General features: G+C 43.3%; 2 long non-coding RNA genes and 1 pseudogene across 2 annotated transcripts; all 3 read left to right on the top strand.

Moving 5' to 3' along the window:
• Window positions 1-22,269: 22,269 nt before the first annotated feature.
• On the top strand, window positions 22,270-23,136 carry LOC125345486 (annotated as a pseudogene).
• Window positions 23,137-23,420: 284 nt separating this feature from the next.
• LOC125345483 lies at window positions 23,421-23,647 on the top strand. The gene is made up of 2 exons (XR_007209742.1): window positions 23,421-23,581; window positions 23,618-23,647. It is a non-coding gene; the product is annotated as an uncharacterized LOC125345483 (long non-coding RNA).
• Window positions 23,648-43,378: 19,731 nt separating this feature from the next.
• On the top strand, window positions 43,379-66,565 carry LOC125345485. Its single transcript, XR_007209743.1, has 3 exons — window positions 43,379-43,513; window positions 54,394-54,429; window positions 66,387-66,565. It is a non-coding gene; the product is annotated as an uncharacterized LOC125345485 (long non-coding RNA).
• Window positions 66,566-72,089: the final 5,524 nt, after the last annotated feature.

Raw genomic sequence — 72,089 nt, 5'->3', positions numbered from 1 at the left:
TACAAAAGTATTGACGTCATCCCATGTATTATATCTGACCACAGTGGATTAAAGGTAACCCTCAACAACAAAGGATACCACAGAGCCTATACACACTCTTGGAGGCTAAACCCCACGCTGCTATCCAACACTTGGGCCACAGATCAAATTAAAGATGAAATCAACGAATTCATAAGCCACAATGACAAAGAAAACACATCACAAAGAAACCTATGGGACACAGCTAAGGCAGTTCTAAGGGGCAAGATCATTGCACTCAGCACCCACATTAAAAGAATGGAAGCAGAGCAGGTGAATACCCTCACGATGAAACTAAAACAACTGGAGAAACAAGAAATGACAGAATCTAAAACGACTAGGAGGGGAGAGATCACAAAGATTAAAGAAGAGATAAATCTGATTGAAAATAGAAAGACCATTCAACAAATAAATAAGACTAAAAGCTGGTTCTTTGAGAAAATAAACAAAATTGACAGACCCCTTGCAAGACTTACAAAAAAAAGAAGAGAAGAGACTCATATTCGTAAAATCAGGGACTCCACAGGAAAAATTACAACAAGTACACACGATATTCAAACAATCATAAGGAGCTATTTCCAAAACCTCTACTCAGCAAAAAACAATAATTCTGCAGAAATGGATCAATTCTTAGAGAAGTACAAACTGCCCAAACTGAACCAAGAAGAAATAAATCAGCTAAATAAACCAATAACTTACGGTGAGATACAGGAGGTAATCAAGAACCTCCCTACTAAGAAAAGCCCAGGCCCAGATGGATTCACCAACGAATTCTACAAAACCTTTACTGAGGAGCTAATTCCAATACTCCTCAAACTCTTCCGCGAAATAGAAATGGAGGGAGAAATTCCAAACTCATTCTACGAAGCTAATATCATACTAATTCCCAAACCAGGCAAAGACCCAACAAAAAAAGAGAACTACAGACCAATATCACTAATGAACACAGATGCAAAGCTCCTCAATAAAATATTAGCTAATAGGATCCAGAAAGTGATCAAGAATATCATACATCATGACCAAGTAGGCTTCATCCCTCAGTCACAAGGATGGTTCAACATCCGTAAATCAATCAACGTAATTCACCACATAAACAGAACTAAAATCAAGAATCACATTGTTATCTCAGTCGATGCCCAAAAAGCCTTTGACAAAATACAACATCCATACCTATTAAAAGCTTTGGAGAGAACAGGAATAGATGGAACATTCCTCAAAACAATAAAAGCCATATACAACAGACCAACTGCTAATATCATATTAAATGGAGAGAAACTTAAGTCATTCCCCCTAAAATCAGGAACAAGACAAGGATGCCCACTCTCCCCACTTCTGTTCAACATAGTGCTGGAATCCCTAGCCATAGCAATAAGGCAAGAGGAGGATATCAAAGGGATCCACATCGGCAAGGAAGAAATCAAGTTATCCCTATTCGCAGACGACATGATCTTGTATCTGAAGGACCCAAAAACCTCAGTACCCAAACTCCTACACCTAATAAACCAATTTGGCAAAGTAGCAGGATATAAAATCAACCCACAAAAGTCAGCAGCTTTTCTGTACACCAGCAATAGACAAACAGAAAAGGAAATTAGGGAAACAATTCCATTTACAGTAGCCAAAAAAAGAATAAAGTACCTAGGGATCAGCTTAACCAAGGACGTGACGGACCTATTCAATGAAAACTACAAAAATCTAATAAGGGAAATCAAAGAAGACACAAGGAGATGGAAAGACCTCCCATGCTCATGGGTAGGCAGAATCAATATAGTGAAAATGGCCATATTGCCCAAATTGTTATACAAATTCAATGCAATACCTATCAAAATCCCAGCCACATTCTTCACTGAAATAGAGAAACCAATCCATAAATTCATATGGAACAGCAAAAAACCTAGAATAGCCAAAGCAATTCTAGGCAAAAAAAGCAATGCAGGAGGTATCACAATACCTGACTTCAAGATCTACTACAAGGCCATCATAACAAAAACAGCATGGTATTGGTATAAAAACAGATCGGAAGACCAATGGATTAGAACTGAAGACCCAGAAATAAAACCGCACTCTTACAGCCAACTGATATTCGACAAAGGAGCTAAAGATATACAATGGAATAAACATAGCCTCTTCAACTACTGGTGCTGGGAGAACTGGGCAGCCATATGCAGAAAACTCAACGTAGACCCAAGCCTATCACCATGCACCAAGATCAACTCAAAATGGATCAAGGACCTCAACATCAGACCTGAATCCTTGAAACTACTGAAGGACAGAGTAGGAAAGACACTAGAACTTATAGGCACAGGAAGGAACTTCCTGAATAGAGTCCCAGGGGCACAACAAATAGGAGAAAGACTCGACAAATGGGACTACTACAAATTAAAAAGTTTCTGCACAGCTAAGGACATAGCCACCAAAATAGAAAGACAGCCAACGATATGGGAAAGGATATTTACCAGCACAGCAACAGACAAAGGCCTGATATCGGTCATCTACAGAGAACTCAAAAAACTAAGCCCCTCCAAGCCCAATAAACCTATTAGGAAATGGGCAAAAGAGCTAAAGAGAGACTTCACAAGAGAAGATATAAAAATGGCAAAGAAACATATGAGGAAATGCTCAACATCCCTGCTAGTAAAGGAAATGCAAATAAAAACAACCCTGAGATACCACCTCACCCCAGTTAGAATGGCCTATACTCTGAACTCAGGAAACAACAAATGCTGGAGGGGCTGTGGGGAAAGAGGAACCCTTCTCCATTGTTGGTGGGAGTGCAAATTAGTACAACCACTTTGGAGAACAGTATGGAGGTTTCTCAAAAAGCTCAATATAGACCTACCCTATGACCCAGCCATACCACTCCTAGGCATCTATCCTAAACAGCAAAATCCAAGATATCAAAAAGGCATTTGTACTACCATGTTTATCGCGGCACAATTCACAATAGCTAAAATATGGAAACAACCCAGATGCCCCTCCACAGACGAATGGATCCAAAAAATATGGTACTTATACACAATGGAATACTACATAGCGATTAGGAATGGTGAAATATTGTTATTTGCAGGGAAATGGTCGGAACTCGAACAAATAATGTTGAGTGAGACAAGCCTAGAACACAGAAAACAAAGGGGCATGATCTCCCTGATATATGACTGTTAACAAAGGGAGACGGAGAGACAGTAGAGACCAAGTCTGTGAATACTGTATATGTTCTTGATACATTGTATATTGCATATATGTCAACCTGACCTAGACAAGGGATAGAAAAACAGGTTGTAAGATATCATAAGAAATGTACACACTGCCCTACTATGTAACTGCACCCTCTTTGCACAACACCTTGTAAAAAAATTTATGTCCAATTAATAATAAAAAAAAAAAAACAGCTCAAGCCTCTGAATTAACCAGAGAGGCCACACTGGGAACAGACCCTAAAAATGCCATTCATGTGGCAAATCATATACACAGAGCTCATACTTCAGGAGACACAAGACAATCCACAATCCAGTGGAACCCTAATGTTCAGCAAATGAGGGGTAGTCTTTCTACACTACTCAAGCTGGAAGAAACACAGAGAAAGCCACAGTGAATAAAAACCTACAAAAACTGAGAATTCAGAAAAGCCTCCTGCCACACCCCTGGCATTAGAATCCAGCACACACACCATGTAGGAGAGAAGACAGACAGGAAGGAGATGGAGCACATCACCTGACCACTGCTCCAGTTGGATAAAACACAAGAATCCATACACATAGCTCAAGTATGGAGAGCAATATAAATTGACAGACATGAGATTCTGAGTTACAATGCCTAGAAAACAAGAGATGAGGGAAACTCAGATTTGGGGGGCATTTTTTTCAGTGGTAGAATGTTTGCCTAGCAAATTTGAGCCTTTAGTTCAAAAGTAACCCACAAATCAATGGACTTTGCCAGGCCCTGGACTTGGTGGCTCCCGTTTGCAATCTGAGCTGCCCAGGAAGCTGAGATCTGAGGATGGCGGTATAAAGACAGGTGGGCAGGAAAGTTCATGAGACTCTTATCTCCAATTAATTATGAATAAAAGAAACCAGAAGTACGATAATGGCTCAAGTGGTGGTACAACATCCTTGAGCAAAAGAAGTTCAAGTATAGTCCACAGGACCCGAGATGAAGAAGTGAAGGAAATGGTCAATGTTTAACTAAAGAGAAAAACTAGCCTGACCATGGACAAATTGATGCCTATTTCAAGTAGGAATATTTAGAATATTCAAAAATATTTGTTGTGGGATAATAAATATTTTCAGTTACCAGTAAGGAGTGAAAACAATTCTCTTTTTAGGACTAAATGTGTCTCAAATCTGCAGTTGCTCAGGTAAATTTCAGGTCACTGAGTTTTAAAGTCAAGGGATAAAAAGGCTTAATTAACAAGTTTCATCTGGTATAATTTGTGAATATGTAATCTGTGTTTTAATGAGGTATCACACAACAGTTATACAGATACTTAATATGTTGTGATTCATTTTATTTCTAAATTCCCTTTACTAGGGAGTGGCTTTTAAAGTTGGTTTTCTGAATGTCAATAAATGCACTGGGATCCTAGCAGGGATCTCTAGTTTTTCTCTATTCTCACATTGCTAGGGAACAAATGGGCAGCCAGGGTCTTCCCTGAAATAATCTCTCCCCTATAATGAAGCCTTAAAACCCATGGTCCAGGGCTGAAAGATGTGTGACTGAGAAGATCCACACTCATCCTGAAAGGGCATCTTGTCTTCTCCTACACTGGCTGTAGCAGGGGTTCCTGTGCACTGACATGCCTCAGTGTTCATTGGCCCACTGATATTGCATGTTCACATGGGACCATGGGACCAGCTAACTGGAGTGGATGGTCAGGCTGAGACAGAATGAGAATCACAGAGTCCCTGAGTTCAATCCCCAAGACCGGTACACACAAAAAATTGTTAAATCTTTCTGGGCAGCCAAGCTCCCAGCATTTGAGTGCCAGAGAAAGAACTCTTCAGAGGGCACCAGAGGCTCATAGGGACCACAGAATCCCAAAAGCCACTGTTGCACTACATTCTGGGAAAGTCTAAGGGAAGCTCCTGGTTCCAGGAATCTCTGCTCATTGGACTGTATTTCCCAGAGGCCTCTGGAGTGAACCCCTGCAGTCTGGGAGCATTGAATGCTGGGAGAGGATGAGTACCAGAAGTCAGATTCCATGCCTGGTGGTGTGGGCTGTGGGCTGGTGGTGGGTGAGGGTGGTGGTGTGGGCAGGTCTTGGCTGGCGGCCTGCCATGTATGGGGCAGGGCGAGTAGCTGGTTGGGGGCCACATTTTGAGAAACCAGATCAGCTCCAATTGGGAGCTAAGTTGGATGCCATGACCGGAGCAGGTCCAGGTGATGGGAGACAGGGCATGAACAGAACATACACACCTGGCATTGCATAATGGTGGCGGAGCTGGCCAGAGCCTTAGCAAGCTGAAGCAAGACACCTTCACCTTGGAGCATTTGAATTGCAAGGCCCTAGTTATAGAGTTGGGAGGGTTACAGTGTTACTGGGCTCTTAGAGTCTCCACATCCCTGCCCTGCCTCGAGAAATTTGGCACACCCATTACCTGGGGGGGCGGGGAGAGGGGGAAACACCACCTCCAAGAGTTTTTGGAACCTTGATGGAACCAGGTTGGCGCTTTCTAAATTCTATTCTATTGTCCACCACATGGTCAATGCTAGAGAAAACATAGGATTTCACCAACAACAAGCAGAATTTAACTGAATCTCCAAGCTTAACAAATATGAATAACAAGAGCAGAAAACCTTCCTTTGTGTCTTTCAAACATTACCTTTGGAAGCAGGTACCAGCCACTCCTATATCACAGGCAGGCAGGTAGGCAGAATATATATACAGAAAGAGAGAGAGAGAGAGAGAGAGAGAGAGAGAGAGAGAGAGAGAGAGAGAGAGAGATCTGCCTGAGCACTCATAGAAGTTATGTAAGTCCTATAAAATATCAGAGGTCCCGTGTCAATTAAAGGGGCCACATGGAGTTCCAAATTTGGGGTCAAATTTGATTGCATGAGGCTAAACATTGGGCTCAAACTTGAGCAGCTTTCCTGAAGCATTTTAGACTCTCCCTCACTTGATGAGTGACCAGCGGAGCTGAACTAGAGGTAACCCACCATGTCCCAGTGGGGCTCTGTTCAGTTGACATCAAAATGGAGTCGACTGTGAGGGAAGAAACAGCAATGGAGTCATCACCCACATATGCTGACTCCCTTGACCTACCTAGCCCTGTGACTAATGGTCCCTGGGAGTGGGGCTCGGAACTTCGTGCCAAGATTTTTTCTTTTTCTTTTTTTTTTTTTTAATTTTATGGCTCTGAAGCCTCGGCTCTATGACTCCAAGGAAAATCGGATCAGAGCCCCTGGTAAAAATGATCGCTTACCCTGGTTGGAAATTCAAATCTGTCCGTGTTGTGGTGGATGGAAGTAGCGCACTGGGTCAGGAGTAGTTACCTCGGTGTTCCTCTGAGTGGACTTAGGATAGCAGAATAGTTTCTGGGTGCAGCTTGGACCCCCCAGAAATGGAGGAATAAATCCACCTGGGAACTTATCCTGGATTCGGCACGAATGAAAGGATATGTCCCGGACATCCCAGGGAACCATGTGGAGATAATCACAGACAAGAGAAGAAGGTTTATTAGTGGGGTCATAGCTCCCACAGGTGAGGGACCTACATAGCTTCTGCACCTTATCCAGGTGGCAGCCTCTCTCCGTGGCTAAAGAGAAAGTAGGTCAGTCTTAATAGTGAGTAGGAGTGGCTCATTAGGTATGGGTGAAACTGGGGGCTAATGGGAGGAGCTGAGGACCTGAGGCAGGAAAAATGCTAACATTAATATTGTTAATAGTTGGCTGTGGCTGAGAGGGACTGATTTCAACTCCCTATGCATGGGAAAGTAAAACAGTTTTATTCAAGTTCAATTATGTAGGCAAGGCTGTGAATACATTTTAAATAATGAGTCAAAGTATCCTAGCGCCACTGACTTATGGCTACCTAAATTACTTAGATTGTATTGATATTTTGTCTAGGCCTTCCAGATCCTCATATCTGGCCTCCTCAGTAACTAGGATGACAAGACTCAGAAACTAACACCAGCTGCTATTTGATTTATAATGACTTGCTCCTTAAAGTAGACAGAGTTTCAAGAATAATTTCCATGACTCCATAGGGAGCTATCTAACACAGAAAGTTAAAAGAAAAGCATCAAGATGGAATTAGTTAACACATGTTAGAACAGTTTAACCAGTTTATCTTGCAAAGTGACACAACCAGCATTTATTGACATGTATTCCATGGTGGAATATGACACAGTGAAAAAAGGAATATGTCAAAATCTAACTTTTCATATCATTTCATGGGCAATAACAAAGAGGCACCAAACATACACACACACACACACACACACACACACACACACACAGAGAGATATAATTGAGCCCACACGGGTGTGGTTGTGGTGGTTTCATCCTTGCATATTATTGGTTAAAACAACCAAGCACATGAAATTATCTCTCACCTCAGGGACTTCTTACTTGAAGTTGAATTGTCATCATAGAAAATTTAAAATCCACACCCTCAAAAAATAATCACAAGAATCACTCTGAATTGGCAATTATCTGCTGAATAATCTCATATTACTAGTTTAGTAAAATCACTAGACACTAGAGGGTCACTGGTTTATTCGTGGAACCTAAGAAAACTGAGATTTGATGTCTACAGTTCAGTGTGACCCTGGACTGAGAGCATTCTCTGAAAGAATTATCTGCAATTGACTAGCAAGTAAGCTAGAAGTGGAGCTGTGGCTGATGAGCAAATATGAGCAGGAGCAGAAGACCTTGTGCTCGGCCCAATACTGACACCTGCAAACAGCAATTCTTTCAAGAAGCTTATTGAAACTAAAAGAAAAAAGTGACACTGTGCAAAGAGAAATATACTCATTACCTGATTTCTGAAATGGCCCCCCATCGGGACAACATCTTCTTAATAAGATTAAATATATAAACATTTGTATTCTTACTCTCCATAGCAGGAAACTATCACCATCTTCAGTGTCTCATACACAGCAAATTTCAATTCTTCCAATTCCGACACTGAAATCCAGGTCCCCTGGTTGTGCAGAAAGGGGCACAATTCTCCTCACTTCCTCCTGGTGTGTGTGGCCAGCGAGAGGGGATGGCCACGCCCAAAAAATCCAGCTGTCAGCAGGCAAAGCAGGCCTAATAGCATTTTCATTCCAGACTTTCAAACTTCTACACATTCTGACTCAACTGTCAGAAGTCCCAGAAGTCTTTAAACTGACAATGGGAAAGAGTTACAACCAGAAAACACAGAGACTGGTGGCCAGTCGGAAACCCTGAAACACCCTTGCCTAGCTCAACCCTGGCTGCTAAAAATGTCCTCTCCTTCTGATTCCTCATCCCTGCCCTAGGTTTCCCATGCTGCCCTCCTAGCTGCTGGGACACCATGGTTTCTCCAGGCTCCTAATGTGCCTGGTCGCTTACTGATTCTCTCCAGTGGAAATAGATGACACTAATCTGCCCATTCGCTGCCTGGTGGAGCATCAGTGCCCTGGTCCTGACTGCCTGAAGTTGAGAGCCAGGCCTCTAGATGTGGGTGTGCGGCTTCCTGATCTCCCCTCAGTCTCCATTTCAGTCTCTTCACAGTCTTCACTTCCAAGCTCCTCATTGCCAATGCATATGGGGACAGAGCAGGACGGGGGAACCTGCGCCCCCCAGCAGCACCCAGGCTCACCTGCATGTGGGTGTGGAAGGGCAGGTGAGGAGGATTTGCCAGTATCTTAAAGGCAGACCCTACAGAGCAGGGAGTGGTTAGTGAGCTCATCTCTGACCAGAGCAGAAACATGAGAATAGAGGAAGAGGAAGAAATGATGACTGCTTCCCTGGAAACTGCAGCCCAGGTCAAGGTCAGATCCTCCTTCCTCTTGGAATGTCACAGCGTTAAACTTGGAAGGGGGTTGGAAGCCTGGATCAGGTGGTAAAGCTCAGTGAAAGCATCAGATAGGAGGTCCAGTCCTGTTGTAAGACAAACAAAAAAGTGTAATAGAAGGACTATAAAACGTTGACTTCTCTACTTCTGTCTCTTTGCCTGACGAGCATTTCCCATGGACTTTTTCTTCTGCTTTTCTTCTTTCCTCATCAAGCTGACTCATTAGAGAATCTTCTCTCTGCTGAGGAGAAAGTCCTCCCCATTCTGTCCTCCTCCTCTCACTTCTATCTGGACAGAGTCTCTCTAGGAATTGCTCACTTTCACGACTGCAAGGTGTTTCAGCAAGGAGTGAGCTCCGCACATGTAGCTGGTATTTTAAGGTGCTGTTTGGACTGGAACTAGGTCCTGCGACATTAGTGGAGAAGGAATGGTGTGGTGGGAGTTTCTTCCTGCATGAGAATTCAACTAATGCCTTGCAGAACAGGAGATCATAGCTCACAACTGTATGCCTTGCTCCTCTGGAAGCTGAGATCTGAGGATCATGGTTCAAAGCCACAACAGCCAGGAAAATCTGTGAGACGATTTGTGTTCGTTATTTGTGAACTTGAATTCAGAGCCTCAGAGCTGTCTCTGAGCTAATTTTCTCAAGGTGAGTCCTTTGCTACTTTGAGCCACAGCACCAATGCTGGTGTTGTGTGGCTAATTGAAGATTAGAGTCTCACCAGGACTTTTTCTGCCCGGGTGGCTTGGAACTCTGATCCTGAGATCACAGCCTCAAGAGTAGTGAGGATTACGAGCACTAGCGTGAGGCACTGGCAAGTTACACTTTTATCTCTTAATTCACAACCAACCACAAGAAGTGAAGCTTTCACCTATGTGGTGAGCACTAGACTTCAACAAAAACCCTCAATGATGGTACCCAAGCCATGAGTTCAGACTCAAAAATTGGCATTCACAAAAGTAAACAATCAAACAGACACAGCCTTGGAAAGAAAATGGCCAACCTTTCTTGAAAATTGAGACATACAGGTATTTGGAGAGTATAGAATTCAGATGTGGCTTGAATCCTGCTTTACATCAATTATTAATCAGTGGATTCAGGTGACAGAACTTTCAATTCTTTCGATATTTACTGTGAGGGTAATGACACTGTTGCTTGTTAATAGCTTCCTTTACTGGGATGCTGAGTCTGGCCAAAAGACCATCATTATAGATATCTAAGGTAATTTTGCTCTTTGTCACTAATAAGTAGCAGGGAGTGGGGTTAAGGAGTAATGTGCATTAACCATGAATAAAAAAGCCCAGCTTCCCTCCTCATGGTCTATTGTGAGGAGGAGGGCTTTCACTTGCGCTTGCCGGAGATGGATGGCCCTGACAGGTGCCGATCTGAAAAGGGGCTCTCAGTTCCGCAGGTTTTCATTTCCTTCTATACTTGCTCACGTCTTTATTTTTTCTGAAAATAAACAAAACCATAGTTAAAAGCTCGCTACATACCTCTCCTAATACATAGGAGAGAGCATACAATACACTTGAAATAATGGCACGTACATTCATTTTATCATTGTTCCTGACTCTACAATGTCATTTAATATAATTTAAGTTTTATTAAGTGTCTCTACAAAGAGGTTACAATTCTCTTCAATGTCTCATGGATTTCCCTGCCCAGGCTGGTTACAACCATGACCTGAAACCTTCTGAGTAGTTAAGATAACATTGTTGAGCTTGGTGAATTTTCTTTCTTCATTCAGCAATATTTTGTTCTGTCTTCCTGAGTGGAATGTTTTGTGTGGTTTCTTTAAACTCTAGTATTAATCCATTCTGATCTGACAGACTACAGAGAATATTTCAATAGCATATATGTACTGATATATTTCCAAAAATATGATCTGTTTTGGTGACGTTTTAGGAGCTGCTGAGAAAAATGATATTATGTGGTTTGTAGGTAAAATACTCTGCAGAAAACACTTTGCAGGAACAGCCAGGATTGTGGAAGACGCTATAGAGTCCATAAATCCTTTTCAACAAAAGCTACCAGGAAAGTTGACCAACTTTAGTTTTTGCTCAGAGAAAAGATGTGTGCTTTTGGACCCAGAACACTGACATTACTGGAGACTTATTGTTTATCAATCGTAGGGCTTGAACCCAGGGCCTGAGCACTGTCCCTGTCTTCTTTTGACACAAGGCTAGAATTCTACCACTTGAGCCACAGCACCACTTCTGGCTTTTCTGTTTATGTGGTGCTGAGGAATCAAACTGAGGGGTTCATGCATGCAAGGGGAGCACTCTACATCTAAGCCAGATTCTCAACCCCTAGAGACCTCATTAAATGCACCGTGTATATCCACACTAAAGATCATAAAAAGAATCAAAATCTAAAGTAGGACAATATTTGGTTCATTGTACATTGGAGAGTGTGAGGCATATATATGTGTACATACACATATACATTTATAATTATATCAACATATAATATCCATGTATATAAATAAACTCATATTAATTAGATTAGAAGATTCCATGTCAGAACAATACACAGCTTATTCTGTATGAAAAAAAACTTAGTAATCAAAAAACACATCCTTATTGTGATGTCTTCATTTTATATATCCTATGTGAAATTTCAAGTTATTTTTGAATAGTATTATATTCTTACCATATTGTCTACAATTATTTTGGGAACGACAGACCATATTTTCATGTGTCTAGGTTATACTTCTTAAAATTCCACTACGTTTGAAAGTGTGTTTTGAAAATCACTCACTTTTCATATATGAAGTAGAACAGTTACCTTAGGTCTCTCAATTTCTTGACCAGGAATTGGCAGTTGCCCACAGACAAATGCTCACATTGTTATCTTTTGTCTTTTCCATCATGGGGACAGTTGACATTTGAGGACGTGGCTGTGGAGTTCACTCAGGATGAGTGGCGGTGCCTGACCCCGGCTCAGCAGGCTCTGTACAGGGAGGTCATGCTGGACAACTACAGGAACCTGCTGTCCGTGGGTGAGGAGCTTCTGTCCCACTTCTAGTTCATTCTCAGAATTCCTTGCAGAATGTTTCATAACAGAGCCATCTTTGCTGGATACTGGTGGCTCGTGCCTGTAATCCAAGCTACTCAGGAGGCTGAAATTTGAGGATCATGCTTGAAAATTAGTGCTTCAAAGCCAGAAGGAAAGTCTATCAGACTCATATCTCTAATTATCCAATAAAGCCATCTGTAGAGCTGTGCCTCAAGTGGTACGGTGCTAGCCTTGAGCACAGAAGCACAGGGACAGTACCCAGGCCCTGAGTTCATGCACCAACACCTTCCAAAAGGAAACGAAAAAAGAAAGCAGTGCCAGCTTGGTGCAAGTGCATCTCAGATAACCTCATTTTCAGAATTTCTGGGAAAGGGTTGCTATTTAAAACACACCCACATATTTTCTTGTTTTTTTTTTTTTTTTTTTTTTTTTTTTTTTGGCCAGTCCTGGGCCTTGGACTCAGGGCCTGAGCACTGTCCCTGGCTTCTTCCCGCTCAAGGCTAGCACTCTGCCACTTGAGCCACAGCGCCGCTTCTGGCCGTTTTCTGTATATGTGGTGCTGGGGAATCGAACCTAGGGCCTCATGTATCCGAGGCAGGCACTCTTGCCACTAGGCTATATCCCCAGCCCACACCCACATATTTTCAACCAAGCATCAGTGGCTCATACCTGAAATCTAGCTAATGAGGCTGAGATCAAAAGACTGTGGTTTACAGCCTGCCAAGGCAGGAAGGTTGCCGATCTGCTTTCTCCAAAGAACCCCATAAAGAATGGAAGTGCAGTTTTGACTCAAAGTGGTAGAAGGCTAGCCTTCACTTAAAGAATTTATGGCCAGCAACCAGTCCTGGAGATCAACCACAAAACCAATGAAAAAGAAGAAAAAAAAAACATTTTTATAACTTCTCATCCTCTATATCCCCATTTTGGTTTTCTTGTTTGTTTCCTTTCTTACTTTCTTTCTTCCTTTTTTTTTTTTTTTGCCAGTCTCAAGGTTTGGCCTCAGGCCATGAGGACTGTCCCTGGCTTCTTATTGCTCAAGGCTAGCACTTGAGCCACTGTGCCATTCAAGATTTTCTGTATAAGTGGTGCTGAGGACTTGACTCCAGGGCTTTATGTATGTTATGCAATCACTACCAGTAGGCCATATCCGAGCCCCACCTTCGAGTGTTGAAGGTAAATGAATGCTTCACTTTATTTTGCAGTGTGTCTGTGTGTATGTGATGATATATATACATATGCATACATATGTGTATATATGATATATATTGTACATACAGATAGGCGTGTATATTGTATACATGTGTTTAATATATGTATACATGTATATATGTGTGTATATATGTGTGTGTAGGTATATATGCTGTGTGCCTGAAGCAAGTTTTGAACTGAGGGCATTCTCACAAAATTTGTTTCCTTGTGAAATGTTCTTTACCACAAACCCATTTTAGTATTTTGCTGGTTAATTAGTGGTCTAGTCTTACAGATTTTCTCACCCAGCTGGCTTTCATCTCTGATCCTTTAGTTCTCAATGCACTGAAAAGGGAAGCTTACAGGCATGAGCCACTGGCATCCAGCTTGCGTGCCCATCATAGCTGATTGGGAATGCAAGCCATTCAGTGACACAAGACACTGCGTACCACAGCTCAGCAGCTCCTAGTCGACTTGCAATTTGACTGACTAGCAGCAGGATGCTGAAAATGGGTGAAAATTGCACATGGGGCCTTTGTGCCAAAATTGTCCGATCTGAAACTAAACAACAGGCCCATCGTAGATGGCCATTTTCTCTCGTGTTCTCCAGCACACATGCCTTCTTACTTTTTCAATACCCAGGGCTTTATGTCTCTAAACCAGACCTCATCACCTGTCTGGAGCAAGGAAAAGAGCCCTGGACAGGGAGAAAAAAAGAACCATCAGGAAAAAATATAGGTAAGTGGAAAGGAATTAAACAACACCCCCAAAAAACGCACATGGAATGGATAAGAAAGACAAAGCACAGAGAATGGGATTGCAACTTATTATTAAACTGGAAATGTTTGTTGTGAGTTTTTTCTTTGGCCAGGCCTGGAAATTGAATTCAGGGCCTGAGTGATGTCCTTGAGCCTCTTTTGTTCAAGTCTAGTATTCTCACTCCAGAGCCCGAGCTCCCTTTCTGGTTTTTAGTTGGGTTATTGGACACAAAGAATCTCACAGACTTTTGTCCTCAGGCCGATTTTCAACCACAATCCTCAAAGGTCAGCCTCCTGAGTGCTAGGATGATAGGCATGAGTTAACAGTGTCTTTTTCTTGCTTTCTCAGATGAGCAGTCTGCAGACACACAGTCCCCACGTAATGCATGTGGGAGAACCTTCAGGAAATTCTCTGCCCTCGCTCTGCACCAGAGAATCCACTGTGAAAAGCAACCCTATGAATGTAAAGAATGCCAGAAAACTTTTCGCTACTCCTTGTTGTTGCAGAATCATCAACGAATCCACACAGGGGAGAAACCTTTCAAGTGTCAGCAGTGTGGCCAGTGCTTTAACCAGCTGTCCAATTGTAGACAACATTTCCGAATTCACACTGGATTCAAACCCTACCAGTGCAAAGATTGTGACAAGTCATTTAGACATGTCTGCAGGCTGAAGGAACATGAGAGAATACACACAGGGGAGAGGCCATACCCATGTCTTGTATGTGGCAAAGCTTTTCGAAGATGTTCAAATCTAAAAAGCCACCAGCTGATACACACACAAGAAAAATATCACAGATGCAATGAATGTGACAAATCCTTCACGCAGCATGGGGATCTGATCATCCACCAGCGAATCCACACTGGAGAAAGACCTTACCAGTGTCCCGACTGTGACAAATCCTTTAAAAAAAACCTCAACATCTCTGGAACACCAGAGAATCCACACCCTGGAGAAGCCTCATGAGTGCAAATGCTGTGGCAAGAACTTCCGGAACCTCTCCAATTTCAAACGACATGAAAGGACACACACGGGAGAGAAACGCTATACATGTGAACAGTGCCACAAGTCCTTCAAACACAGCTTCACCCTTAGAAGTCACCAGATAATCCACACCGGGGAAAAACCTTATGAGTGCAAACACTGTGGGAAAACCTTCTGTTTTAAATCCAACTTGAAAGAACATGGCAGGACACACACAGGAGAGAAGCCATTCACATGTGAACAGTGCCAGAAATCTTTCAAATACAGCTCCAACCTCAGAGCTCACCAGAGAATCCACACTGGGGAGAAACCTTATGAATGCAAACACTGTGGTAAGACTTTCCGGGAAAACTCCGACTTAAAACGTCATGGGAGCACACACACGGAAGAGAAGTGCTACAACTGTGAGCAGTGCCACAAATCCTTCAAACACAGCTTTACTCTTAGAAGGCACCAGAGAGGCCACACTGGGGAAAAACCCTACAAATGCCAATCATGTGGCAAATCATTTTTACACAGCTCTTATCTGAGGAATCATGAGAAAATCCATATGCCAAAAGAACCCTAAAAATTCAAGGAATGAGGAATGTCCTTTCCAAACTACTCAAGCCAGAAGAAACACAGAGATAACCATACTGGAAGAAAACATACAAACACTGAGAATTCAGAAATGGTTCCACTAAGCCCGGGCATTACAATGACCACAGAAACTACAAAGGAGAGAAGACAGAAAGGAAAGGGATGGACGACATCAGTAAACCACTGCTCAAGTTGGCTAAAACACAAGAATCCGTACACATAGCTTAAGTATGGATGGCATTATGGATTGGCAAACATGAGATTCTGGGTTTGAACTCCTGGAAATGCAGAAAAGAATGGGAGGCTCAGATTTGGATGGGACATGTCTACAGTGGTGGAATGTTTGCCCAGCAAGTTTGAGCCTTTAGTTCAAAAGTAACCCTACACAAAGAATGGACTTGTCCAGGCCCTAGTGGCTCACACTTGGACTCCCAGCTTCTCAGGAAGCTGAGATCTGAAGACCACGGTGTGAAGACAGGCAGGGCAGGAAGGTCCATGAGACGCTTATCTCCAATTAATCATGAATAAAAGTGACCAGAAATACAGCAATGGCTCAAGGGGTGGAACTCCATCTTGAAGCAAAGAAGTTCAAGGATATTGCCCAGGCTACAAGATGAAGAAGGGAAGGAAATGGTCAATGTTTAAGGAGAAAAACTAGCCTGACCATGGAAGAATGGATGCATATTTCAAGTTGGAATTTTTACTATGTCCAATAATATTTGTTTATAGATGATAAATAATTAATTTCAAGCACCAGGAAACAGTGAAAAAATTCTCTTTGAAAGAGTGTAAGTAAATTATGAGCCTGCAGTTCCTAATGTAAATCCGGGGACACTGAGTTCTAAGGGCAAGGGCAAGAAGGTTTTTTAGTAAGTTTAATCACACTTAATATAAAGGACTTTTGTGAATATATAATTGTGTTTTAATCTGTGTATACCCAGTGTACAGATGTTTAATTTATAGTGATACATTTTATTACTTAATTCCCTTTACTAGGGAATGAATTTTACAGTTTGAGTCTGAATGTCAATAAATGGCTAACCTAGCACTCAGCTCTCACTTTTTCTCTTTGCTGACAATGCTAGGGAACCAAAATTCAGCCAGGGTCTTATCTCTGGTCTGACATCCCCCCACTCAAAAATGAGTGCCCCCCCACCCCAATAGCAAAGGTCTCGAGTCTCCTGGTTCTTGGCTAGAAGAAGTGTGACTGAGGTAGGCAGAAATTCTCCCTATCACAATGAGAATCTCCATGAACAAACAAACCCAACTCCACTACAGAGTCACAGTGCAGGTGCCCCTAGCCCTCAGGCATGGGCTCTGGGGTCAGGTGAGGCCCAGCAGGGCTACTCTGGCTCTGGAGACTCCATCTGCACCAGGAAAGCTGCCATGCTGACCCAGCTCCACAGAGGAGGGAGACAGGCAGCAGCAGCCCCTCTGGCACATGTGCAAGTCACAGGCCCACTGACCACAGACATCTTACTGAATTCAGGAGGATTTGAGGCCAGTACCCAACATGGGCTCAGTGCAGCAGCTCTGCTGACAAGGAAGCACTCACCTCACTGTCGAAGATCCAGAATCTCATCCTCAAAGGGCATCGTGTCTTCACTGCAGTGGCTATAGCAGGGGTTCCTGTGTACCACGTTGGTTGGATGAAGACGATGCCTCTTGATGAATGGTGGGCAAAGTCAGGGCCTCTATTCCATGTACATAGGGGTTCAAGGACCACTAATATTCTATAGAACCACTGATATGCCTAAGTGTTCATAGGCCCACGAGTATTTCATGTACACATGTAGTCATGGGAATACTAATACTCCAAGTATCCATGTAATCATATGACCATGTACCTTGAGGGGACTGTTGAGGTAGGGATAGAAGGAGCACTATCTAGTCCCTGAGTTCAAGCCCCAGGACAAGCACAAACTAAATACTGTTAAATCTTTGTGGCCCACAAAGCTCCTAGCATTTGAATCCAAGAACTCTTTTTTTCTTTTTCTTCTTCTTCTTCTTCTTCTTTTTTTTTTTTTTTTTTTTGCCAGTCCTGGACCTTGGACTCAGAGTCTAAGCACTGTTCCTGGCTTCTTCTGGATCAAACTAGCACTCTGCCACTTGAGCCACAATGACACCTCTGGCCGCTTTCTATATATGTGGTGCTGGAGAATCAAACCCCGGACTTCATGTATAGGAGGCAAACACCCTTGCCACTAGGCCATATTCCCAGCCCTCCAAGAACTCTTACAGGGGAAAACGGGCTCCTGATGACCACTGTGACCCCACTTAGCCACTGTAAAGTTGCATGTTGGGAAAGACTGAAGGAGCTCTTCCAGTTCCCTGCATTCCATGTGCTGCAGTGCATTTCTCAGAGGCTCTGGGTCTGAACTTATTAGATATGTGGAGTGTTGCATGGGAGGAAAGTCTGATAGATCTGGTACAGCGTCTTTCACCCTACAAAAACCCAATACACTTTCTTCTCAGCAGCCAATGGAACATACTCCAAAATAGACCATGTCATAGCCCACACAAAGAACCTCAGCAAATACAAAAGTATTGACGTCATCCATGTAATATATCTGACCATAGAGGAATAAAGGTAACCCTCAACAACAAAGGATACCACAGAGGCTATACATGTTCTTGGAGGCTAAACTGTTATCTAACACTTGGGCCACAGACCAAATTAAGGATGAAATTAACGAATTCATAAGCCACAACGACAATGAAAATACATCACAAAGAAACCTATGGGATACAGCTAAGGCAGTACTGAGGGGCAAGATCATTGCCCTCAGCACTCACATTAAAAGAATGGAAGCAGAGCAGGTGAATAACCTCACGATGAAACTAAAACATCTGGAGAAACAAGAAATTATTGAATGTAAAATGACTAGAAGGAGAAAGATCACAAAGATTAAAGAATAGATAAATCTGATTGAAAATAGAAAGACCATTCAACAGATGAATAAGACTAAAAGCTGGTTCTTTGAGAAAATAAATAAAATTGGCAGACCCCTCGCAAGACTTACAAAAAAAAAAAAGAGAAGAGCCTCATATCCATAAAATCAGGGACTCCAACAAATACACACAACAAATACACACGATATTCAAACAATCATAAGGAACTATTTCTAGAACCTCTCCTCACTAAAGAACAATAATTTTACAGAAATGGATCAATTCTTAGAGAAGTATTAACTGCCCAAACTGAATCAAGAAGAAATAAATCAACTAAATAAACCAATAACTTACAGCGAGATACAGGGGGTAATCAAGAGCCTCCCAACAAAGAAAAGCCAAGGCCCAGATGGATTCAGCAATGAATTATGTAAAACCTTTAGTGAGGAGCTAATACCAATACTCCTCAAACTCTTCTGTGAAATAGAAACAGAGGGAGAAATCCCAAACTCATTCTATGAAGCTAATATTATACTCATCCCCAAACCAGGCAAAGACCCAACAAGAAAAGAGAACTACAGACCAATATCACTAATGAACACAGACACAAAACTTCTCAATAAAATATTAGCTAACAAGATCCAGAAACTGATCAAGAAAATTATACAACACGACCACGTAGGCTTCATCCCACAGACACAAGGATGGTTCAACATCCGTAAATCAATCAACGTAATTCACCACATCAACAGAACTAAAATCAAGAATCACATTGTTATCTCAGTCGATGCCCAAAAAGCCTTTGACAAAATACAACATCCATACTTATTAAAAGCTCTGGAGAGAATAGGAATAGATGGAACATTCCTTAAAAAAAATAAAAGCCATATACAACAGACCAACTGCTAATATCATGTTAAATGGGGAGAAACTAAAATCATTCCTCCTAAACTCAGGAACAAGACAAGGATGCCCACTCTCCCCATATCTTTTCAACATAGTTCTGGAATCCCTAGCCATAGCAATAAGGCAAGAGGGGGGCATCAAAGGGATCAGCAAAGAAGAAATCAAGCTATCCCTATTTGCAGATGACATAATCTTATATCTGAAGGACCCAAAAAACTCAGTCCCCAAACTCCTACACCTAATAAACCATTTTGGCAAAATAGCAGGATACAAAATCAATCCACAAAAGTCAGCAGCTTTTCTGTACACCAGCAATGTACAAGCAGAAAAGGAAATTATGGAAATATTACCATTTACAGTAGCTAAAAAAGGAATAAATAACCTAGGCATCAACCTAACTAAAGACGTGAAGGACTTAATGAGAACTATAACAACCTAAAAAGGGAAATCAAAGAAGACACAAGGAGATGGAAAGACCTCCCATACTCAAGGGTAGGCAGAATCAATATAGTGAAAATGGCCATATTGCCCTAATTGTTATACAAATTCAATGCAATCCCCATCATGATCCCAGCTACATTCTTCACTGAGCTCTGAACATGATGGGCATTGCAGGATGCTGTTGCAGTGCATCTTGATTCCTCACCACCCATGGACAAGGAAATGGGTGGTGATAATTTCTTCCTGGATGAGGATTCCGATTAATGCCCTTAGAAAATTGGGCGCCATGGCTCACACCTGTAATCCTTGCTCCTCAGAATCTGAGGATCATGGTTCAAGCCAGACCAGGCAGGAAAATTTGTGAGATTTTTTTGGTTACTGTTCTTATTGGTTGTGACCTTGAACTCAAAGCCTCAGTCAGTTGTCTAAGCCCTTTTTGCTCAAACTTAGTGCTGAACCAATTTGGACCAGAGCTCCAATGGCTGTGAATTTAGGATTAGAGTCTCATGGGGATTCTTTCTGCCCAAGTCTTTTGGAATTTCAATCCTCAAGTCTCAGTCTCCTGAGTAGCAAGGATTACAGGCATGAGCCACCGGTGCCCGGAAAGGTAGAGTGTTATATCCAATTCATCACCAAATGGGAAACAGTAAACCTGTGGCTCAAGTGGTGGAGCACTACCTTCAACAAAACAACTCAGTGACAGTACCCAGGCCACGAGTTCAAGCCCCAGATTTGGCACTCATTTTAAAAAGGGCTGGGGGAACTTTGAAACCAAAGGGCACCTGTTGCTTAAAATAGCTCAGAAAATGAAGAGGATTTAGAAGATATCTGATCTCTCAGATGCTAAGTGTAAAACATAGAGGAATTTGTGAACTATAGAAATCAAGTGTAGCTGAAAACCGGCTTTAAATTCATTATTAATGAGTGGATTCAGGTGACAGAGATCATTCTATTTCTCTGATCTCCACTGTCAGGGCAATGACAACGTTGGCTGATAATCACTTTATTCACTGGGATGATGAGTCTGGGCCAAATACCATCACCATCGATATCCATGGTTATTTTTCTCTTCGCTGCTTAAAAGTAGCCGGCAGACAGCTTCTACTGTGATGTGCGTTAACCTTCAATACAGAAGCCCAGCTCCCCTCCTCATTCCTTTCTCCTCTCTGGGCCCTGGTGTGGGGAGGAGGGCTCTCACCTGTGCTTGGTGGAGATAAATTGCCTGGACAGTTGCTGATCTGAAAGCAGCTCTCGACTCTACAGGTTTTCATTTCATTCTATATTTGGTTACATCTTTGTGTTTTCAGAAAGTAATAACAAGAGACATAGTTAAACCCTCTCTCTATATTTTTAAATCCTAGTAAATAGCACAGTGCCTATAATATACCAGAAATTTTAGCACTTATTTTGTTGTTATCAATGTTCTGTTCTCTACAATGTATTTTAATACAATTTAAGTGTAGGTAAGGTGTTAGTTAGTATTTGTTACAATTCTCTCCAATTTCTCATGGACTTTGCTGCCCTGGTTGCTTTTAGCCATGCTTCTAAACCTTCTGAATAGATAAGATAACATGTGTGAGCTTGGTGACTATACTTTCTCTCTTCACTTACTCATCAATCAACATGTGTTGTTCAGTTTTCCTGTGTTGGAATATTATTTGTAGTTTCTTTAAAGCTCTAGTTTTAATCCATTCTGGTCTGATAGAATACAGAGAGTATTTTAATGTATTTCTATATAACAAGCCTGTTTGTATGTCCCAAAATATGATCCATTTATGAGCTGCTGAGAAAAATGGTGTAGTGTGGTTTGTGGATAAAATGCTCCACAGTAAACTGTTTCTTGGAACACCCTGTAAATGTGGAAGATGCTACCACATACATTAATTGTTTTCAACAAAATCCACTGGTGACCTTGAGGAAACTCTTCACTTACTGCTAGGCAAATGTCTACTTTTGGACCTGGAACCCTGACATTACTAGGGACTTTTTTTTTTCCCCTCATAGGGCTTGAACTTAAAGCTTGGGCACTGTCCCAGAGCACTTTCACTCAAGGCTGGTGCTCTACCACTTTGAGGCACAGCTCCACTTCCAGTGATCTGGTGATTCATTGGAGACAATAGTTACTGGACTCTTCCGCCACCATTTTATTTTATTTTATTTTTTCAAATTTTTATTATCAAACTGATGTACAGAGAGGTTACAGTTTCATACGTTAGACATTGGATACATTACTTGTACTGTTTGTTACCTCATCCCTCATACCCTCCCCCTACTCCCCCTTCCCTTTTCCCCCCATGAGGTGTTCAGTTCACTTACACCAAACAGTTTTGCAAATATTGCTTCCTGTGGTTGTACCTACACTATCTCTGTAAACTTATCTGAGTATATTGGAAACCATGTATACTGGTATTAGAACTAGGAAATTGAAAGGGAATACCAAAATTGAGAGACACGGGGTAAAAAGAAAAAAAAAAAGAAAAAAAGAAAAACAACCCCTCCATTTTAAATCTACCTCCATACAATGCTCCGCCTCTGCTGCTGCCACCTGGACTGCACGCCAGCACCCTTTGACCAACCATCCCCCCACCATGGAGGACATGAATGAGTATAGCAACATAGAGGAATTCGCAGAGGGATCCAAAATCAACGCGAGCAAGATTAGCAGGATGACGGTAAAATGTTTATTGGAGGCCTGAGCTGGGATGCGAGCAAGAAAGCTCTGACAGAGTATTTGTCTCGATTTGGAGAATTGGTAGACTGCACAATTAAAACAGATCCAGTCACTGGAAGATCAAGAGGATTTGGATTTGTACTTTTCAAAGTGCTGCTAGTATTGATAAGGTTTTGGAACTGAAAGAACACAAACTGGATGGCAAATTGATAGATCCTAAAAGGGCCAAAGCTTTAAAAAGGTTTTTGTAGGTGGACTGAGCCCAGATACTTCTGAAGAATAAATTAAAGAATATTTTGGTGCTTTTGGAGAGATCGAAAATATTGAACTTCCCATGGATACAAAAACAAATGAGAAAAGAGGGTTTTATCACATATATAGATGAGGAGCCAGTAAAGAAGTTGTTAGAAAGCAGATACCATGAAATTGGTACTGAAAGTGTGAGATCAAAGTTGCACAACCCAAAGACGTGTATAGGCAGCAACAGCAATAACAGAAAGGGGGAAGAGGTGCCGCAGCTGGAGGACAAGGTGGTACTAGGGGTCGTGGCCGATGTCAGCAGAGCTCTTATGGCAAGGCATACCGAGGAGGTGGCAATCACCAAAATAATTACCAGCCATACTACAGGAGACCATTAAAGCAGGAGATGCCAAAGAAACTCATCTTACAGGACTACATTGAAGATTTGGTCTTCTGTTGATCTGATTTCGTAAAGACTTTCTAGTGTAGAAGACACAATTGTGTCCAACTGTATATAGCTGCCAGTTAGCTTTCTTTGTTTTTACTTTGTCCTTTGTTATGTGTTATGACTCAATGTCGATTTGTTTATACAAACTTTTATTTGTACAATTTCATGTTAAACCCCAAATAAATGCTTCCTTATGTTATTGTTTCTGCACCAGGTACTACATAGCATTGTAAAGAATTTTATTTAAAGAAGCAATAATTAAGGCAGTTTATTTTAGGAAGTGGTCCATAGGAAGGAACTGTGGTCCTTTATAAATAGCCAGCCACAGTGTAAGTATATTCTGTGCTTCTCAGGCTTGATTTTCCTGTTAACTAAGACTCAAGTAATGTTCTTTTCCCCTCTGGTTATCTGAGTCTATCTTGAAAACTTAAGTCATAGGATTGTGGTTACAAGTTTTGTAGTAGACTTTTGGGTTTTTTTCTTAAAGAGAAAGGCTTGAGCTGAGGATGTAGCTGAGTGCCTAGCACTCCCTAAAAACAATTTTTTGCAGCATAACGTCTTCATAATTCTCTGGCAAACCACATGTAACTTCCTAATTGCTTTGAGTAATCTGGTCTGCTAGAAAAAAATTGGTTAGGCAGCACCACGACTTTAGTTCTTTTAATTATGAAAAAGTTTCCTGATGACCTTGAGGAAAGAGCACTACAAAGCAGGTAGGAACCAGATGCAACAAACAGTACAAGAAATGTATCCAATGCCCAACGTATGATACTGTAACCTCTCTGTACATCAGTTTGATAATAAAAATTTGAGAAAAAAAAAAGAAATTGTCCATTATACTTTAATCAACAGACTAAGTAAGATTTGGGTTTCTGTTGTCTTCTCTTGATAGGTCACAGCCATCGGCAGATGAACAAGATGTTTCCAGGTGGGCATTTTGAGGAGTTCATTAGCTTGTGTTGAGTTTTTAGGGAAGGTCAACACTAGTAGGTCTCACAGTGCATTTGATACATGAATTAATAAGCATTTCTATATTCAGACATAGGAACAGTGGGGGGAAAATGCTGAAGTCTTACATTTGTTGATGGGACGTAAAATGTGATTGTCATTACAGCTTCTGGTGCATCAAAAGTTTTAGGTTTCAAAGGAAAATTGGCTGACAAATTTTGACTTTATTCAGTGGTTGGATTTGGGGTTTTCCATGTTCCCACATAGGCTGCTAGGATTGACATGTTTACACACAGAAAAGTTGATCTTAAATTACACAGCTAGAAGTTGTTTATGCTAATACCTGCCTTTTTTTCTAAATTGCTGCAACTTTGTTCTGATATTTGTATTTGTTGGCTACCAAGTTGAAATTCTTTGGCCTTGTTTTGCTATGACCAAGAGATAATGTTGGCTATTGTAAGGAATTCTTTATTTCAGTATGGAACCTTAGGGGATGGAAGGGAGATCTATTTCAAGCTGTGTTGTTAATAAGTACAGTTATGTAGAGTAGTGAATCTTTTTTTTTCAGATTGACTTTAATTTACTGATTAACATTCTGAGATGGCAGAAGATAACCAAACTATAAATCTATAAACTGCTTTACATGTTAAGTACATGAAATGAGATAGAATTTGCCTGGAAGTTCCTAGTTTTATCTTCATTGTAAATGAATACAGTATCAATTTTCTAGGGCTACCACAAAAACCCCTACAAATAGGATGTGCTAGAACAACAAAAACACATCCTTTCTAGTTCTAGAAGCAGAGTAGTGAATCTTGTAAGTACAAATTTATGAGTAGGTGACAAGTTGGCATTGAGACTCATTTTTTTCCTGATGAAAATGAATAAAAACTTTTTTAAACTACAAAAAAAATGGTTAATGGACTTCACTGCCAGGACTAGCTTTGAACTACCTCCCTCATACCTCAGTCTTCTGACTAGGTAGGATTACAGTTGTGATGCACCAGTTCCTAGCTCATAGAAACCTTTTACCATACCATGCAAATCCAAATGAATCCTCTTAAAAGGAATCAATTAAAAGTTCGACAATGGTTATTGCAGTATATTGTAAAATGTGAGATATATATGGATAGACATATATGCTCATACATATATATTTATATATATATACACATACACACACATTAGATTAAGAGATTCCATATCAGAACAATAGACTGCTAATGCTGTGTGACATAAAATATAGTTATGAGAAAACAAATTCTTATGGTGATACCGTAATTTTATATGATATATACAATCTCATCTTGTTCTCCTTTCTTTTTTTTTTTTTTTTTTTTGCCAGTCCTGGGCCTTGGACTCAGGGCCTGAGCACTGTCCCTGGCTTCTTCCCGCTCAAGGCTAGCATTCTGCCACTTGAGCCACAGTGCCGCTTCTGGCCGTTTTCTGTATATGTGGTGCTGGGGAATCGAACCTAGGGCCTCGTGTATCCGAGGCAGGCATTCTTGCCACTAGGCTATATCCCCAGCCCTCTCCTTTCTTATTCTATTCTTATTATATTGTGTACAATGGTTTTGAGAATGTGATTCCATATTTTCACGTGCTCAGTTATACCCCTGGGAAACCACGAACTTTGAAAGTGTGTATTAAAAATCACAAGTTTTGCTCAACTAGAGCAAAACCATAACCTTACTTTTCTCAGTTTCCTGTACCACATATAGAAACTTACTCAAGTACAAATGCTCACATTGTTATCTTTATTCTATTCCTTCATGGGGACAGTTGACATTTGAGGACATGGCCATGGAGTTCATGCAGGATGAGCAGCGGTGCCTGACCCCGGCTCAGCAGGCTCTGTACAGGGAGGTCATGCTGGACAACTACAGCAACCTGCTGTCTGTGGGTGAAGAGTTTCCATCCCACTTCTAGTACATTCTCAGAATTCCCTTGCAGAATATTTCATATCAGGCCAATCTTTGCTGAGTACTGGTGGCTCCTGCCTGAATACCAGCTATTCAGGAGGCTGAGATCTGAGGATCGTGCTTCAAAGCCAGTCCAGGAATGAAAGTCTATCAGACTCTCCTCAGTAATTAACCACCAGAAGCCATCTGTGGAGCTGTAGCTGAAATGGGACAGTGCTAGCCTTGAGCAAAAAATACTGAGAGTACCCAGGCCCTGAGGTGAAGACCCAGGATATTCCAAAAGTAAAAGAAAAAATAAAAGTGGTTCCTGCTTAGGGCAAGTTCATCTCAGATAAGCTCATTTTGAAAAATCCTGGGAAAGGGCTGCTATAAAACACACACACACACACACACACACACACACACACACACACACACACACACACCACTCACCACATACACACACACACACACACACACACACCACTCACCACATACACACATACACACACACTTGCCAACCAGGAACAGGTGGCTGACACCTGTAATCCTAGCTAATGAAGAGGCTGAGATCTTAAGACTTGGTTTAAAGCCTGCCTAGACAGAAAAGTTGGTCTCCCTATTATCTCCAAATAACCCCATAGAAAGTGGAAGTGCAGTTGTGACTCAAAGTGGTAGAGTGCTAGCTTTCACTGAAACAGCTCAGGGACAGAACACAGTGCTAGATATCAATCACAAAACCAATAAAAAGAAAGAAATAAAAGAAAATAACACTATTACTTCTGATCCCGTTTTTTTTGTTTGTTTGATTGTTTCTATCTTTCTTTTTTTTTTTTTTTTGCCAGTCCTGGGGCTTGGATTCCAGGCATGAGCACTGTTCCTGGCTTCTTCTTGCTCTAGGCTAGCACTCTACCTGTTGAGCCACAGTGCCCCTTCTAGCTTTTTCTATGTATGTGATGCTGAGGAATTAACACCAGGGTTTCATGTATATAAGGCAATAACTGTAATACTAGGCCATAACCACTGACCTTCCTCCCACTTTTGATGGTAAATGAATGCTACAATTTATTTTGGCGTGTGTGTGTGTGTCCTTTTGTACGTATATGCCTTGCACACTCAGTAGATTTGCTTTCTCTTGGATGTTCTTTACCACAAATCGATTTTACAATCTTGCTGGTAAATTAGAGGTGTAGTTTTACGGACTTTTAGCCCCTGGCTGGCTTTCACATCTGATCCTTCAGTACTCAATCCACTGAGAAGGGAAGCTTACAGGCATGAGCCCCTGGCACCCAGCTTGCGTGCCCCTCATAGCTGAGTGGGAATGCCAGCCATTCAGTGACACAGGAAACTGCGTACCACAGCTCAGCAACTCTAGGTTACCCTGCACATTTGACTCAATGGAGGCAGGATGCTGAAAACTGTGGACCTGTTTACCACAAATGCCCCTTCTGTAGATACACTCCAGGGGCATATGAACTGGCATATACTCTTGAGTTCTCCACTGCAAACACCTTCCTACTTTTTCAATGCCCAGGTCTTAATGTCTCTAAACCAGACCTCATCACCTGTCTGGAGCAAGGAAAAGAGACCTGGAGACAAAGGAGAAAGCAACCATCAGAAAAACTATAGGTAAGTGGAAATGAACTGAACATCATCCCCAGAACACATGTCCAAAGAGAAGTTAGACAGGAAGCAGAAAATGGAATTGCATTAATTTCCTAAACTGGAAATGTCTGTTGTTGGTTTTTCCTTGGCCAGGCCTGGGAAGTGACCTCAGAGCCAGTGTCCAATCCTTGAGCTTCTTTTGCTCAAGGCTAGTTCTCTAGGTCCTGAGCCACAGCTCCCCTTCTCCTTTTTCAGTAAGTTAATGGACACAAAGAACCTTGTAGACTTTCATCCTCAGGCTGACTTTCAACCCCAATCCTCAGACCTCAGCCTCCCAACTGGCTAGAATGACAGGCATGGGCTATAAGTTTCTTTTTCTTGCTTTCTCAGATGAGCAGTCTGCAGAGACACAGTACCCAGGGAAGGCATGTAGGAGAACCTTCAGGAAATTCTCTGCCCTCACTCTGCACCAGAATATCCCCTGTGACAAGCATCCCTATGAATGTAAAGAGTGTTGGAAAACATTTTGCCAGAACTCTGTGTTCTGGAAACATCAGCAAATCTACACTGGAAAGAAACTTTTCGAGTATCTGGAGTGTAGTGAGTGTTTTAAGTATCTCTCCAGTAATAGGAGACATTTCCGGTGTCACCTGAGAGAGAATCGCTACTGGTGCCAGGTGTGTGGCAAATCCTTTAGATGGAATTCAGTTCTTCAGACACACAAGAGAATCCATGCTGCAGAGAAACCCTACCAGTGCACAGATTGTGGCAAGTCAGTTAGACATGTCTCCAGGCTGAAGGAACATGAGAGAACATACACGGGGGAGAGGCCATACCCATGTCTTGTATGTGGCAAAACCTTTTGACAATGTTCACATCTTAAAAAACACCAACTGCTCCACACAAGAGAAAAACCCCACAGATGCAATGTATGTGACAGATCCTTCACGCGGCGTGGGGATCTGATTAGACACCAGCGGATCCACACTGGAGAGAGACCTTACCAGTGTCCTCACTGTGACAAAGCCTATAAACTTATCTCAACATCTAGGCAACACCAGAGAATCCACACCGGGGAGAGACCTTATGAGTGCAAAGGGTGCAGCAAGACCTTCCAGTCTGTCTCCACCCTGAAAGCACATAGGAGGACACACGGGAGAGAAACCCTATATGTGCGAACAGTGCCACAAGTCCTTCACATCCAGCTCCACCCTTAGGATACACCAGAAAATCCACGCCAGGAGAAAGATCATGAGTGTAAACACTGTGGTAAGACCTTCTGGTATATCTCCAACCTCAAAGAACATGGGAGGCCACACACAGGAGTGAAACCCTGCACATGTGAACAGTGTCACAAATCTTTTCAGAAACAGCTCCACCCTCAGAGTTAACCAGAGTGGCCACACTGGGAACAGACCCTACAAATGCCATTAATGTGGCAAATCATTTATACAGAGCTTACACTTGAGGAGACACGAGAAAATCCACAATCCAGTGGAACCCTAACATTCAGAAAATGAGGGATAGTCTTTCCACACTACTCAAGCTGGAAGAAACACAGAGGAAGCCACAGTGAATGAAAACCTACAAACACTGAGAATTCAGAAAAGCCACCGACCACCCCCCTGGCATTAAAGTCCAGCACACACACTGTGAAGGAGACAAGACAGATAGGAAGGAGATTGATAACATCACCTGACCACTCTCCAGTTGGCTAAAATACAAGAATCCATACACATAGCTCAAGTGTGGACAGCAATGTAAATTGACAGTCACAAATGCCAACAAACCAAGAGAAGAGGGGAACTCAGATTTGGGGGGTATTTCTTCAGTGGTAGAATGTTAGCATACAAAATTTGAGCCTTTAGTTCAAAAGTAACCCAACAAAAACAATGGACTTGGCCAGGCCCTAGACTTGGTGGTTCCCGTTTGCAATCTGAGCTGCCCAGGAAGCTCTGATCTGAGGATGGCGGTGTAAAGACAGGTGGGCAGGAAGGCCCATGAGACTCTTATCTCCAATTAATCATGAATAAAAGAAACCAGAAGGATGAGAATGGATAAAGTGGTGGAACTCCATCATTGAGCAAAAGAAGTTCTAATATAGTCCACAGGACCCGAGATGAAGTGAAGGAAATGGTCAATGTTTAACTAAAGAGGAAAACTAGCCTGACCACGGATTGATTAATGCCTATTTCAAGTAGTAATAGTTAGAATATTCAAAAATATTTGTTGTGGATAATAAACATTTTCAGTCACCAGTAAAAAGTGAAAACAATTCTATTACTAGGACTAAGTGTGTCTCAAATCTGCAGTTGCTCAGGTAAATCTCAGGGCACTGAGTTTTAAGGTCAAGGGATAAAAAGGCATAATTAACTAGTTTCATCAGGTGTAATTTTTGAATATATAATCTGTGTTTTAATGAGGTATCGCATAACAGATATACAGATACTTAATTGTTGTGATTCATTTTATTCCTTAATTCCCTTTACTAGGGAGTGGCTTTTAAAGTTGGATGTCTGAATGTCAATAAATGCAACCTGAACCTAGCAGGGAACTGTGGTTTTTCTCTATTTTCACATGGCTAGGGAACAAAGAGGCAGCCAGGGTCTACCCTGATATAACATCTCCCCAAGATTCTGGGGTCCTGTATAATGAAGCCTTTAAATCTCTTGGTCCAGGGCTGAAAGATGTGTGACTGAGAAGATCCACACGCATCCTCAAAGGGCATCTTGTCTTCCCCTACACTGGCTGTAGCAGGGGTTCCTGTGCACTGACATGCCTCAGTGTTCATTGGCCCACTGATATTGCATGTTCACACGGGACCATGGGACCAGCTAACTCGAGTGGATGGTCAGGCTGAGACAGAAGGAGCAGCACAGAGTCCCTGAGTTCAAGCCCCAAGATCACCACACACAAAAAAATTGTTAAATCTTTCTGGGCAACCAAGCTCCCAACATTTGTGGGCCAGAGAAAGAACTCTTCAGAGGGGACCAGAGGCTCATGGGGACCACAGAGTCCCATAAGCCAATGTCGTGCTGCATGCTGGAAGTCTGAGGGAAGCTCCTGGTTCCAGGAATCTCTGCTCATTGGAGTCTATTTCCCAGAGGCCTCTGGGGTGAACCTCACCAGTCCACAAGCATTGCATGCTGGAAGAAGATGAGTTCCAGAAGGCAGCTGCCATGCTTGGTGGTATTGGCTCGGGGCTGGGGGTGGGTGAGGGCGGTGGTGTGGGCAGGTCTGGGCTGGTAGCCTGGGGTGCATGGGGCTGGGCAGGTGGACAATTGGGGCCCTGGACCCTGAGGTTCCTGATTGTTCCAGCAGGATCAGCACGGGAGGCTCTGCGAGGGGTGCTGGGACCCTACCTGGGAAGCCCAGGCAACACTGTGAAGGGCAGAGACAGAGTCATGAGAGAACTGGGAGGACAGCAGGGGAGGTCATTTAAGGGAGGAAGTGTGAGCAGGGGAGGGCAGCCACACCTTTCAGAGCTAGAGTTGAACAAACAGGGTGAAGGTGGAAATCTCTCCATGGGTGGGGCCCCACCATCAGCCAGCACAGGTAGCCCTGACTCACACTCCAGGGGCTGTTATAAAGTTATCTGAAAACACGTGAGAAAAATTAGGAGACTTGAAAGGAACTTCACGGTATCCAAGAAACTTACTTTCTCAATGAAAAGTCACCTCTGCCTTCTTCTTTTTTTTTTGCCACTGGTGGGACTTGAACTCAGGGCCTGTGCAGTGCCCCTGGGCTTCTTTTGCTAATGGATAGCACTCTACCACTTTTAGCATAGATGGACAAAAAGAATAAAACTGGTTTTGCATCATTGTACTTAGACCAAGTGCTGCATATTTGAATCTTTTCGAGTTGTTCTTAGCCCCATGTGCTTGTACCCAAACATAATCAGTTTGGGTTTATATCCTGGTTTTTTTGTTTTTTTCCTTTGGCTTGGAGTCTGGTGATTGGAGTCACCATTGCCTCCAGGCTGTTCACCATGACTTCACCCACAGGCTGCAAGGATCAGTTTAACACATGACTTAAAGTAAGTTAAAATAGTAGTCAAAAGCAAGTAATTTTGAAAACATGATGGCAGTTATTTTTACATATTTTACCGACAGACAGACAGTTGTGCACAAGCTTTGGAGCACGCTTAGAATTTTTTTTAATTGGCCATGTAAGTTTTCTGAAATTCCAGAGGCAAAATGACATTATTTTTCCCATATTTTGGAACCACGTGTTCAGTTAGAAAGCAAAAACTTTTCCAGCAAACAAAAATTTTCACAGATTATACGGCGAAGAAACAGAGAAGCCACATTTTGAGAAACCAGTTCAGCTCTAATGAGGAGCTGAAGTGGGATGCCATGAGCAGAGCCGGTCCAGGAGTTGGGTGACAGGACATGAACAGAACAGATACCTGGCATGGTGTAATGGGGGTGGAGCTGGCCAGAACCTTAGCAGGCTCACAACAAGACACCTTAACCTTGGAGCCTTTGAATGGCAAGGCCCCAGTTACACAGTTGGGGGGTGGGCAGGGTTACTGGGCACTTAGAGTTTCCACATCTCTGTCCCACCTCAAGGAATTTGGCCCGCCTTTTACCTGGGGGATGGATGGGACTCCACCTCCAAGAGTTTTTGGAACCTTGATGGAACCAACTTGGCGCTTTCTAAATTCAATTTTATTGTCCGCCACATGGTCAATGCTAGAGAAAACTTAGGATTTAGCCAACAATAAGAAGAATTTAACTGAATCTCTAAGCTTAACAAACATCAATAACAACAACAGAAAAACCTCCTTTGTGTCTTTCAAGTATTGGTACCTTTGGAAGCTTGTACCAGCGCCACCTATATCACAGGCAGGCAGATAGGCAGAATTTAGAGAGAGAGTTCCAACCTCCTGAGCACTCACAGAAGTTATATAAGTCCTATAAAATATCAGATAAAGGGGCCACATGGAGTTCAAATTTCAGGTCAAATTTGATTGCATGAGGCTAAGGATTGGGCTCAAACTTGAGCAGCTTTCCTGAAGCATTTTAGACTGTCCCTCACCTGATGAGTGATCAGCAGAGCTGAACTAGAGGTAACCCACCATGTCCCAGTGGGGCTCTGTTCAGTTGACTTCAAAATGGAGTCGACTGTGAGAAAAGAAACAGCAATGGATTCATCACCCACAAATGCTGATTCTCTTGACCTATCTAGCTCTGTGAGTAATGGTCCCTGGGAGTGGGGCTCGAAACTTGGGGCCAAGATTTATTCTTTTCTTTTTCTTTTTGTGACTCTGAAGCCTCGGCCCTGTGACCCTAGGGAAAATCGGGTCCGAGCCGCCGGTTAAATGATCACTCACCCTGGTTGTAAATTCAAATCTGTCCGTGTTGTGGTGGATGGAAGTAGAGAACTCAGTCAGAAGTTACCTCAGTGGTCCTCTGGGTTGACTAAGAATAGCAGAATAGGTCCCGGGTGCAGCATGGACCCCCCAGAAATGAGGGAGTAAATCCACCCAGGAACCTAGCCTGGGTTTCAGCACTAATTAAAGGATATGTCCCGACATCCCAGGGAACTATGCAGAGATACTCACAGAAGGAGAAGAAGGTTTATTAGTGGGGCCATAGCTCCCATGAGAGACGGAGCTACATGGCATCTGTACCTTATCCAGGTGGCAGAGTCTCTCTGTGGCTAAAGGCGAAGTAAGTAGGTCTTAATAGTGAGTAGCAGTGGCTCATTAAGTATGGGTGGATCTGGGGAGTTATGGGAAGAGCTGAGGACCTGAGGCAGGGGAAATGCTAACATTAACATTGTTAATAGTTGGCTCTGGCTGAGAGGGACTGATTTCAACTCCCTATGGGAAAGTAAAACAGTTTTATTCAAGCTCAATTATTTAGACAAGGCCGTGGGTGCGTTTTTTAATAGTGATTCAAAGTATCCTAGCGCCACTGACTTATGGCTATCTATATTATTTAGATTGTATTGATATTTTGTCTAGGCCTTAGAGATCCTCATATCTGGCCTCCTCAGTAACTAGGATGACAAGTGTGAGCCACTGACACCAGCTGCTACTTTATGTATAACATCTTTCTCCTCAAAGTAGACAGGGTTTCAAGAATAATTTCCTTGACGCCATAGGGATCTATCTAATGCAGAAAGTAAAAGAAGAGAATCGATATAAATTTAGTTAAAAGAGTTAAAATTAGTTAGAAGAGTTTAACCAGTTTATGTTACAAAATGACACAACTAGCACTTACTTAAGTGTATTCCATGGTGGAATACGAGACAGTGAAAAAAGGATTATGTCAAAATCTAACATTTCAATTTTCATATCATTTCCTGGGCTATAACAAAGTGGCAGCAAATACACAAACACACACACACATACACACACACACAGATATAATGGAGCCCATAAGGGTAGGGTTGTGATGCTTTCATCCCTGCATATTGTTGGTAAAAACAACCAAGCACATGAACTTAACTCTCACCTCAAGGACTTCTAACTTGAATTTGAAATATCATCATAGAAAATTTAAAATCCGCGCCCCCAAAAAATAATCACAAGAGGGCTGGGGATATAGCCTAGTGGCAAGAGTGCCTGCCTCGGATACACGAGGCCCTAGGTTCGATTCCCCAGCACCACATATACAGAAAACGGCCAGAAGCGGCGCTGTGGCTCAAGTGGCAGAGTGCTAGCCTTGAGCGGGAAGAAGCCAGGGACAGTGCTCAGGCCCTGAGTCCAAGGCCCACGACTGGCCAAAAAAAAAATAATAATAATCACAAGAAATACTCCAAATTGGCAATCATCTGCTGAATAAACTCATATTACTAGTTTAGTAAATCACTTGACACTAGTGGGTCACTGCTTTATTCCTGCCTCCTAAGAAAGCTGAGATTTGATGTCTACAGTTCAATGTGACCCTGGACTGAGAGCATTCTCTGAAAGACTTTTCTGCCATTGACTAGCAAGTAAGCTAGAAGTGGAGCTGTGGCTGATGAGCAAAGAAGATGACTAGGAGCAGAAGACCTTGAGCTTGGCCCAATACTGACACATACAAACAGCAGTTCTTTCAACAAGTTCACTGAAAGTAAAAGAAAAAGTGACACTGTCCAAAGAGAAATGTACTCACTACTTGGTTTCTAAAATGGCCACCTCTTGGGACAACAGCTTCATAATAAGATTAAGTATATATTACTAAACAATAATATAAAGGCACTTGTTCTTTGTATTCTTTCTCTCCATATCAGGAAACTATCAGCATCTTCAGTGGCCCATGCACAGCAAGTTAAAATTCTTCCATTTCCAGCACTGAAATCCAGGTCCCCTGGTTGTGCAGAGAGGGGCAGAGCTCTCCTCACTTCCTCCTGGTGTGTGTGGCCAGGGAGAGGGGATGGCCACGCCCAACAAATCCAGCTGTTACCAGGCAAAGCGGGCCTAATAGCTTTTTGATTCCAGACTTTCAAACTTCCACACATTCTGACTTGGCACTCCCAGGAGTCTTTATTGAAAGGATAGGCCCCAGCCATACCAGGGGACCATGCAGCGATAATCACAGACAGGAGGAGAAGGTTCATGAGGAGGATTTTTAGTGGGGCCATGATTCCCACGGGAGAGGGAGTTACATGGCTACTGCACCTTATCCAGGTGACAGCTTCTCTTCCTGGGGGTAAAGGGGAAGTAGGTAGGTAGTCAGTAGGGGTGGCTCATTAGGTATGGGTGGATCTGGGGGCTGGTGGGAGGAGCTGAGGACCTGAGGCTAGGGAAATACTACCATGGATGAATGACAGCAGGAAAGAATTACAACCAGAACACCCAGAGAATGGAGAGCAATCTGCAACTCTGAAACATTCCAAGCTAGCTCAACCCTAGCTGCAGAAAATGTCCTCTCCCTTCTGATTCCTTATCCCTGCCCCAGGCTTCCCATGATGCCCTCCTGGCTGCTGGGACACCATGGTTTCTCCAGGTTCCTCATGTGCCTGGGTCGCTTACTGATTCTCTCCGGTGGAAATAGATGACACTAATCCCCCCATCCGCTGCCTGGTGGAGCATCAGTGCCCTGGTCCTGACTGCCTAAGGTCAGGAACCAGGTGTCTAGATGTGGGTGTGTGGCTTCCTAATCTCCCCTCAGTCTCCATTTCAGTCTCTGTCTTCAGTTCCAAGCTCCTCATTGCCAATGCATATGGGGACAAGGCAGGATGGAGGGACCTATGCCCCTCCCAGCAGCTCCCAGGTTCACCTGCCTGTGGGTGTGGAAGGGCAGGTGAGGAGGTTTTGCCAGTGTCTTAAAGGCAGACCCTATAGAGCAAGGAGTGGTTAGTGAGCTCATCTCTGACCAGAGCAGAAAATGAGAAGAGAAGAAGAGGAAGAAGTGATGGCTGCTTCCCTGGAAACTCCAGCCCAGGTCGAGGTCAGATCCTGCTTCCTCTTGGAATGTCACAGGGTTAAAATCTGGATGGGGGTTGGAGGCCTGGATCAGGTGGTAGAGCTCAGACCAAGGAGTGAAAGCATCAGACAGGAGTTCCAGTCCTGCTCCTAGACAAAAAAAAGTATAATAGAAGGACTGTAAAACGTTGACTTCTCTAGTTCTGTCTCCTTGACTGATGAGCATTTCCCATGGAATTTTTCTTCTGCTTTTCTTCTTTCCTCATCAAGCTGAATCCTTAGAGAATCTTCTCCCTACTGAGGAGCAAGTCCTCCCCATTCTGTCCTTCTCCCCTCACGTCTGTCTGGACAGAGTCTCTCCAGGAATTGCTCACTCACAGGACTGCAAATTGTTTCAGCAAGCAGTGTGCTCTGAACATGGAACCAGCATTGCTAAGTACTGTTTGGAATGGACCTAGGTCCTCTGACATCAGTGAAGATGGCAATGTGTGGTGGTACTTTCATCCTGCATGAAAATTTAGATTAGTGTCCTTGGAGAGCATTGTGTCATAACTCAGACTTGTATTCCGTGCTCCTCTGGAAGCTGAGATCTGAGGATTATGGTTCAAAGCCACAACAGGGAGGAAAATCTGTGGAAAAAAAATTTTTTTACTTGTGAGCTAGAATTCAGAGCCAGGGGCTGTCTCTTTGCTATTCTTCGCAAGCTTAGTCCTTAGAAACTTTGAGCCACAGCTGCAATGGTGGTTTTTGAGTGCGTAATTGAAGATGAGAAAAAACACTCTTATTAAAGTACCTAGGTCCTGAGTTCAAGCCCCAGAATTGGCATTCGCAAAAACGAAAGAGCAAAAAGCAAAAAAGAAAACAAACAAACAAACAGAAAAACAGCCTTAAGAAAGAAAATGGCAACTGGTGCTTAAAACAGCTGAGAAATAGAAGAGTAATAGAATACGTGTGATTTTCAGAGTCTAATGTGAAAATTGAGACAGATAGGAATTTGTACAATATAGCAGTCAGGTTTGGCTTGATTCCTGCCTAAAATTGCTTATTAATGAGTGGATTCAGTTGACTGAGTCCTTTCTATTTCTTCTGTCTCTACTGTCAGGACAATGACAATGTTGGCTGACAAATACTTCATTCAATGGGATAATGAGTCTGGTCCAAATGCCCTCATCATAGATAGTTATGGTTATTTTTCTCTTTGCCATCAATAACGAGCAGGCAGACGGCTTCTGGAGTATGTGCGTTAACCACCAATACTGAAGCACAGGTTCCTCCTCTTCCTCTATTGTGGGGGAGGAGGGCTCTCACCTGTGCTTGATGAAGATGTATTGCCCAGGTACATATCTGAACATGGGTCTCAGTTCTGTAAGTTTTCACTTCATTCTCTACATGGTTGCATCTTTATATTATCAGAAAACAAAATAAAGCCACAGAGTTAATACTTCTCTACATAGTTTTTAAATCCTAATGGGTAGCATAGAGCATATCATAAATCTGAAATAATAGCATTCATTTTCATTTTATCATTGTTCTTTTCTCTACAATGTAGTTTAATATAATTTAAGTTTTATTAAGTTGCTATACAAAGAATTTTCAGTTCTTTCCTGCTCAGGCTGGATTTTAACCAGGATCCTAAAGCCTTCTGAGTAGCTAACAGTTATGAGCTTGTTGAATATTCCTGCTTTCTTTACTTACTGACTCATCATTCAACAATGTGTTGTTCACTCTCACTGTGTTTGAATATTTTGTGTCCTTTCTTTAAACTCGAGTTTTAATCCATTCTGATTTTATAGACTACAGAGAATATTTCAGTATCTTATATGTACTTACCTTTACTTTATGTATGAGAATAAGATCTTCTTTTTTTTAGAAAGTTTTAGGAGCTGCAGACAGAAATGTTATGTGTGGTTGGTGAATAAAATATTCTGCAGAAAACATTGTGCAGGACCACCCAAGATTGTAGAAGATGCTATACAGTCCAGAAACTCTTTACAACATGTACCACTGGGGAAGTTGACCAAACTTGACTTTTTGCTCAGGAAAAAAATGTATGCTTTTCACCCGGAACACTGACATTATTGGAGACATGTTTTCTTTTAATCAATCTTGGACTTGAACTTAGGGCCTGGGCACTGTCCCCGTGTTCTTTCACTCAAGGTTAGCGCTGTACCAATTTAAGGATACTTCTACTTCTGGTTGACTTGTTATTTATTGGAATAGACTCTAATGCACTTTAGTGCCTGGACTTCTTTGAAGCCCATGCATCGATTTGAAAGTTCAAAGAAGCTAGGTAGGATAACAGGGGTAAGGATAACAGGGGAAGTGCCTAGCTACTAGAGACCTTTTAAAATGTACCATGTATATCCAAATTAAAGATCTTAAGAAGAAACAAAATCTAAAGTTGGATAATATTTAGTTCATTGTTGTACATTGGAAAGGTGAGGTATATTATATATACATGTGCATGTATAAATATATCTATATATGATATATATGTATACACATATCTGAATAGAAGATTCCATGTCAGAACAATATATTGCTCATCCTGTATGACATAAACGTAGCAATTAAAAAACACATACTTATGGTGGCATATTAATTTTGTCATATATAAAATTTCTACTTATTTATGAATGTTACTATATGTTTAGTATATTGTGCACAATGATTTTGAGAATATGATGCCGTATTTTCACATGACTAGGTTATACTGCAGGAAATTCCACTAAGCTTGAAAGTGTGTATTTAAAATCACTCACTTTGATAATCTGTAGTAGAAGGGTGACCTTACTTTGCTCAATTTCTTGACCAGGAATCAGAAATGGCCCACAGGCAAATGCTCACATTGTTATCTTTTGTCTTTTCCTTCTTGGGGACAGTTGACATTTGAGGACGTGGCTGTGGAGTTCACGCAGGACGAGTGGCAGTGTCTGACCCCAGCTCAGCGGGCTCTGTACAGGGAGGTCATGCTGGACAACTACAGGAACCTGCTCTCCGTGGGTGAGGATTTTGTGTCCCAATTTCTAGTTCATTTACAGAATTCCTTTGCAGAATATTTCATGTCAGGAGCAGCTTTCTTGGGTAATGGTGGCTTGTGTCTATAAGCCCAGCTACTCGGGAGACTGAGATCTGAGGATGGACCTTAAAAGCCAGTCTGAGAAGGACAGTCTATAAGACTCTTATCTGTATTGAGCCACTAAAAGCCTTCTGTGGAGCTGGGGCTCAAGTGATACAGTGCCAGCCTTGAGCACAAAAGCACAGGGACACTTACCAGGCCCTGAGTTCAAGCCCCAGGACCTTCCATACGTAAAAAAAAAAAACAAAAAACAAACAGAAGCAAAGTGGTGCCAGCTTTATCCAAGTGCATCTCAGATGACCTCATTTTCTGAAGCCAGGGAAAGGGTGCACACACACACACACACATACACATACACATACATTTTAACCAGACACGCATGGCTCATACTTGTAATCTTAGCTAACGAGGAGGCTGGGATCTTAAGACTGTACCTTAAAGTCTGCAATGTAGAAATGTTTCTGCATCTATTATTTGCCAATAACTCCATAAAACCTGGAAGTGGAGTTGTGTCACAAAGTGGTAGAGTGGCAGCTATGACTGAAGGAATTTCTGGACAGCACCCAGGCACTGCAATCAACCACACAAGCAATAAAAAACAAGACAGAAAAGAAAAGCACATTTTCATAACTTCAAATCCTGTGCATGGCACTTTGGGTTTTTGTTGGTTTTGTATTGTTTTGGGGGGAGGGTTAGTTTTTTTGTGCCAGTCCTGGGGCTTGCACTCAGAGCTCAAGCACATGCCCTGGCTTCATTTGGCTCAAGACTAGCACTCTTTCTCTTGAGCCACAGCGCCACTTCCGGCTTTTCCTATATAAGTGGTGCTGAGGAAACCAACCCAGTGCTTCATGTATGCGAGGCAATCACTTTACCACTAGGCCAAATCTCCAGTCCCTCCTTCCACTTTTGAGGGAAATGAATGTGTCATTTTATTTTGGAGTGTGTGTATGTATACATGTCTGTGTACATGTATATGGATATATATACTTGTGTACATATGTTTGTGCTTTATCAGAAATTCATTTTAGAGTTGTTGTTTTTTACTTAATTACAGAAGTCAATTTATACACTTTTCTCCCCCAATGTCTTTCACCTCTGATCCTTCAGCTCTCAATCCACTGAGAAGGGAAGCTTAGAGGCATGAGCCACTGGCACCCAGCTTGCGTGCCCACCAGAGCTGAGTGGAAATGCCAGCCATTCAGTGACATGGGACACTGCGCCCCACAGCTCTGCAGCTCCAGGTCACCCTGCACATTTGACTCTCTGGCAGGTGGATGCTGAAAACAGGGGTCCACAGTCAAATGGTTCCTGGGCACAACAAATGCCCCATCTGGAACTACACACCAGGCACATAGTAGGTAGCCATTTCCTCTTGTGTTCTCCAGCTCACATGCCTTCTTACTTTTTCAATACCCAGGGCTTAATGTCTCTAAACCAGACCTCATCACCTGTCTAGAGCAAGGAAAAGAGCGCTGGACATGGAGAAAAAAGGAACCATCAGGAAAAACTATAGGTAAGTGGAAATGAACTAAACAACAACTGCAAAATTCACATGGAATGGATAAGGAAGACAGGACACAGAGATGGGATTGCAACTTTCTACTAAACTGGAAATGTTAGTAGTGAGTTTTTTTCTTTGGCCAGGCCTGGGAATTGAACTCAGGGCCTGAGTGATGTCCTTGAGCCTCTTTTGTTCAAGTCCACTGTGCTAACTTTAGAGCCCGAGCTCCCTTTCTGGTTTTTAGTTGGGTTATTGGGCACAAAGAAGCTCACAGACTTTTGTCCTGAGGCCGATTTTCAACCACAATCCTCAAAGCTCAGCCTCCTGAAAGCTAGGATGATAGGCATGAGTTATCAGTGTCTTTTTCTTGCTTTCTCAGATGAGCAGTCTGCAGACACAAAGTCCCCATGGAAGGCATGTGGGAGAACCTTCAGGAAATTATCTGCCCTCGCTCTGCACCAGACAATCCACTGTGAAAAGCAACCCTATGAATGTAAAGAATGCCAGAAAACTTTTCGCTACTCCTCGGTGTGCAGAATCATCAACGAATTCACACAGGGGAGAAACCTTTCAAGTGTCAGCAGTGTGGCCAGTGCTTTAACCAGCTGTCGAATTGTAGAAAACATTTCCAAATTCACACAGGAGAGAGACCCTACCAAGGTATGTGGCAAATCCTTTGCATGGAATTCAGTTTTTCAGAAACACCACAGAATTCATGCAGAAGAGAAATGCTACCAGTGCAAAGATTGTGACATCATTTAGACATGTCTCCAGTCTGAAGGTACACGAGAGAACACACACTGGGGAGAGGCCATTCCCATGTCTTGTATGTAGCAAAGCTTTTCAATATGTTCACATCTAAAAAGGCACCAACTGATCCACACACAAGAAAAATATCACAATGCAATGCATGTGACAAATTGTACATGCGGCGTGGGAATCTGATCAGACACCAGCAAGTTCACATGGAGAGAAACCTTATGAGTGCAAACACTGTGGTAAGACCTTCTGTTCTAATCCAAATTGAAAGGACATGGCAGGACACACACAGGAGAGAAGCCCTACACATGTGAACAGTGCCACAAATCTTTCAAATCCAGCTCAAACCTCAGAGATCACCAGAGAATCCACACTGGGGAGAAAACTTATGAATGCAACACTGTGGTAAGACGTTCCGGAATAACTCCAACTTTAAACGTTATGGGAGGAAACACACTGAAGAGAAGTACTACACCTGTGAGCACTGCCACAAATCCTTCAAATATGAATCCAGCCTCAGAGCTCACCAGCGAAGCCACACTGGGGAAAGACCCTACAAATGCCATTCATGTAGCAAATCATTTATACAGAATTCACACCTGAGGACTCATGAGAAAATCCACGTGCCAACGAAACCCTATAAGTTCAAGGAATAAGGAATGGCCTTTCCACACTACTCAAGCCAAAAGAAACACAGAGGAAGCCACACTGGAAGAAAACAGAGAAAACAGAAAAGAGAGAATTCAGAAAAGTATCCAACTAAGCCTGGGCATTACAATGAGCACAGAAAGTAGGAAGGAGAGAAGACAGAAAGGAAGGGGATGGATGATATCAGTAAACCACTGCTCCAATTCGCTAAAACACAAGAATCTGTACACGTAGCTCAAGATGGATGGCACTATGGGTTAGCAAACATGAGATTCTGGGTTTGCACTCCAGGAAATGAAGAAAAGAAGGGGAGGCTCAGATTTGGAGGGGGCATGTCTACAGTGGTGGAATGTTTGCCCAGCAAGTTTCAGCCTTATGTTCAAAAGTAACCCTACACAAAGAATGGACTTGGCCAGGCCCTGGTGGCTCACACTTGGACTCCCAGCTGCTCAGGAAGCTGAGACCTGAAGAGCACGGTGTGAAGACAGGCAGGGCAGGAAGGTCCATGAGACTCTTATCTCCAATTAATCATGAATAAAAGTGACCAGAAATACAGCAATGGCTCAAGTGGTAGAACTCCATCTTGAAGCAAAAGAAGTTCAAGGCTATTGCCCAGGCTCCGAGATGAAGAAGGGAAGGAAATGGTCAATGTTTAAGGAGACAAACTAGCCTGACCATGGAAGAATGGATACATATTTCAAATAGGAAATTTTACAATGTCCAAAAATATTTGTTTGGGGATGATTAATACATAATTTCAAGCATCAGTAAACAGTGAAAAATTTCTCTTTGAAAGAGTGTAAGTATATTACAAACCTGCAGTTCCTAATGTAAATCTGGGGTCACTGAGTTCTAAGTGCATGGGTAAGAAGGTTTTTTAGTAAGTCACACTTAATTGCAAGGATTTTCGTGAATGTATAATTGTGTTTTAATCTGTATATACCAGGTGTACAGATGTTTAATATATAGTGATTCATTTTATTACTTAGTTCCCTTTACTAGGGAGTGGATTTTACCGTTTGAAGTCTGAATGGCAATAAATGAATGGTTAACCTAGCACTCAACTCTCATTTATCTCGTTGTTGAGAATGTTAGGGAACCAAGAGTCAGCCAGGGCCTTACCCCTGGTATGAGACCGCCCCCTCGAAAATGAGTGCCCCCCATAATAAGGCCTCCATTATCCTGGTTCTTGGCTGGAAGAAGTGTGATTGAGGTAGGCAGAAATTCTCCCTATCAGAATGAGAGTCTCCATGGACAAACAAACCCAACACCACTGCAGAGACACAGTGCAGGTGCCCCTGGCCTGTAGGCCTAGGCTCTGGGGTCAGGTGAGGCCCAGCAGCGCTGCTCTGGATCTGAAGTCTCCATCTGCACCAGGAAAGCCTCCATGCTGACCCGGCTCCAGGGAGGACAGAGACAGGCAGCAGCAGGGCCTCTGGTCACGCCAAGTCACAGGCCCACTGAACACAGACATCTTGCTGAATTCAGGAGGATTTGAGGCCAGTGGCCAACATGGGCTCAGTGCAGCAGCTCTGCTGACGAGGAAGCACCCACCTCACTGGAGAAGATCCACACTCTCATCCTCAAAGGTTCCTGTGCACCACGCTGGTTGGATGAAGTCGATGCCTCTTGCTGAATGGTGGGCAAAGTCAGGGCCTCTATTCCATGTACATAGGGGTTCAAGGACCACTAATACTCCATGGAACCACTGATATGCCTACGTGTTTATAGGCCAACTAATATTTCATGTGCATATGTAGTCATGGGAGTACTAATACTCCATGTACCAATGTGATCATATGACCATGTACCTTGAAGGGAGTGTTGAGGTAGGGACAGAAGGAGCACCGTCTACTCCTTGAGTTCCAGCTCCAGCACAAGCACAAACCAAATACTGTTAAATCTTTGTGGCCCACAATGCTCCTAGCATTTGAATCCAAGAGCTCTTTTTTTTGCCAGTTCTGGGCCTTGGACTCAGGGCCTAAGCACTGTCCCTGGCTTCATTTTGCTCAAGACTAGCACGCTACCACTTGAGCCTCAGCGCCACCGGTGCCTGCTTTCTATAAATGTGTAGCTTGGGAATCGTACCCAGGGCTTCATGCATAGTAGGTGAGCACTCTTGCCACTCCAAGCCCTCCAAGACCGCTTACATGGGAAAACAGGCTCCTGATGACCAGAGACCCCACTTAGCCATTGTAGAGTTGCATTTTGGGAAAGACTGAAGGAGCTATTCCAGTTCCCTTCATTCCATATGCTACAGTGCATTTCTCAGAGGAAATGGGTCAGAAGCTATTAGATCTGTGAAGCATTGCATGAGAGGAAAGTCTCAGGGAAAGCCTCTGGTTGGATGAATTTCTCATTGGACTCTATTTCCCAGAGGCCTATGGGGCCAACACCAATAGTCTGTGGAGTATTGCAAGCTGGGAGAGGATGAGTTTAGAAGGCCAGCCTTCATGAATGATGCTGTGGGGAGTGTCATGGGGCGGACCGGGTGGGGAAGCGTGGAGAGGATGGGGTGTCAGCATAGGGTGGATGGGACAGAGTGACGTGGATTGGTTGGAACATACTTGTTGGCCATCTTCTCTCCTGCTCTCAGCAGACATGTCACTCAATTTTGGCAATGCCCAGTCCTTAATGTCTGTAAACCAGTCCTAATTACCTGTCTTTAACAAGATGAGAGCTTAGAAAGGGAGAGGAATGGAAATGTCAGGGAAATGTAAGTTAAAATGAACAAAACCTCATTCCAAGAAAACACTGAAAATATTGGTGGTTATTGGTTTTTTATTTCGCCAGACCATCAACTTAAAGTAGGGGCCTGGGTGCTGTCCCTGAGCCTCTTGTACTCAAGGCTAGAGCTCTAGTACTTGAACCACACAGCTCCATTTCTAGATTTGAGGTATGTTACCGGAGGCTAAGTTTCTCACAGACTTTCCTGCCCAGGCCGACATTGAACCATGATTCTCAGCACTCAGACTCCTGAGTAGCTAGGATGACAGGTGTGAGCCATAAGGCTTCTCTTTTCTTAATGTTTCATTTGGGGATTCTGCAGAGATGGTCCTCACGGAATGCATGTTATGGAAACTTCAGGAATGTCTCCAGTCTCACTGTTTACGAGAACATCCACTGAGAAAAGCAATCACTCCAGGGAGAATCCTCACTCATGCAGACACCGTCAGGCATCTCTTCAGCCTCAAACAACAGGGGAAAACCTACCCTAGTAAGAATGTCTTCAAATGTGAGCAGTGCCACAAATTCTTCAAATACATGTCCAGCCCTAGAAGACACCAGAGAAGCCACCCTGGGGACATCTTTACAAATGCCACACATGTGTCAAATCATTTAAGTCATCCTCTTCAAGGTCTGCAGGGAGAGCCACTAGCACCAAGGAAGGAAGGGGGACAGGGCAGAAGGGCAGTGACAAAGGAGAGAGCTTGGGCCAAAGCCCAGTGGAGAGCAGAGACTGGGCAGGGCCAGAAGGAAAGGAGGTTTAAAGGACCAGTGATTGGATGCTCAAAAAGGTAGGTGTGGCCTTAAAGAGGCTAGACTAGGGAAAAGACCTGGGCTTGGGCTGCTTACACAGAGTGGGCTGGGAAGAATCTGATTTGACAAGGGGGCAGGCCTAGGAAAGAGAGAGTAATTGGACAGAGCTTTGCCTGGGGTACACTGGCAAAAGGGATGAAGCCTTGGCAGACCCCAGGCCTCCCAGTGGCCACTGGCCGGAAGCAAGATGCTAAAGTGGGGCTCAAGTTGAGGGTCAGAGTCAGGGTGCTGAGCTGCAAGTTCAGGCTGTAGAGGGGACAGGCAATCACTTGGCCTGGAGGGGCTGGGTCATTGTTTCTATGGATTGGGCCAGGTCCCTGATGGGCTGTACTGGGCTCTGAGGGGTGAGGTCCAGGTGTTGGAGGGAGGCAAGAGTGAATTTATGGGAAGGACCAGGTATCTAGGGACTAGGGTAATGAAAGATAGAGGCAGGATTCTGATGGCAGAGCAAGGGTGATATTGGAAAGGCCAGGAAAATAGAGGTGGAACCAGGATGACAGGGACTGAGCCAGGGTGGTGACGGAAAGAACCAGCTTGATGGGGGAAAGTTAGGGTGCTGATGGGTGGGGCCAGCATGCTGAGGGACAGGGCCTGGAACCAGGCCCAGCCTGTGCTCTTGGCTTCTTCTCAGACTCTGGGTGTTTTCCTAGGGGTTGGAGGTCAGACCTCCCAGGAAGGAGACTCAGGCTCCTCAGCCTGGCAAAGGAGATCTCACTGCAGATCATGATGCACCAATGCACAAAGGAGGTGAAGCCACTGTCATCTTGGCAAGGAGTGTGGCAAACAGCATCTCAGGGAAACTTTAGGAACTTAATTCTGCCCAATATAGGGAGTAATGCATTGTGTGCAGTGAAGTGTTAGTGAGGAAGACGGGCGTTGGCTCATTTTCTTTAAAAAAAAATGTGCTGCTTTTTAATAGATAGAGAATATACATGTTAATGACTTAAGATGATGCTTTCCTTCTGGGACACTGTAGAGACAAACAAGCAAACACATGAACCTTGCTATCACCTCAGGGACTTCTTACTTGAGAGTTTTTCATGTCATCCTTCACCATTTAAAATTCCCACCGCCCCAAAAATAATCACCACAAGCACTCAGAACTGACATTGTCTGCTGTCTAAACTAATATTACTAGTTTAACAGGATCACTGGACACTGGTGGGTCATTCCTTTCCTCCTAGCTCCTCAGAAGTCTGAGATCAGAGGACTGTGGTTCCCTGAAACCTTAGGTTTACAGAATCTTCTGAAACACTTATCTGCCATTAACTAGGAATAAAGGAAGAAGTAGAGTTGTGGGTGATGAGCAAAGAAGGTGAGCAAATGCACAGGGCCTACAGTTGGAGCCCGGATATTGGCAGACACAAACGCCAAATGATTCAAAAAGCTTATTGGATACAAAGAAAAGGTGGCATTGTCTAATAAGAAATGCTCTTATTCACTGACTTCTGAAATGGTCAGGCCTCAGAATAACACCTTCACAGTAACAATACACTTACATTTTTTATAAAATTATAAAGACTCTTGTTCTTTATATTCTTTACCCAAGATCATGTAAGTATGGCCATTGGTAGTGCCCCGTGCACAGCCAGTTAAAATTCTTCCATTTCTCCCACTGATAGGCAAGTCCACTTGTGGTGCAGATAGGAGCACACTTGGCCGCACTTCCTCCTGGGGTGTGTGCCCAGGAGAGACGATGTGCAAGCCCATCCAACCCTGCTAAGGCCATGCACAAGGCCGAATGGCAGGATTATCCAGGGTTTCAAACTTCCACACCTCCTGATTCTGCACCCCCAGCAGCCCCCAGACCCCTTCACCTGTGGGTGTGGAAGGGCAGCCAATGACTTAAAGGCAGACCCTACAGAGCAAGGAGTGGTTGATTAAGCTTATCTGAGGGAAGGAGGACACGCAAGGAGGGAGGAAGAAGAGGAGGAAGTGATGGTTGCTTCCCAGGAACTCTGGCCCAGGTCAAGGTCAGAACCCCACTTCCTCCTGGAATGTCACATGGTTCAACCTGCATGGAGGTTGTAGAAGTGGCTCAGAGGGTGGAGCTCTGTGCAAAGTGAATGCATCAGATACAGATGGGAGTCCTGCACTTAGACAAGAGAAGAAAAAACAGGACTGGAAAACTGGCATTTCCACCTCCGTTCCTTGCCTGATGAGCATCTTCCATGGACTTTCTCTTCTGCTTTTCTTCTTCCCACATCAAGCCCACTGTTAGAGATTCTTCTTCCTGCTGAAGAGAGCATTTTGCCATTCTGTCAACCTCCCCCACTCCTCTGTGGACAAAGTCTCACCAGGAACCACACCCTCACATGACTACAAAGTGTGTCAGCAGGCTCTGAGCTCTGAACATGGGACTGGCATTGCAGGATGCTGTTGCAGTGCATCTTGATTCCTCACCACCCATGGAGAAGGAAATGGGTGGTGATAGTTTCATCCCAGGTGAGGATTTCCATTAAAGCTCTTTCTGCTCAAAATTAGTACTGAACCATTTTGGAGGACAGCTCCAATGGTTTTGAATTTAGGATTAGAGTCTCATGGGGACTCTTTCTGCCCGGGTCTTTTGGAATTTCAATCCTCAGGTCTCAGTCTCATGAGTAGCAAGGATTACAGGCATGAGCCACTGGTGTCCAGCAAGGTAGAGTGTTATATCCAATTCATCACCAAACGGGAAACAGTAAACATGTGGCTGAAGTGGTGGAGCATTAACTTCAACAAAACAACTCAATGACAGTACCCAGGACACGAGTTCAAGCCCCCAGATTTGGCTCTCATTTTAAAAAGGGCTGGGAGAGCTTTGAAACCAAAGGGCACCTGTTGCTTAAAATAGCTCAGAAAATGAAGAGGATTTAGAAGATGTCTGATTTCTCAGATGCTAAGTGTAAAAACACTGAGATATACAGGAATTTGTGAAATATAGAAATCAGGGGTGGCTGGAAGCTGGCTTTAAGTTCATTATTAATGAGTGGATTCAGGTGACAGAGATCATACTATTTCTTTGATGTCCACTGTAGGGCAATGACAATTTTGGCTGATAATTTCCTTGTTCACTGGGATGGTGAGTCTGGGTCCAATACCATCATCATAGATATCCATGGTTAATTTTCTCTTTGCTACTAAATTTGTTCAAATTTATGAGGAGGTGACAAGTTGGCATTCAGCCTGTCCTTTCTTTGTTGATCAAAATGAATAAAAAAAATTTTAAACTACAAAAAAAATAGTTAATGGGCTTCACTTCCTAGACTAGCTTTGACCGACCTCCCTCATACCTCAGTCTTCTGACTAGGTAGGATTACAGTTGTGAAGCACCAGTTCCTAGATCATAGAAACCTTTTAAAACATACCATGCAAATCCAAATTAACTCTCTTAAAAGGAATCAAATCAAAAGTTGGACAATAGTTATTGCAGTACATTGTAAAATGTGAGATATATATGCATACACACACATACCCATACATATATATTTATACATACACACACATTAGATTAAGAGATTCCATGTCAGAACAATAGACATCTAATGCTATGTGACATAAAATATAGTAATAAAAAAACAAAGTCGTATCTTGATAACATAATTTTATATCACATATACAATTTCATCTTGTTCTCCTTTCTTATTCTATTCTTATTATACTGTGTACATGGTTTGGAGAATGTGATTCCATATTTTCACGTGCTCAGTTATACGCCTGGGAAACCACGAACTATGAAAGTGTGTATTTAAATTCACAAGTTTTGCTCATCTATAGCAGAATCATAACCTTACTTTTGTCAGTTTCCTGTACTATGAACAGAAACTTGTCCAAGTACAAATGCTCATATTGTTATCATTTGTCTTTTCCTTCCTGAGGACAGTTGACATTTGAGGACGTGGCTGTGGAGTTTACACAGGACGAGCGGCAGTGCCTGACCCTGACTCAGCGGGCTCTGTACAGAGAGGTCATGCTGGACAACTACAGGAACCTGCTGTCTGTGGGTGAGGAGCTTCCATCCTACTTCAAGTTCATTCTCAGAATTCCCTTGCAGAATATTTCATATCAGGCCCATCTTTGCTGAGTACTGGTGGCTCCTGCCTGTAATTCCAGCTATTCACCAGGCTGAGATCTGAGGATCGTGCTTCAAAGCCAGTCCAGGAATGAAAGTCTATTAGACTCTCCTCTGTAATTAACCACCAGAAGCCATCTGTGGAGTTATAGCTCAAATGGGACAGTACTGGCATTGAGCACAAAATACTGAACACAAAAAAAGAGAGAGTAACCAGGCCCTGAGGTGAAGACCCAGGATATTCCAAAAGTAAAAGATTTAAAAAAAAAAAATTGATCCCTGCTTAGTGCAAGTGCATCTCAGATAACCCCATTTTGAAAAATCCTGAGAACAGGTTGCTGTATAACATACACACATACACCATAGCACACACACACATACACAACACACATGTACACACACACACACACATCAACAGAAACTGGTGGCTGACACCTGTACTCCTAGCTAATGAAGAGGCTGAGATCTAAAGACTTGGTTTAAAGCCTGCCTAGACAGAATAGTTGGTCTCCCTATTATCTCCAAATAACCCCATAAAAGGTGGAAGTGCAGTTTTGACTCAAAGAGGTAGAGTGCTAACTTTTACTGAAACAGCTCAGGGAGAGAACACAGTACTGGAAATCAACCACAAAACCAATAAAAAGGAAGAAATAAAAGAAGAAAATAACACTTGTATAACTACTGATCCTGTATATTCTACTCTGGGTTTTTTGTTTGTTTGTTTGTTTTTTGCCAGTCCTCAGGCTTGGACTCCTGGCACGAGCATTGTTCCGGGCTTCTGTTTGCTCTGGGCTATCACTTTACCAGTTAAGCCACAGTGCCCCTTCTGGCTTTTTCTATATATGTGGTGTTGAGGTATTAACCCCAGGGTTTCATGTGTGGGATGCAATCACTATAATACTGGGCCATAACCAACGACATACCTTCCACTATGGAAGGTAAATGAATGCTACAATTTATTTTGGCATGTGTCTGTGTGTGTGTGTGTGTGTATGTGTCTGTGTGTGTTTGTCCTTATATATGTGTGTGCCTTGCACTCAGTAGATTTGCTTTCTTGTGGATGTTCTCAATCCACTGAGAAGGGAAGCTTACAGGCATGAGACACTAGCACCCAGCTTGCATGCCCATCTTAGCTGAGTGGGAATGCCAGCCATTCAGTGACACAGAACACTGTATCCTACAGCTCAGCAGCTCCAGGTCACCCTGCACATTTGACTCACTGGCAGCAGGACGCTGAAAACTGCGGGTGGAAAATGCACATGGGACCTGCTTGTCACAAATGCCTCTTCTGTGGGGCTGGGAATATGGCCTAGTGGCAAGAGTGCTTGCATTTATACATGAAGCACTGTGTTCGATTCCCCAGCACCACATATATAGAAAACGGTCAGAAGTGGCGCTGTGGCTCAAGTGGCAGAGTGCTAGCCTTGAGCAAAAGGAAAGCCAGGGACAGTGCTCAGGCCCTGAGTCCAAGGCCCAGGACTGGCAAAACAATTACCCTTCTGTAGCAACACTCCAGGGGCATACGCAGGGCCATATTCTCTTGGGTACGCTGGTGCAAACACGATCCTACTTTTTCAATTCCCAGGTCTTTTTTTTTTTGCAAGTATTGCTTTTGTAGTTGTTTGTATTTTTTTACCCTATATGCCACTGTTTACCAGTATACATGGTTTCCAATATACTCAGATAAGATACAGAGATAGTATAGGTACAACCACAGGAAGGAGATACAAGAGGATCATCAATAATAGAAGCTACAGTTACACATAGCATGTTGACAGTAGTTACAACAGTGATGTAACAATCGTTTCCATAACATGGAGTTCATTTCACTCAGCATCAACTTATGTGTTCATAAGTGTATAGCTATTGGGCTCTTGTGATCGTCTGCTGTGACTAGCCTAAATCTGTGCTAATTATTCCCTATAAGGAAGACCATAGAGTCCATGTTTCATTGCGTCTGGCTCACTTCACTTAGTATATTTTTTTCCAAGTCCTTCCATTTCCTTACGAATGGGGCAATGTCATACTTTCTGATAGAGACATAAAATTCCATTGTGTATATGTACCATATTTTCCTGATCCATTCGTCTACTGAGGTCAATGCCCAGGTCTTCATATCTCTAAACCAGACCTCATCACCTGTCTGGAGCAAGGAAAAGAGCTCTAGAGAAAAAAGAGAAAGCAACCATCAGGAAAAACTATATGTAAGTGGAAATGAACTGAACAGCAACCACAGAACACATGTCCAAAGGGAAATTTGACAGGAAGCAGAAATTGGGATTGCAAATTTTTCCAAACTAGAAATGTCTGTTGTTGGTTTTTTCCTTGGCCAGGCCTGGGAAGTGATCACAGGGCCAGTGTCCAGTCCTTGAGCCTCTTGTGCTCAAGGCTAGTTCTCTAGCTCCTGAGCCACAGCTCCCCTTCTCCTTTTTCAGTGGGTAAATGGACACAAAGAACCTTGCAGACTTTCATCGTCGGGCTGACTTTCAACCCCAATCCTCAGATCTCAGCCTCCTGACCGGATAGAATGATAGGCGTGAGCTATAAGTTTCTTTTTCTTGATTTCTCAGATGAGCAGTCTGCAGACACACAGTACCCAGAGAAGGCATGTAGGAAAACATGCAAGAAATTCTCTGCCCTCACTCTGCACCAGAGAATCCACTGTGAAAAGCAACCCTATGAATGTGAGAAATGTGGGAAAACTTTTCGCCAGAACTCTGTGTTCCGGAAGCATCAGCAAATCTACACTTTTTGAGTGTCTGCAGTGTGGCGAGTGTTTTAAGTATCTGTTCAGTAATAGGAGACATTTCAGATGTCACATGAGAGAGAATCCCTACCAGTGACCGGTGTGTGGCAAATCCTTTAGATGGAATTCATTTCTTCAGACACACAAGAGAATCCATGCTGGAGAGAAAACCTACCAGTGCACAGATTGTGGAAGGTAATTTAGACATGTCTCCAGGCTGAAGGAACATTAGAGAACACACATGGGAGATAAGCCATACCCATGTCTTGTCTGTGGCAAAACCTTTCGACAATGTTCACGTCTTAAAATCCACCACAGGAGAAAAACCCCACAGATACAATGTATGTGACAGATCCTTCACGCAGCTTGGGGATATGATCATCCACTAGAGAATCCACACTGGAGAGAGACCTTACCAGTGTCCTCACTGTGACAAAGCCTTTAAACTTATGTCAACATCTAGGCAACACCAGAGAACCCACACTGGGGAGAGACCTTATGAGTGCAAAGTGTGTGGCCAGACCTTCCTGTCTGTCTGCAGCCTGAAAGAACATGGGAAGACACACATGGGAGAGAAACCCTACACATGTGAACAGTGCCACAAGTCCTTCACATCCAGTTCCACCCTTAGGATACACTAGAGAAACCACATCGAGAGAAAGCTCATGAGTGTAAACACTGGTAAGACCTTCTGGTATATCTCCAACCTCAAAGAACATGGGAGGACAGACACACGAGAGAAACCCTACACACGGGAACAGTGCTACAAATCTCTTCAAAAACAGCTCCAGCCTCTGAATTAACCAGAGAGGCCACACTAGGAACAGACCCTAAAAATGCCATTCATGTGGCAAATCATATACACAGAGCTCATACTTCAGGAGACACAAGACAATCCACAATCCAGTGGAACCCTAAAGTTCAGCAAATGAGGGGTGGTCTTTCTACACTACTCAAGCTGGAAGAAACACAGAGGATGCCACAGTGAATGAAAACCTACAAAAACTGAGAATTCAGAAAAGCCTCCTGCCACACCCCTGGCATTAGAATCCAGCACACACACCATGTAGGAGAGAAGACAGACAGGAAGGAGATGGAGCACATCACCTGACCACTGCTCCAGTTGGATAAAACACAAGATTCCATACACATAGCTCAAGTGTGGACAGCAATATAAATTGACAGACATGAGATTCTGAGTTACAATGCCTAGAAACCAAGAGAAGAGGGGAACTCAGATTTGGGGGGCATTTCTTCAGTGGTAGAATGTTTGCCTAGCAAATTTGAGCCTTTAGTTCAAAAATAACCCAACAAATCAATGGACTTTGCCATGCCCTGGACTTGGTGGCTCCCGTTTGCAATCTGATCTGCCCAGGAAGCTGAGATCTGAGGATGGCGGTGTAAAGACAGGAGGAAAAGTTCATGAGATTCTTATCTCCAATTAATTATGAATAAAAGAAACCAGAATTACGATAATGACTCAAGTGGTGGTACAACATCCTTGAGCAAAAGTAGTTCAAGTATAGTCCACAGGACCCGAGATGAAGAAGTGAAGGAAATGGTCAATGTTTAAGTAAAGAGAAAAACTAGCCTGACCATGGACAAATTGATGCCTATTTCAAGTAGGAATAGTTAGAATATTCAAAAATATTTGTTGTAGGATAATAAATATTTTCAGTCACCAGTAAGGAGTGAAAACAATTCTCTTTCTAGGACTAAATGTGTCTCAAATGTACAGTTGCTCAGGTAAATCTCGGGTCACTGAGTTTTAAAGTCAAGGGATAAAAAGGCTTAATTAACAAGTTTCATCTGGTGTAATTTGTGAATATATAATCTGTGTTTTAAGGCGGTATCACACAACAGTTATACAGATACTTAATATGTTGTGATTCATTTTATTTCTAAATTCCCTTTACTAGGGAGTGGCTTTTAAAGTTGGATGTCTGAATGTCAATAAATGCACTGGGAACCTAGCAGGGATCTCTAGTTTTTCTCTATTCTCACATTGCTAGGGAACAAATGGGCAGCCAGGGTCTTCCCTGATATAATCTCTCCCCTATAATGAAGCCTTAAATCCCATGGTCTACGGCTGAAAAATTTGTGACTGAGAAGATCCACACTCATCCTCAAAGGGCATCTTGTCTTCCCCTACAGTGGCTGTAGCAGGGGTTCCTGTGCACTGATATGCCTCAGTGTGCATTGGCCCACTGATATTGCATGTTCACATGGGACCATGGGACCAGCTAACTGGAGTGGATGGTCATGCTGAGACAGAGGGAACAGCACAGAGTCCCTGAGTTCAATCCCAAGACCGGTACACACAAAAAATTGTTAAAACTTTCTGGGCAGCCAAGCTCCCAGCATTTGAGTGCCAGAGAAAGAACTCTTCAGAGGGCACCAGAGGCTCATAGGGACCACAGAATCCCAAAAGCCACTGTCGTGCTGTATTCTGAGAAAGTCTAAGGGAAGCTCCTGGTTCCAGGAATCTCTGCTCATTGGACTGTATTTCCCAGAGGCCTCTGGAGTGAACCCCTACAGTCTGGGAGCATTGAATGCTGGGAGAGGATGAGTACCAGAAGTCAGATTCCATGCCTGGTGGTGTGGGCTGTGGGCTGGTGGTGGGTGAGGGTGGTAGTGTGGGCAGGTCTTGGCTGGCGGCCTGGCATGTATGGGGCAGGGCGAGTAGCTGGTTGGGGGCCACATTTTGAGAAACCAGATCAGCTCCAATGGGGAGCAAAAGTTGGATGCCATGACCGGAGTAAGTCCAGGTGATGGGAGACAGGACATGAACAGAACAGACACCTGGCATGGCATAATGGCGGCAGAGCTGGCCAGAGCCTTAGCAAGCTGAAGCAAGACACCTTCACCCTGGAGCATTTGAATTGCAAGGCCCTAGTTACAGAGTTGGGAGGGTTACAGTGTTACTGGTCTCTTAGAGTCTCCACATCCCTGCCCTGCCTCCAGGAATTTGGCACACCCATTACCTGGGCGGGGCGGGGGGGGGGGGAGGGGGAAACACCACCTCCAAGAGTTTTTGGAACCAGGTTGGCGCTTTCTAAATTCTATTCTATTGTCCACCACATGGTCAATGCTAGAGAAAACTTAGGATTTAGCCAACAACAAGCAGAATTTAACTGAATCTCCAAGCTTAACAAATATGAATAACAAGAGCAGAAGACCTTCCTTTGTGTCTTTCAAACATTACCTTTGGAAGCAGGTACCAGCCACTCCTATATCACAGGCAGGCAGGTAGGCAGAATATATATACAAAGAGAGAGAGAGAGAGAGAGAGAGAGAGAGAGAGAGAGAGAGAGAGAGAGAGAGCGATGCATCTGCCCGAGCACTCATAGAAGTTATGTAAGTCCTATAAAATATCAGAGGTCCCGTGTCAATTAAAGGGGCCACATGGAGTTCCAAATTTGGGGTCAAATTTGATTGCATGAGGCTAAACATTGGGCTCAAACTTGAGCAGCTTTCCTGAAGCATTTTACAGTGTCCCTCACTTGATGAGTGACCAGCGGAGTTGAAGTACAGGTAACCCACCTCATCCCAGTCAGGCTCTGTTCAGTTGACATCAAAATGGAGTCGACTGTGAGGGAAGAAATAGCAATGGAGTCATCACCCACAAATGCTGCCTCCCTTGTCCTACCTAGCTCTGTGACTAATGGTCCCTGGGAGTGGGGCTCGGAACTTCGTGCCAAGATTTTTCTCTTTTTGTCCTTGTTTTTTTTTTTTTTAATTTTATGGCTCTGAAGCCTCTGCTCTATGACTCCAGGGAAAATCGGATCAGAGCCCCTGGTAAAAATGATCACTTACCCTGGTTGGAAATTCAAATCTGTCCTTGTTGTGGTGGATGGAAGTAGAGCACTGGGTCAGGAGTACTTACCTCGGTGTTCCTCTGAGTGGACTTAGGATAGCAGAATAGGTTCCAGGTGCAGCTTGGACCCCCCAGAAATGGAGGAATAAATCCACCTGTGAACTTATCCTGGATTCGGCACGAATGAAAGGATATGTCCCGGACATCCCAGGGAACCATGTGGAGATAATCACAGACAAGAGAAGAAGGTTTATTAGTGGGGTCATAGCTCCCACAAGTGAGGGACCTACATAGCTTCTGCACCTTATCCAGGTGGCAGCTTCTCTCTGTGGCTAAAGGGAAAGTAGGTAAGTCTTAATACTGAGTAGGAGTGGCTCATTAGGTATGGGTGAAACTGGGGGTTAATGGGAGGAGCTGAGGACCTGAGGCAGGGACAATGCTAACATTAATATTGTTAATAGATGGCTGTGGCTGAGAGGGACTGATTTCAACTCCCTATGCATGGGAAAGTAAAACAGTTTTATTCAAGTTCAATGATGTAGGCAAGGCTGTGGATACATTTTAAATAATGAGTCAAAGTATCCTAGCACCACTGACTTATGGCTACCTAAATTATTTAGATTGTATTCCTATTTCATCTAGGCCTTCCAGATCCTCATATCTGGCCTCCTCAGTAACTAGGATGACTAGACTCAGCCACTGACACCAGCTGGTCTTTTATTTATAATGACTTGCTCCTTAAAGTAGACAGTTTCAAGAATAACTTCCATGACTCCATAGGGAACTACCTAACACAGAAAGTTAAAAGAAAAGCATCAAGATGGAATTAGTTAACACATGGTAGAACAGTTTAACCAGTTTATCTTGCAAAGTGACACAACCAGCATTTACTGACATGTATTCCATGATGGAATATGACACAGTGAAAAAAGGATTATGTCAAAATCTAACTTTTCATATCATTTCATGGGCAATAACAAAGAGGCACCAAACATACACACACATACACACACACACACACACACACACACACACACACAGAGATATAATTGAGCCCAAACGGGTGTGGTTTGGTGGTTTCATCCCTGCATATTATTGGTTAAAATAACCAAGCACATGAAATTATCTCTCACCTCAGGGACTTCTTACTTGAAGTTGAATTGTCATCATAGAAAATTAAAATCCACACCCCCAAAAAATAATCACAAGAAACACTCTGAATTGGCATTCATCTGCTGAATAATCTCATATTACTAGTTTAGTAAAATCACTAGACACTAGAGGTTCACTAGTTTATTCCTGGAACCTAAGAAAACTGAGATTTGATGTCTACAGTTCAGTGTGACCCTGGACTGAAAGCATTATCTGAAAGAATTATCTGCAATTGACTAGCAAGTAAGCTAGAAGTGGAGCTGTGGCTAATCAGCAAAGATTAGCAGGAGCTGAAGGCCTTGTGCTCAGCCCAATACTGACACCTACAAACAGAAATTCTTTCAAGAAGCTTATTGAAACTAAAAGAAAAAGTGATACTGTGCAAAGAGAAATGTACTCATTACCTGATTTCTGAAATGGCCCCCCATTGGGACAACATCTTCTTAATAAGATTAAATATATATTGCTAAACATTTGTATTCTTACTCTCCATATCACGAAACTATCACCATCTTCAGTGTCTCATGCACAGCAAGTTTAAATTCTTCCAATTCCGACACTGAAATCCAGGTCCCCTGCTTGTGCAGAAAGGGGCACAATTCTCCTCACTTCCTCCTGGTGTGTGTGGCCAGCGAGAGGGGATGGACACGCCCAACAAATCCAGTTGTCAGCAGGCAAAGCAGGCCTAATAGCATTTTCATTCCAGACTTTCAAAATAGTACACATTCTGACTCAACTGCCAGAAGTCCCAGAAGTCTTTAAACTGACAATGGGAAAGAGTTACAACCAGAAAACACAGAGACTGGTGGCCAGTCGGAAACCTTGAAACACCCTTGCCTAGCTCAACCCTGGCTGCTAAAAATGTCCTCTCCTTCTGATTCCTCATCCTTGCCCCAGGTTTCCCATGCTGCCCTCCAAGCTGCAGGGACACCATGGTTTCTCCAGGTTCCTAATGTGCCTGGGTCGCTTACTGATTCTCTCCAGTGGAAATAGATGACACTAATCTACCCATTCGCTGCCTGGTGGAGCATCAGTGCCCTGGTCCTGACTGCCTGAAGTTGAGAGCCAGGCCTCTAGATGTGGGTGTGTGGCTTCCTGATCTCCCCTCAGTCTCCATTTCAGTCTCTTCACAGTCTTCACTTCCAAGCTCCTCATTGCCAATGCATATGGGGACAGAGCAGGATGGGGGGACCTCTGCCCCCCAGCAGCACCCAGGCTCACCTGCATGTGGGTGTGGAAGGGCAGGTGAGGAGGATTTGCCAGTATCTTAAAGGCAGACCCTATAGAGCAAGGAGTGGTTAGTGAGCTCATCTCTCACCAGAGCAGAAACATGAGAATAGAGGAAGAGGAAGAAATGATGACTGCTTCCCTGGAAACTGCAGCCCAGGTCAAGGTCAGATCCTCCTTCCTCTTGGAGTGTCACAGGGTTAAACTTGGAAGGGGGTTGGATGCCTGGATCAGGTGGTAAAACTCAGTGAAAGCATCAGATAGGAGGTCCAGTCCTGTTGTAAGACAAAAAAAAAGTGTAATAGACGGACTATAAAACGTTGACTTCTCTACTTCTGACTCTTTGCCTGACGAGCATTTTCCATGGACTTTTACTTCTGCTTTTCTTCTTTCCTCATCAAGCTGAATCCTTACAGAATCTTCTCCCTACTGAGGAAAAAGTCCTCCCCATTCTGTCCTCCTCCTCTCACTTCTATCTGGACAGAGTCTCTCCAGGAATTGCTCACTTTCACGACTGCAAAGTGTTTCAGCAAGCAGTGAGCTCCGCACATGTAACTGGCATTTTAAGGTGCTGTTTGGACTGGAACTAGGTCCTGCGACATCAGTGGAGAAGGAATGGTGTGGTGGGAGTTTCATCCTGCATGAGAATTCAACTAATGCCTTGCAGAACAGGAGATCATAGCTCACAACTGTATGCCTTGCTCCTCTGGAAGCTGAGATCTGAGGATCATGGTTCAAAGCCAGAACAGCCAGGAAAATCTGTGAGACAATTTGTGTTCGTTACTTGTGAACTTGAATTCAGAGCCTCAGAGCTGTCTCTGAGCTAATTTTCTCAAGGTGAGTCCTTAGCTACTTTGAGCCACAGTGCCAATGCTGGTGTTGTGTGGCTAATTGAAGATTAGAATCTCACCAGGACTTTTTCTGCCCAGGTGGCTTGGAACTCTGATCCTCAGATCACATCCTCAAGAGTAGTGGGATTACGAGCACTAGCGTGAGGCCCTGGCAGGTTACACTTTTATCTCTTAATTCACAACCAACCACAAGAAGTGAAGCTTTCACCTATGTGGTAAGCACTAGACTTCAACAAAAACCCCCAATGATGGTACCCAAGCCATGAGTTCAGACTCAAAAATTGGCATTCACAAAAGTAAACAATCAAACAGACACAGCCTTGGAAAGAAAAGGGCCAACCTTTCTTGAAAATTGAGACATACAGTTATTTGGAGAGTATAGAAATCAGGTGTGGCTTGAATCCTGCTTTGGAGAGTATAGAAATCAGGTGTGGCTTGAATCCTGCTTTACATCAATTATTAATCAGTGGATTCAGATGACAGAACTTTCAATTCCTTCGATCTATACTGTGAGGGCAATGACACTGTTGCTTGTTAATAGCTTTATTTACTGGGATGCTGAGTCTGGCCAAAAGACCATCATTATAGATATCTATGGTAATTTTGCTCTTTGTCAGTAATAAGTAGCAGGGAGAGGGGTTAAGGAGTAATGTGCATTAACCATGAATAAAAAAGCCCAGCTTCCCTCCTCATGGTCTATTGTGAGGAGGAAGGCTTACACTTGTGCTGCCGGAGATGGATTGCCCTGACAGGTGCAGATCTGAAAGGGGCTTTCAGTTCCGCAGGTTTTCATTTCCTTCTATACTTGCTCACGTCTTTATTTTTTCTGAAAATAAACAAAACCATAGAGTTAAAAGCTCTCTACATACCTCTACTAATACATAGGAGAGAGCATATAATACACTTGAAATAATGGCACGTACATTCATTTTATCATTGTTCCTGACTCTACAATGTCATTTAATATAATTTAAGTTTTATTAAGTGTCTCTACAAAGAGGTTACAATTCCCTTCAATATCTCATGGATTTCCCTGCCCAGGCTGGTTACAACCAGGACCTTAAACCTTCTGAGTAGCTAAGATAACATTGGTGAGCTTGGTGAATTTTCTTTCTTCATTCAGCAATATTTTGTTCTGTCTTCCTGAGTGGAATGTTTTGTGTGGTTTCTTTAAACTCTAGTATTAATCCATTCTGATCTGACAGACTACAGAGAATATTTCAATAGCATATATGTACTGATATATGTCCAAAAATATGATCTGTTTTGGGGACGTTTTAGCAGCTGCTGAGAAAAATGATATTATGTGGTTTGTAGGTAAAATACTCTGCAGAAAACACTTTGCAGGAACAACCAGGATTGTGGAAGATGCTATAGAGTCCATAAATCCTTTTCAACAAAAGCTACGAGGAAAATTGACCAACTTTAGTTTTTGCTAAGAGAAAACATGTGTGCTTTTGGACCCAGAACACTGACATTACTGGAGACTTATTGTTTATCAATTGTAGGGCTTGAACTCAGGGCCTGAGCACTGTCCCTGTCTTCTTTTGACACAAGGCTAGAATTCTACCACTTGAGCCACAGCACCACTTCTGGCTTTTCTGTTTATGTGGTGCTGAGGAATCAAACTGAGGGGTTCATGCATGCAAGGGGAGCACTCTACATCTAAGCCAGATTCTCAGCCCCTAGAGACCTTATTAAAGGAACCACATATATCCATACTAAAGATCATAAAATAATCAAAATCTAAAGTGGGACAATATTTGGTTCATTGTACATTGTAGAGTGTGAGGCATATATATGTGTACATACACATATACATTTATAATTATATCAACATATAATATCGATGTATATAAATAAACTCATTAATTAGATTAGAAGATTCCATGTCAGAACAATACACAGCTCATTCTGTATGAAAAAAAACATAGTAATCAAAAAACACATCTTTATGGTAAAGTCTTCATTTTATATATCATATGTAAAATTTCAAGTTATTTTGAATAGTATTATATTATTACCATATTGTGTACAATTATTTTGGGAATGACATACCATATTTTCATGTGTCTAGGTTATACTTCTGAAAATTCCACTACATTTGAAAGTGCGTTTTGAAAATCACTCACTTTTCATATCCGAAATAGAACAGTTACCTTAGGTCTCTCAATTTCTTGACCAGGAATTGGCAGTTGCCCACAGACAAATGCTCACATTGTTATCTTTTGTCTTTTCCATCATGGGGACAGGTGACATTTGAGGACGTGGCTGTGGAGTTCACACAGGACCAGTGGCAGTGCCTGACCCCAGCTCAGCAGGCTCTGTACAGGGAGGTCATGCTGGACAACTACAGGAACCTGCTGTCCGTGGGTGAGGAGCTTCTGTCCCACTTCTAGTTCATTCTCAGAATTCCTTGCAGAATGTTTCATAACAGAGCCATCGTTGCTGGATACTGGTGGCTCCTGCCTGTAATACCAGCTACTCAGGAGGCTGAAATTTGAGGATCATGCTTGAAAACTAGTGCTTCAAAGCAAGAAGGAAAGTCTATAAGACTCATATCTCTAATTATCCAATAAAGCCATCTGTAGAGCTGTGCCTCAAGTGGTACGGTGCTAGCCTTGAGCACAGAAGCACAGGGACAGTACCCAGGCCCTGAGTTCATGCACCAAGACCTTCCAAAAGAAAACGAAAAAAGAAAGCAGTGCCAGCTTGGTGCAAGTGCATCTCAGATAACCTCATTTTCAGAATTTCTGGGAAAGGGTTGCTATTTAAAACACACCCACATATTTTCAACCAAGCATCAGTGGCTCATACCTGAAATCTAGCTAATGAGGGTTATATCAAAAGACTGTGGTTTACAGCCTGCCAAGGCAGGAAGGTTGCCGATCTGCTTTCTCCAAAGAACCCCATAAAGAATGGAAGTGCAGTTTTGACTCAAAGTGGTAGAAGGCTAGCCTTCACTTAAAAAATTTATGGCCAGCAACCAGTCCTGGAGATCAATCACAAAACCAATGAAAAAGAAGAAAAAAAATATTTTTATAACTTCTCATCCTGTATATCCCCATTTTGGTTTTCTTGTTTGTTTCTTTTCTTTCTTTCTTTCTTCCTTTTTTTTTTTTTTTTTTTTGCCAGTCTCAAGGTTTGGCCTCAGGCCATGAGGACTGTCCCTGGCTTCTTATTGCTCAAGGCTAGCACTTGAGCCACTGTGCCATTCAAGATTTTCTGTATAAGTGGTGCTGAGGACTTGACCCCAGGGCTTTATGTATGTTATGCAATCACTACCAGTAGGCCATATCCGAGCCCCACCTTTGAGTGTTGAAGGTAAATGAATGCTTCACTTTATTTTGCAGTGTGTCTGTGTGTATGTGATGATATATATACATATGCATACATATGTGTATATATGATATATATTGTACATACAGATAGGCGTGTATATTGTATACATGTGTTTAATATATGTATACATGTATATATGTGTGTATATATGTGTGTGTAGGTATATATGCTGTGTGCCTGAAGCAAGTTTTGAACTGAGGGCATTCTCACAAAATTTGTTTCCTTGTGAAATGTTCTTTACCACAAACCTATTTTAGTATTTTGCTGGTTAATTAGTGGTCTAGTCTTTCAGATTTTCTCACCCAGCTGGCTTTCACCTCTGATCCTTTAGTTCTCAATCCACTGAAAAGGGAAGCTTACAGGCATGACCCACTGGCATCCAGCTTGTGTGCCCATCATAGCTGATTGGGAATGCAAGCCATTCAGTGACACAAGACACTGTCTACCACAGCTCAGCAGCTCCTAGTCGACTTGCAATTTGACTGACTAGCAGCAGGATGCTGAAAATGGGTGAAAATTGCACATGGGGCCTTTGTGCCAAAATTGTCCGATCTGAAACTAAACAACAGGCCCATCGTAGATGGCCATTTTCTCTCGTGTTCTCCAGCACACATGCCTTCTTACTTTTTCAATACCCAGGGCTTAATGTCTCTAAACCAGACCTCATCACCTGTCTGGAGCAAGGAAAAGAGCCCTGGACAGGGAGAAAAAAAGAACCATCAGGAAAAAATATAGGTAAGTGGAAAGGAATTAAACAACACCCCCAAAAAACACACATGGAATGGATAAGAAAGACAAAGCACAGAGAATGGGATTGCAACTTATTACTAAACTGGAAATGTTTGTTGTGAGTTTTTTCTTTGGCCAGGCCTGGAAATTGAATTCAGGGCCTGATTGATGTCCTTAAGCCTCTTTTGTTCAAGTCTAGTAGTCTCACTCCAGAGCCCAAGCTCCCTTTCTGGTTTTTAGTTGGGTTATTGGACACAAAGAATCTCACAGACTTTTGTCCTCAGGCCGATTTTCAACCACAATCCTCAAAGCTTAGCCTCCTGAAAGCTAGGATGATAGCATGAGTTAACAGTGTCTTTTTCTTGCTTTCTCAGATGAGCAGTCTGCAGACACACAGTCCCCACGTAATGCATGTGGGAGAACCTTCAGGAAATTCTCTGCCCTCACTCTGCACCAGACAATCCACTGTGAAAAGCAACCCTATGAATGTAAAGAATGCCAGAAAACTTTTCGCTACTCCTCGTTGTTGCAGAAGCATCAACGAATCCACACAGGGGAGAAACCTTTCAAGTGTCAGCAGTGTGGCCAGTGCTTTAACCAGCTGTCCAATTGTAGACAACATTTCCGAATTCACACTGGATTCAAACCCTACCAGTGCAAAGATTGTGACAAGTCATTTAGACATGTCTGCAGGCTGAAGGAACATGAGAGAACACACACAGGGGAGAGGCCATACCCATGTCTTGTATGTGGCAAAGCTTTTCGAAGATATTCAAATCTAAAAAGCCACCAACTGATCCACACACAAGAAAAATATCACAGATGCAATGAATGTGATAAATCCTTCATGCAGCATAAGGATTTGATCATCCACCAGCGAATCCACACTGGAGAGAGACCTTACCAGTGTCCCCACTGTGACAAATCCTTTAGACAAATCTCAGCATCTCTGGAACACCAGAGAATCCACACCCTGGAGAAGCGTCATGAGTGCAAATACTGTGGCAAGGGCTTCTGGTACCTCTCCAAGTTCAAACAACATGAGAGGTCACACACCAGAGAGAAACCCTACACATGTGATCAGTGCCACAAATCCTTCAAATACAGCTTCAGCCTTAAAAGTCACCAGAGAATCCACACCGGCGAGAAACCTTATGGGTGCAAACACTGTGGTAAGACTTACCGGGATCACTCCTACTTAAAAAGTCATGGGAGGACACACACAGGAGAGAAGCTCTACACATGTCAACAGTGCCACAAATCCTTCAAATACAGATTCAGCCTTAGAAGGCACCAGAGAAGCCACACTGGGGAAAAAAAACCCTACCAATGCCATTCATGTGGCAAATCGTTTATACACAGCTCACACCTAAGGACTCATGAGAAAATCCACATGCCAACACAACCCTAAAAGTTCAAGGAATGAAGAATGGCCTTTCCACACTCCTTAAGCCAGAAGAAACATAGAGGAAGCTTCACTGGAAGAAAACAGAATAGATAGAGTTCAGAAAAGTTTCCCAGTAAGCCCGGGAATTACAGTAAGCACAGAAACTAGGAAGGAGAGAAGACAGAAAGCAAGGGGATGGATGATATCAGTAAACCGCTGCCCCAGTTGACTAAAACACAAGAATCCGTACACATTGATCAAGTATGGATGGCACAATGGATTGGAAAACATGAGATTCTGGGTTTGAAGTCCAGGAAATGAAGAAAAGAAGGGGAGGCTCAGATTTGGAGGGGGCATGTCTACAGTGGTGGAATGTTCGCCTACCAAGTTTGAGCCTATGTTCAAAAGTAACCCTACACAAAGAATAGACTTAGCTAGGCCCTGTTCACTCACACTTGGACTCCCAGCTGCTCAGGAAGCTGAGATCTGAAGACCAAGGTGTGAAGACAGGCAGGGCAGGAAGGTCCATGAGACTCTTATCTCCCAATTAATCATGAATAAAAATGACTAGAAATGCAGCAATGGCTCAAGGGGTGGAACTCCATCTTAAAGCAAAAGAAGTTCAAGGATAGTGGCCAGGCTCCGAGATGAAGAAGGGAAGGAAATGGTCAATGTGTAAGGAGAAAAACTAGCCTCACCATGGAAGAATGGATGCATATTTCAAGTAGGAATTTTTATAATGTCCAATAATATTTGTTTGGGGATGATGAATAAATAATGTCAAGCATCAATAAACAGTGAAAAAAATTCTCTTTCAAAGAGTGTAAGTATATTACAAACCTGCAGTTCCTAATGTAAATTCGGGGTCACTGAGTTATAAGAGGAAGGGGTAAGAAGGTTTTTTAGTAATTTTAATCACATGTAATTGAAGGGACTTTTGTGACTGTATAATTGTATTTTAATCTGTGTATACCAGGTGTACAGATGATTAATTTATAGTGATTCAATTTATTACTAAATTCCCCTTACTAGGGAATGGATTTTACAGTTTGAAGTCTGAATGTCAATAAGTGAAAGGTTAACCTAGCACTCAACTCAAACTTTTTCTCACTGCTGGCAATGCTAGGGAACCAAGAGTCAGCCAGGTTCTTACACCTGGTATGAAATCACCCCCTCAAAAATGAGTGCCTCCCATAGCGAAGGTCTCCAGGCTCCTGGTTCTTGGAAGGTAGAAGTATGATTGAGGTAGGCAGAAATTCTCCCCAGCAGAGTGAGAAAATCCAAGGACAAACAAACCCAACTCAACTGTAGACACGCAGGGCAGGTGCTCCTGGCCAAAGGCCTAGGCTCTGGGGTCAGGTGAGGCCTAGTATTGCTGCTCTGGCTCTAGAGGCTCCTTCTCCAGCAGGAAAGCCACCATGCTGACCTGGCTCCAGGGAGGACAGAGACAGGCAGCAGCAGCCCCTCTGGTCACATGCAATCACAGGCCCACTGACCACAGACATCTTGCTGAATTCAGGAAGATTTGAGGCCAGTAGCCAACATGGGCTCAGTGCAGCAGCTCTGCTGACGAGGAAGCACCCACCTCACTGGAGAAGATCCACACTTTCATCCTCAAAGGTTCCTGTGCACCACGCTGGTTGGATGAAGTCGATGCCTCGTGATGAATGGTGGGCAAAGACAGAGCCTCTATTCCATGTACATAGAGGTTCAAGGACCACTAATACTCCATGGAACCACTGATATGCCTAAGTGTTCATAGGCCCACTAATATTTCATGTGCATATGTAGTCATGGGAATACTAATACTCCACGTATCCATGTGATCATGTACCTCGAAGGGTCTGTTGAGGGACAGGAGGAGCACCATCTAGTCCCTGAGTTCAAGCCCCAGGACAAGCACAAACCAAATACTGTTAAATCTTTGTAGCCCACAAAGCTACTAGCATTTGAATCCAAGAATTCTTCTTTTATTTTTTCCCAGTCCTGGGCCTTGGACTCAGGGCCTGAGCGCTGTCCCTGGCTTCTTTTTGCTCAAGGCTAGCATGCTGCCAATTGAGCCACAGCACCACCTCTGGCTGTTTTCTATATATGTGGTGCTGTGGAATCAAACCCAGGGCTTCATGTATCGGAGGCAAGCAATTTTGCCACTAGTCCATATTCCCAACCCTACAAGGACTCTTAAAAGGGAAAACAGGCTCTTGACGACCACTGAGACCCCACTTAGCCACTGTAGAGTTGCATGTTGGGAAAGACTGAAGGAGCTCTTCCAGTTCCCTGCATTCCATGTACTGCAGTGCACATCTCAGAGGCTCTGCGTCTGAAGCTATTAGATCTATGAAGCATTGCATGGGAGGCAAGTCTGAGGGAAAACTTCTGGTTGGATGAATTTCTCATTGGAATCTATTTACCAGAGGCCTATGGAGCCAACACCAATAGTCTGTGGAGTATTGCAAGCTGGGAGAGGATGAGTTCGAGGGCCAGCCTTCATGCTTGATGCTGTGGGGAGCGTCATTAGGTGGATGGAGTGGGGGAGCGTGGAGAGGATGGGGTGTCAGCATAGGGTGGATGGGACTGGGTGGCGTGGATTGGTTGGAACATACTTGGTGGCCATCTTCTCTCCTACTCTCAGCAGACATGTTACCCAATTTTGGCAATGCCCATTCCTTAATATCTGTAAACCAGTCCTAATTACCTGTCTTTAACAAGGATGAGAGCTTAGAAAGGGAGAGGAATGGAAATGTCAGGGAAATGTAAGTTAAAATGAACAAAACAGCATTCCAAGAAAACACTGAAACTATTGGTGGTCGTTGGTTTTATATTTGGCTAGTCCAACAACTTAAAGTAGGGGCCTGGGTGCTGTCCCTGAGCCTCTTGTACTCAAGGCTAGTGCTCTAGTACTTAAACCACACACCTCCATTTCTAGATTCGAGGTACGTTAGTGGAGGCTAAGTGTCTCACAGACTTTCCTGCCCAGGCTGTCTTTGAACCATGAGTATCAGCACTCAGACTCCTGAGAAGATAGGATGAGACCTGTGAGCCATAAGGCTTCCCTTTACTTGATGTCTCATTTGGAGAGTCTGCAGAGATGGTCCCCATGGAGTGCATGTGATAGAACCTTCAGGAATTGCTCCAGCCTCACTGTGCACGAGAGAATCCACTGATTAAAGGAATCATCACTCCAGGGAGAATCCTCACTCATGCAGACACCATTACCCACCTCTTCAGCCTCAAATAACAGGAGAGAACGAATGCGAGTGAGAATGTCTTCAAATGTGAGCTGTGCCACAAATCCTTCAAATACATGTCCAGCCTTAGAAGATACCAGAGAAGCCACCTTGAGGACAGGCTTTACAAATGCCACACGTGTGACAAATCATTTATGTCATCCACTTCAAGGTCTGCAGGGAAAGGCACTAGCACCAAAGAAGGAAGGCGGGGGCCCTGAAATGGGAGGGAATGGTCAGGGGTCAGTGACAAAGGAGAGAGCTTGGGCCAAAGCCCAGTGGAGAGCAGAGGCTGGACAGGGCCAGAAGGAAAGAAGGTTTAAAGGACCAATGATTGGATGTACAAAAAGGTAGGTGAGGCCTTAAAGGGGCTAGACTAGGGAAAAGACCTGGGCTTGGGCTGCTTACACAGAGTGGGCTGGGAAAAATCTGGTTTGGCAAGGAGGCAGGCCAAGGAAAGAGAGTAATTCCACAGAGCTTTGCCTGGGGTACACTGGCAAAAGGGATAAAGACTTGGAAGACCCCAGGCCTCGCAGTGGCCTCTAGCCCAAGGCTAGGATGCTCAAGTGGGACTCAAGTTGTTGGTAACAGTGAGGGTGCTGAAAGGCAAGTTCAGGGTGCAGAGGGGAAAGGCAATCACTAGGCTTCCACCGGCAGGGTCAGTGTTTCTATGGTTGGGCCAGGTCCCTGATGGGCTGTACTGGGCTCTGAGGGCGGGGTAAGGGTGTTGGGGGAGGGGCCAGTGAACTTATGGGAAGGAACAGGTAGCTAAGGACTAGGGTGATGAGAGGTAGAGGCAGGATTCTGATAGCAGTGCCAGTGTGTTATGAGAAAGGCCAGGAAGATAGAGGAGGGACCAGGATGAGAGGGACTGAGCCTGGGTGGTAAGGGGACACACCAGCTTCATGGGGGCAAGCTAGGGAGCTAAGGGGTCAAGAGAGTGTGCTGTGGGCGGGGCCGCCCCTGCCCCTCCTCTTGGCTTCTTCTCAGCCTCTGGGTGTTTTCCTAGGGGTTGGAGGCCAGACCTCCCAGGGAGGAGACCCAGGCTCCTCAGCCTGGCAAAGAAGATCTCACTGCAGATCATGATGCACCAATGCACAAAGGAGGTGAAGCCATTGGCCTCTTGGCAAGGAGTGTGGCAAACAGTATCTGAGGAAAACTTTAGGAAATTAAATCTGCCCACTATGAGGAGTAGCGCATTGTGTGCAGTAAAGTGTTAGCCAGGAAGATTGGTGTCAGGCCATTTAAAAAAAAAAAATGCTGGGGGCTGGGGATATGGCCTAGTGGCAAGAGTGCCTGCCTCATATACATGAGGCCCTGGGTTCGATTCCCCAGCACCACATATACAGAAAATGGCCAGAAGTGGCGCTGAGGCTCAAGTGGCAGAGTGCTAGCCTTGAGCAAAAAAGAAGCCAGGGACAGTGCTCAGGCCCAGAGTCCAAGCCCCAGGACTGGCCAAAAAAAAAATGCTGGTTTTCAATAGATAGATAATATACATGTTACTGATTGAAGATGATGCTTTCCTTCAAGGACACTGTAGAGACAAACAAGCAAACACATGAACCTTGCTATCACCTCAGGGACTTCTTACTTGAGGGTTTTCATCGTTCAACATTTAAAATCCCCACCGCCACAAAAATAATCACCACAAGCATTCAGAACTGACATTGTCTGCTGTCTAAACTAATATTACTAGTTTAACAGGATCACTGGACTCTGGTGGGTCACTGCTTTCCTCCTAGCTCCTCAGAAGGCTGAGATCAGAGGACTGTGGTTCCATGACACCCAAGGTTGACAGAATCCTCTGAAAGACTTGTCTGCCATTAACTAGAAAAAAAAAAAAAAAGGAGAAGTAGAGTTGTGGGCGATGAGCAAAGAAGGTGAATAAGAAGGTGAGCAAAGAAGGACGTGCAGTTGGAGCCCAGATATTGGCAGACACAAACGCCAAATGATTCGAAAAAGCTTATTGGACACAAAGCAAAAAGTGACATTGTCTAATAAGAAATGCTCTTATTCACTGACTTCTGAAATGGTCAGGCCTCAGAATAACACCTTCACAGTAACAATACACTTACATATATTTTTAAAATTATTATACAGGCTCTTGTTCTTTATATTCTTTACACAAGATCAAGTAAGTATGGCGATCGACTGCGCCCCTTGCAAAGCCAGTTAAAATTCTTGCATTTCTCCCACTGAAAGGCAGGTCCACTTATGGTGCAGAAAGGAGCACACTTGGTCCCACTTCTTTCTGGTGGGTGTACAGGGAAAGATGATGCACAAGCCCAACCAACCCTGCTGGGGCCATGTACAAGGCCGAATCCCAGGATTATCCAGACTTTCAAACTTCCACATCACCTGACTGCACCCCCAGCAGCCCCCAGACTGCTTCACCTGTGGGTGTGGAAGGGCAGCTGAGGAGGTTTTGCCAATGACTTAAAGGCAGACCCTACAGAGCAAGGAGTGGTTGATTAAGCTCATCTGAGGGAAGCAAGACACCCAAGGAGGGAGCAAGAAGAAGGAAGTGATGGCTGCTTCCCAGGAAACTCCAGCCCAGGTCAAGGTCAGAACCCCAGTTCCTCCTGGAATGTCACATGGTTCAACCTGCATGGGGGTTGGAGAAGTGGCTCAGGGGGTGGAGCTCTGTGCAGAGTGAAAGCCTCAGATACAGATGGGAGTCCTGCTGTTAGACAAGAAAGGAAAAGAAGAGGGCTGGAAAACTGGCCTTTCCACTTTTGCTCCTTGCCTGATGAGCATCTCCCACGGACTTTCTCTGCTTTTCTTCTGCCCACATCAAGCCGACTGTTAGAGATTCTTCTCCCTGCTGAGGAGAGCATTCTCACCATTCTGTCATCCTTGCCCACTTCTCTGTGGACAGAGTCCCACCACGAATCACTCACTCACACGACTACAAAATGAGTCAGCAGGCTGTGAGCTCTGAACATGGGACAGGCATTGCAGGATGCTGTTGCAGTGCATCTTGATTCCTCACCACCCATGGAGAAGGAAATGGGTGGTGATAGTTTCTTCCTGTATGAGGATTCCAATTAATGCCCTTAGAGAATTGGGCACCATGGCTCACACCTGTAATCCTTGCTCGTCAGAATTTGTGGATCATGGTTTAAGCCAGACCAGGCAGGAAATTCGGTGAGATTTTTTTGTTACTGTTGTTATTTCTTGTGACCTTGAAATCAAAGCCTCAGTGAATTGTCTAAGCTCTTTTTGCTCAAACTTAGTGCTGAACCAATTTGGACCAGAGCTCCAATGGCTGTGAATTTAGGATTAGAGTCTCATGGGGGTTCTTTCTGCCCAAGTCTTTTGGAATTTCAATCCTCAAGTCTCAGTCTCCTGAATAGCAAGGATTACAGGCATGAGCCACCGGTGCCCAGCAAGGTAGAGTGTTATATCCAATTCATCACCAAACGGGAAACAGTAAACATGTGGCTCAAGTGGTGGAGCACTACCTTCAACAAAACAACTCAATGACAGTACCCAGGCCATGCGTTCCAGCCCCAAATTTGGCACTCATTTTCAAAAGAACTGGGGGAGCTTTGAAACCGAAGGGCACCTGTTGCTTACAACAGCTCACAAAATGAAGAGGAATTAGAAGATGTCTGATGTTTCAGATGCTAAGTGTAAAAACACTGAGACATACAGGAATTTGTGAAATATAGAAATCAGGGGTGGCTGGAAGCTGGCTTTAAGTTCATTATTAATGAGTGGATTCAGGTGACAGAGATCATTCTATTTCTTTGATGTCCACTGTAGGGCAATGACAATTTTGGCTGATAATTTCTTTGTTCACTGGGATGATGAGTCTGGGTCCAATACCATCATCAAAGATATCCATGGTTAATTTTCTCTTTGCTACTAAATTTGTTCAAATTTATGAGGAGGTGACAAGTTGGCATTCAGCCTGTCCTTTCTTTGTTGATCAAAATGAATAAAAACTTTTTTAAACTACAAAAAAAAATAGTTAATGGGCTTCACTTCCTAGACTAGCTTTGACCGACCTCCCTCATACCTCAGTCTTCTGACTAGGTAGGATTACAGTTGTGAAGCACCAGTTCCTAGATCATAGAAACCTTTTAAAACA

Source organism: Perognathus longimembris, unplaced genomic scaffold (genome assembly GCF_023159225.1).
Source record: "Perognathus longimembris pacificus isolate PPM17 unplaced genomic scaffold, ASM2315922v1 HiC_scaffold_5671, whole genome shotgun sequence".
NCBI classification, from domain to species: domain Eukaryota; kingdom Metazoa; phylum Chordata; class Mammalia; order Rodentia; family Heteromyidae; genus Perognathus; species Perognathus longimembris.
This window is presented reverse-complemented; position numbering and strand designations above follow the sequence as displayed.